Below are 72,089 nucleotides of genomic sequence, written 5' to 3'. Positions count from 1 at the left end.
TACCATTAGGTGAAAGATTATATGTTTGGGTTAAAAACTAACAACTCCATAACAGTGGTATTGGTTTAAAACTAACAATGCATAATGAAATGTGTTTGCTTTCAAACATGTATTTGAACATTCAAAATGTGAATTTGAGATGATAAAGGGAGATGGATGGGATGTGGAGAGAAAGAGATACTGGGCCCTAGTTTAAATGACAGGCATAGTGTAGTCACTCAAGTGTCCTGAAGATTAACTCCAGCCATGCCATTGTGTGTCATGTGGGAGTATTGTGGTGACCCAATGTTTTTGCTTAGGATCTTGCTCATGGTGTTAAAATAAGCTAATTTAATTTAATAAAGAATTGTCCTTGTTATAAAATTAGGTTTTATTTAGAATTTAGACTTTGCACTTTTCCTGCAACTTAAATTAGAGCCCACTGACAGAAAAAGAGGTAGCAAAAAAGTTGAGGGAGAAAGCACACAGATCTAACATGGATATCCAGAACTAAATATCTCTGAGGACCGCCCTCTTGACAGATCTCTTATCAATGGGAGAACAATTTCTCCCAGACATCTACTGGCAGCATAATGTGCCTTTTCGTCACCGGCTGAGGTGGTGGGATAAGACCCAGAAAATCATGCGGCTGATACCACAGAATATCATCCCTCATAGGCCCAAAGAAGTGGTTCTGGCCTACACGAATCAACGTTTTAACAAGAATGCAATTCTCTGCATCCACATCTTGAACTATTCCTGGATATACCTTCCTGTCATATTTCACAGCGCACCAACAACCTTTCAGTTGGTCTGTGATTTCAGTGACCCTAGAAAAACCTGTTTGTGCATCCATCAGAGGCACATCTATGTTTGAAGCTCCGTTGGATGTAGTGGGCCCTTTGCACATTGTCACCGACTGTGGACCAGCATTTGCATTCATCTGGAGCTGAGCAGAAACAGCTAAGTATTCGCCACTTGAATTGTGCTGGAGTGTTGGTGAAAATCTGTTTCAGAGGGGGAAGACAGTTAGTGTTAAATTTCGGATTATCCACATTATATTTAAATAATTTTACCTGAAATTTACCTGATGAATCTTCATGGTCCCACGGACAGTGTCCAGTTGTTGGGGAATTAAGTCATCATTGGCTGCAATATCATCTTCTTTGATATAGAAGAGCTTTATTTTTGTTTGTTGTTCAGACAATGCTTCAAATAAGACCTCAGCAGATGGCAGATCCATTCCCCGTGAAACAAGGGCATCTGCTGTTCTTTACACAGCTGCCCCTACCCCATCCGCAGGGCCCTTTCCATGCCCAGCTTCAAGGAAATTCCAAGTCATTTTTTTAAATCCTAGATCAAATGGCACAGTGGAAAGTAAGAAAAAATTATTTTTGGATCGGTACTGTGTTGTGGGGCCATCACTAATGACATGAAGTGTGGTAGCTGATGGCACTTGCTCCTTGAGGTAAGATAAAACTGGTGAGAGATGTGCCCAGATCCCTGATGGATCATGCCTCATTGAAGACGAAATCGAACACAGGGACAAAACTTATTTGGTTGTGTAGGCAACTCCTGTGTGTAGGGTGATTTGAATGAGCAGCTTGCACTTCTGATGCATATTTGCCTAGGTAATTTTCAGCAAAATCTATCTGAATAATAATTTCATCCTCATGTATATTCTCCTTGAGATGACGTAGTGTGGAGTGCTGGTGCTGAATGTTGAAGGTGTGTCGTCCAAATTTATCTTTTAAGGCACTGGTGAAATCATCTAGGAGAATTTGAAGTGTTCCATAAGTTTTTTCTTTCACTGTGAGATGGACATTTATTTTTTCTTTTAGCCCGTCTTGGTGGTTTTTCTTTCACGTTCTTCTACTTTATGCCTCCAACTGAACCAGTGGGTCTGCAGAGAACTGTCAAACTCTCTTGTTTCCAGCTGCTTGAAAAGTGAAAGTTTGGCATGTGGATATTCCCTCTTAAACTTCAGAAAGAGGTTATACAAGCTGTCATTAAAGAAACGCTTCTGCATTTTGATTTTTTATCTGGTAATTGTCTCTCTTTTTCCTGTGGATGGTCGACTATTGTCATCTCGCTCCAGGAATTTCTTTAGTTGTTCCTTTGTATCTGTATTCACTTTGTTTTTGTATTCTCTCCTGTGGAATTGGAAACCTGCTGGCCTGCTTCTGTTGCTGAGCATTATTTTGTAAGAGAATCCAACCTGACGTTGTGCTTCCTTTAAAAAATGGTACTTCTTCAGTACCTTTCCAGCTAGAATCCTGGCAACAATCTGTTTGTTTTTCATTCCAGCTTGTTTGTATTTGTTTTTGAGTTCAGAGAGTAATACTGTACATTGTGGAAGAGCAGTGTCTTCCTTAGGGCCTTTGGCTGCAGTTTCATTTGTTTGTTTGTTTTTTGCTTTGGGGATTCTAGTTGTGAAAGCTGTCCAGAAAGCCTAGTGCATCTCTTTTTGTATTTTTCCATTTTTTTCTGTGCCATTTGTAGCTTCTTTTGGATAGCAAAAAGATCACGATAGACTTTTGCTCTATTTGCCTTAAGTTTCTTACGACCTCTTCTGCAAGGAGTTTCACGATTTGCATTTTCACTGTTCTGACCTTGTTGCACTGGAGATGTTGGGGGGATGTCTGGAGATGTTGGGGGGGTGTTTGAAGCTACATAGTATTGTACTTCCTGTCGAATTTTGTCATTGGCTCTTTTATTCTTTTGGTTAACTTTCCATTGTTTCCGTTTGTGTCTTTGCTCCCGTTTTGAAAGTTGTGAGATTACTTTAAGCTTTCCTGTTTCTTTTCTTCTTTTGTATCTTTCCTTTTCTCTGTCAATGTACTGCTGATATTTTACAGGATCTTCCTTTAATTTTTTTCTATAATCTCTAGACCTTTCAGTGGATTTCTTGGGAGCCATTCTGGTTAAAAAATGAGAAAAAATAGTTTTATGAAGTAAGGCATCTCACTTAAGCTTAATTGTAAAATCACACTATTATGCTTCTTTAACTTAATTACACAGAACATGTCATTACCACAATCACTTGTCATTACCATCACAACAAGTTGTGTGTTGGTAATGACGTGTTGCGGTAATGACATTTTTTGTTTTTTTTCAGGTCATGGATTTGCTAACATCACTCAACAGCTAGTACAAAAATAACTTTAAATACATATAAATCATGTGAAAATATATATATATTTATCAAAATATTACTGCTACAGCATTTATGGTAAGTCTACTCCATGATCAGAAGAAATTCATCATTAAATGACTTACTTTTTCAGACATCAAATGTCACTGTTCTTTCATGGCTGACATGTGCTCCCCTGCTAGTCTTCATTTCCATGGTTACGGCATAAACAAATCTTACCCTCAGAAATATTCTTGTTGTAATCATAGACTGTTGCGGTAATGACAGTATTGTTGGGGACAATATTAAATTGTTAAAAATGTTCACAAATTGCGCAGATATGAACCCAAATTATGCATCAAGTGCCTTTTTAAGTTACTGTTTAAACATGAATTGTGATTTTTTAACGAACTGATAAGATTTTAGCACATTTTCAGAGCAGATAAGTTTTAAAGTCTGGGTTGGGGACAAGGCCTGAGTAGCCAAATATTAGTGATGAAAACATTTTTAAAAATGGAAATCATACTGATTTTAGTGTATAACATTTTTTGGTGGTGCAATAAATATTATTTGAAATAACTAAACTATTTATTTTATAATATAGGATTTTTAACATGAATTTATAACCTGGGGACATAAAAGTTCCCCTAATTGAAGAATCACCCTTACATGCAATGGTAATTCCCTGGAATTACATTTTCTATTTTATTTCTTTGTTCCAACTTCCAAGTGGCCTAGGCTACGTTAGTCATGAATAGATGATGTCAAATATTACTCATTCTTGACAAAAGGCAAAAGAGCTGCATGCGTGCGTGCGGACATTTGAATAATGTCGGCCTGTAAACGGGTTCGGGCTTTTAAAAAGCTGTCAGTCTCGGGCTGATTTCTGTGGGGCTCGGGTCTTGTCGGGCCTAAATTTTAAGGCCCGATTATAGCTCTACTTCACTGACCAACAGTGGGTGGAGACCTTTAGATTCATAAGTCAGGGTTTGAAGAATTATGACGAATGATAGACCTGGCTGTTGCCCCGAGTACTCGTTGTCGGATGCCTATCCCAACAAACAAGCCATCGCATCTATCTATCCATAAATTGCAGGAACGTCTGTCTGTCTGTCTGCGTGTCGTTGGTCCATTCGATTTCAAACTTGGCAGGTGTCTTACTGGCATGAGTAGTGTCTTGCTACTGGCATGAGTAAGTGCAGTGCATAGTTTGACATTGTTTGGATAAGAAAAGCTAAATATATCGTTATAGGCTATATATCGGTAAAAGAAGCACACGTTGGCTTTCTCCGCTCTACACACAGCACTGCGCGCAGGACCAGAGAGAGGATAAGTGGAGATTTGGCAGCACTAAATCACGGTTAAAATGCAAGATGTTTGATTATCACCTCTGACCTCAACAATAAATAAATTACATGAAAAGTATGTGCAACTAGAATTGTGGTTCCGAGGAACTGCAAGAGTGGGTTTGATCTTGGGCACGGAACTCGGCCTCATCCAAGGATTCCAACGGTACCTCTTTTATGAAAATCGGGCACACGGATCAAAAGTTATCTGCATTAACGCAAGATCCAATAAGCTAAAACGCATAAATAACATGGTTGCTCTGCTGGTTGCTATGGTGGTCGCTAGGTTGACATTACAGGGGTGGTTTCTAGGTTGTTGCTAGGGTAATTAGGTAGTTGCTAGTAAGCCATCTTAAGCTGACTGCATAAAGTGATTATTTTAAGAGATACATTTTCAAACCAGAACTGTGTATAGGTCATGGTTAAAAACGTATCAGAATCTCAGAAATAATCACGTAATGCAGCCAGTTTAAGATTTTTTAAGAAGTCAGATTTTTTAAAGGCAATCAAATTTCTGCTGACTCTCTTCTGGCTGCGGTTAAAGGCCAGCGCCTCCTGAGAGGCCTGAAGGGTCAGTTCTGAGGTTGTTGGCTGCTGGAACCGAAAAATGGACTGCATTTTCTTAAAAGACAATGTGACTGAAGTGCTGTGCAAAGTTTGCACAGAAATTTACGATTTTTCCCACCCTCATCGACCTTGTCATAAAACTTGTTGATCACACGACGCCTCCTTGCTGCTTTGTCGTCTACATCAGCTTTTCTCAAACTTCTTTGACCTGAGGCCCAGTCAAGGCATACTTTGGGGTCATAGGGCCCACCTACATGAACCCCCCCCCTCCTCCCACCCCCCCCCCCCCCCTTTAAATTGTAATGATATCACAATTATTATTATCTTTATACTATATTGCCTACATGCACTTCAAAACAGTCAATGTTTAAAGTGCTAAGATTGTTCACAAAAGTTTGTGAAAGCATGCACATCAGAGTACTGCTTTACTAATGTAAAATATAATTAGGCCTAGGCCTACACTAGTTTCATTGTTTTTGCATTGTTGCATGATTGATATGCTATTTAATTACATTTCATTTGAATGCTTGAATGTAAGAATTCAGGAAACACAATACCAGCTTTTAACATTTCTGTTGTTTACTAGTTTATGTAAATCACATAACACATGAACTGTTTACATACTACTGATAGCCCATTACTGTACACAATACTACTGTGCCCATTCATTAACATATATTAAACATCAGGCGTCTACACATCTAAACCATATTTGCACTTCGAATTTCGCTTCCAAATTGTAGTAACTACATCTACGAAGTCTAAGGAAGATAACCATGTAGTCTGTTCAAAGATAAGATAAATTTTGACAGAACTACAGACTTCGTGAAAGTAGTACCTAAAATGACTCCATTCACTTCATTGCAAACAGTGTGATAAATGGCCATCACATAAAGCATATAGCATATGACAACAGCAAATAGCTAACATTTACGTTAGCCTAACTTACTTCTCGTTGACGTTGACCCGACATGTTCATAAGTTATACCATAGACTGATAAGGACGTCCATCAAACTAAAAGGGTTCGTTCTTCGATGTCTTCAAATTCGTTCGAATTCCGTGTGTATCCTGTGTATCTTTCGTGCTGCTATTCTGTTGCCTCTTCCCTGCTGTTCCGGCAACAAGGTTTCACGCGAGATTTAGGCTACGCCACATCCCCGAGAGTTGTGTTTTCCCAAGATGGCGCCCATCTGTATATGTGAACGAGACGTGAACGGTAATGTTTTTCTTTTTAATAAACTGCCTGTAGACTTACACAGTTCTCAATGCTTCGGTTTACATGTAGATACCCTCATTATGCTATGGTGTAAGTGTGTTGCTATTTGGAGCCTTGGTAGCGATTTATTTTTACCTTTAGTTCGTTGTTTGGTGGGTCAGGTGACGAGCCGTCGAATCACAGCACAGCACCCAGCATGCATTGCAACACACCGTCATGAAGGGACTCATCGTTAGGTCGGCTTTAAATAGCATACAGAACCTATAGTAATTTAACGTTGTCTGTAAGCTCCACAGATCGTGGCAAGACAATTGAATTGATTGTGGACTTCTTGCCGGGCAATGATAAGTAACTTGAATAGTCGTGTTGCGTGGATGTGCATAATATCTGTATGAATGTGTTTCTCAATGTTGTAATACAACTGTATACATGATTAAGTATGAATCGAGCTAGCTGGGCATTGAACTGGGTTGAATGGATTGGGAAAATACTTTTTTTTTTTTAATGACCTATATGAACATGGTTTAGCTTTAAAAAAAAGATGAGACAGCGCTTTTTTACATGACCTTTACAACTGGTGCTGGCAAGGCATTAAACTGGGCTTCATTCGAGGATTCCAACGGTACCTCATTCATGAAAATCGGACATACGGGTCAAAAATTACATGCACACACCTTCATATACACAGACAGCCCAGCCCAGCCCAGCCCATTAGAGCTCTGCCAGATGGCTCAGAACTCTGCCAGGTGCAAGCTTAACCCTTAAAGGTGTAGGTTTTTGAACATTCTAAGTTCCGCAACAATTGAAGGTTCTAAAATTCTATGTTGAATTCAATGAACCCAGATATTCTTTAGAACGTTCATTTCCCAACATTCCCATCACACCGTGTGACGCAGAGCCTTATAGATAGAGAGTTGCGACAATGGGTGTTCAAAATTCTTTAAGGTGTCGTGGTTCATGTAAACTTCAAAGAGTTCCCGGAAGTGATTGACAATGGATTAGAGTGCATTAAATAGGCTAGTGTTCAATGATAGACAGAGCCACGATTTTAAGTAATTGACAGTCAATAAATGCATTGATATACAATATTTATAACACAGTGTAATTATTGTGTAAACTGTGTAGTTATCCTACCATTACAACAATATTAAATTAAATTCCAGACCTTATATTGTAGCCTGCTAAATATAGGAAGGTGACCTTTTTTCTCCCTTTTACGTATGTGTCACTTAATATTAGGCCTAATTTCTGTACAAAACCAAGACGGGAGATTCTTTAGAAAACGCAATTGCACCCACCCAAGTGTATCTAAATTATCGTTATAAAAAAATGACCTTGTACAGTAACTCGAAAAGCTGTAAACAGTTTTTTGAGACTGTGTGTAGCCTACAAAAGCGCATGGAGCTCCAGTGAAATTTTGATTTTGCAACTAGAAACTGTAACACAGCTAGTCTAACATTAACTTGTTTGAGTTTTCTCCCCAGCGTTTGGTAGTCACTGATCTGAGCTAATGAGCGAATTACCTGAAGTAGCCTATCGTCGCGGGAGAATAAAAAAAAGTTTTTTAACATCTCTCCAGTGTAATGGTGGGCATGTTAAGTTAACCACACACTAACCCCATGGTAATGCGAGTGATCGTAATAAAATATAAAACGTGACATGTAAGTCCTTCGATAAATAACCAGGCTATGAACTCAAACATGAACAGCATTGGTCATCGTTTGTCATTCACCGTGCTGTGAACAGCATTACGATGCTAGGCTAAAGAGCTTGAGATTCAGACAGGTTAGCACCTGGGAATGGTTGTGCATCGTGTCAGAAAAGCAATTTGATCAGTGATCATGCATCATATGAGCGCAAGCTTGGTTTGAAACTTTTTGGGGATGGGGATTTTACACGATCCTTCATCACTGGGCTAGTGTGCCCTGCTGTGTTAATATGACCGTGCTGATGCTAACAGCTGCAGCTCCCTTAAATCTAGGTTCTCATGCAAATTAGGCTAGCTTTTGCCAATGAAAATGAATGCAAAATAATAATAAAAAAAACCCAGCCCTGCTCCAAACTGAAGAAACGTTTACGTTACCAACAACAACAAACTCAGCTTCACTGCTAGGGGCGCGTCTAGATTTCTAGGCTACTTCACTGCTGCAAGTAGGCCTACAAAGTTGGCTGTAAATATGCTTCGCCATATTTAACGAACCAGCTAGCTTTGTGATAACAAAATCTTACCTTTTATGTGTTTAGTCCACTTAAAGTTATCCACATATCAAACGATTAAATCCACAGTTATGAAGGAACTGTTTTGGGGAGGCAGTTGCACTTTATCCCATTTTTGCTGCCCTTTTTAAAATTAAACACTTAAATCCATAGCCTAGATGAGCATTGCACATAACGTTACAACTATGTTGACATGATGATAAAGCTAAATGCCCAAAACACGTCACGTCATAAAGGTTGTAGGCTACAAATGCAAAAACTTAATGACAGCTTGTTCGTGGTGTAGCCTAGTGCTGCCTAATGGGATATATATGCATCTTGTATTAGGTTATTATGTGTGGCAAATGTATTGGGCTTTAGCCTCTTTTAATTTATTTCATAAGAACTGATAAAAACTGAGCAGCAGAAAAGCTGTCATAGTCGATACATAAATAGTTTATTATTATAATTAGGTTATTAATACTATTACTTTACTACTTTATTACTGTTATTATTATTATTCGGATGAGCCAATAATGTAAATCTGAGTCTGAAATGTTGGCTACAAACAGTCTATACTGCTGTAACTGTACTGCTGCTATTATAAATTGTTAACTTCTGGGAACTATGAGGCTTCCATTAGCCGCCATTGTTGGAAAAAAATGGAACATTAGCGTCAATGGAGTTGTCGCAACTCTCTATCTATATGGCTCTGGTGTGACGGTACTCCTTTAAGGGTTAAACAATTAGAGCTGTGATGTCACAATCGGAATTAGAATCCTTGAACATTCCGCCATTCATTTCAATGGGGCCCAAAAACGCCGAAAAACGGGAATACCGCGAAAACGACAAGGGCCAGCGACACGAAAGTAACAAGGAAGTTACACCGGTTCGGGCCTGAATTTTTGGAGTTCGAACCGCGTCGATAGCTCAAATGGTCTAGTAGCAGTAGTTCGGCCAAAAAGAAGATATAAGTAAACTTAAGAAGAACAATAGTGGGCTTGTTGGATCAAATCCACTAATAAACTGACGCTTTGAATAGCCCAGGCTACATTGGACGTGAGACTTTGAATAAACAAACTACATTTCCGACTGCAAGGTCCCAAATTGAAACAAGCAATAGGCTAATGGTCCCGATTTCAGAAGACGTGCCACACAGCTAGACAACAAGTGGCAGACAGAGAAACGTCACTTATGCTACCAAACACTGCTTTTGAGTCACATCGTTGCAAATGTCAAACGATCACAAAATGGCTTGTCTTCACTATCAGGAAAGTTATGCAATAAGCTAGGCCTATAGCCTTAACTCAAAACATTTGTTATGCCATTCTGATCTGTAGAAATCACATGCAGTCATGCCTAAATTCTGCTTACTGCACATTAATTATAGGCTAATATATATAGTATATAGGCCTATACATTATTGAATGCTTAGCTGAAATGATGTTTTTCCCTATCATCCTATTGTTAAAGCAGGCATACCTGCAGGCATGTAATCGGGCTACAGGTTTTCTACAGGAATGGCATGTTTGAACGGGTACTGCACTAGTTGTATAAACTTGCGATGTGTGCCGATCGAGTTGTTGGCGAAAACTTTAGCGTCAGCAAAACAACTGTGCACCGATGTGTGTATTCAGTTTGTTTTATTCTCACACGATGCAAATAAACCGTTTCCATCAACTTTATTCGCATTATACCCTATGCGCATCGAGAGTTAATCCACCCCCCTCTAGCGAATCAAATATAGATGCGCATTAGGATTTTTGATGCGCATTTCACGTATTTCCAACCGGGATTTCTTATTCGAATAGATTAAATGCGCATTAGGAAGTTGGATGGAAACACGCTAATTGTCTTGACCAGAATGCTAGAGACACAGAGTACAAAACTAATACCAAATGCTGCATGACGAAGCTGACAGGTCCATAACCTGGGCTGGCCAATGAATAACAGTGCACACAGGAAACAGAGTTTTAGTGAAAGCAGAATCAGGAAGCTCAGTTCAGAGTTGTTGGCTCGTACTACAGGAGTATGACGGTGGTGAACAAAAAAAGCAAAAACCACAGTAGAGGCACATGCACCAAACAAAGACACTGATGTCAATGAGATGCCCAAGGCCTCTACATAGGAGAGATACTCAACCTCCTTCGGGATGCAGTCATCTTTCTCAAAGTTCGACCAGAATTCCACTGGACACTTAATACATTCAATGGCATCTGATGAGACAAAACAGAGAGCAGAAACATATTCAAGAAGGAGAGAGGATGGAAAGAATAATTGTACTTAGCTAGTCAATGATTTTGGGGAAAAGTTATAAAAATGTCCCAAAAACCAATGACAAAAAGGTAAAAAAAAACACTTTTCTTGGTCCAGGGTGGCAGGACTCACTGCACACTGACCTAGGAGTCTGTACATAAAAATGCATGGACTTCCCTCTTCAACTGTACAAAGTATGGTCTATGTATGGTACTTAAATCTAATGCTTACAAATTTCACCATTTGCAATACATCATCTCGTTTAAAAGGGCTGTGTGTAGGTCTTTTAGTTAAACACATTGAAAAATGATCTAGGAGTAGTAACCAGTTAGCTTCAGATGGCTCTCTCTCATAATACCACTTTGTACCTCAAGGGTCACTGTACATGCAAGTCAATGAAAGAGTTCCATCACGAAAGTAATGGTGCACCCAATATTTAATTCTACACATAGCTCCTTTAAATTGTGTTATTTCAAAAAATATTCATAACTTTAGAATTACAATGTGAAATCACTTTGTTTAATTCAAAGTTCCAGGTGAGTTTGCTTTCTTCCAGATGGAATGTTTTCCCAGTGGGTTGTGATTCATCAACAACACCCACTGTTCTGGTCTTCATTGTGCCATCTGGCATACCATACCAGTTGAAGATACCGTAGATGGCCAAGGCATTACCAGTTTTATCAAAAGACACCTGATCCCCAAAACCTGTGGTAAAGTTCACTGACTGTAAGTAGTGAAGTAACTTCAGCCCAGAAAGTGAAAGAAAACAAAAGCAGAAAAATAAACTTTAGTGTCAGTTCCTGATATTATAACAATTACAATCATGATAAAGTGGCATACTTATGAAGGTATGTGTTGTGAAAAATAGTCTGATGTTAGCAACATGAAAATGAAGAAATATGTTTTTTTTATTTCTTCTTAATTCATTCTGTTTATCTAAATTCATATTTTTCTCTATGTAATTATATATTCAATATTTTCATATTTTAATTAAATAAGAATATGCTATATCTAAAACTAAAATGACAAACAATAGTAACATCAACTGATATGAAGCACTACTTAGCATTGCGCTCAGCCCTAACTTTATATGTTTTTGTGTCAAAAATGTGGAAGCACATGTGTACCTGCTAGGGTTGAATGTCATGAGGACTAGCACAGCTATTCCCTTTAAAGGGCCCTTGCCCAGGGACACAGCTCATCAGGTTGTGGAGAGAATGTGCCAGGGCATAGACTGCTTTATAGACATTGTAGGAGGGTCTGAGGTCAGACACATCGCTGTACGCCAAATCAGCTTTGCTCAGGTCCTCCTCTCCTGTACACACTCTTCCCTCAGATACGACCAAGGCCTCTTCTGGCTCAAACCTGCAGCTAAACATCTCCTGCCAGAATTTCCTCACCATACTGTTCTTATGGTCATTGTTGGGGCGAACACTCAATAGAAATTCTTTGAGTCCCTCAATCTCACCACGCCGGATGACAATGCCCAGAGTGCCTCTGAGAAAGGGGAGCATGCGTGAGGTAAGGAACAGTGGAGAGAAAGACCATGCCTCACTGGCAATCCACTGCCGTATCACGTTCTGTCGAGCTACCTCATCCATGAGTGGTAGAAGGTAAGCCTCGGTAGAGAAGACCACAATCACACGTGACGTAGATGTCTTAATCACTTGCATGATCTTTCTGATCTCCACCATATCATTGTCTTTCGGCAATACTTCTGAAAAGGCTATACAACCACCAAATGCAGTGACATCCTAATGGAAAGACTGAGCAGCATGTCGGCCATAGTCATCATCGCTATAGGTAAGACCCACCCATGTCCATCTGAAGTGCTGTAATATCCGCATCATAGTTCTCACTTGGAAGGCGTCACTGGGAATAGTCCTGAAAAAAGAGGGGTAGCGCTGTCTATCACTTAAGCAGGAACAGGTGGCAAAGTAGCTCACCTATAAAAGAAAAAAATATATAGTCATTTTATATATTACAGGGCAATTCCATGGAAAATTATGTTTTTTGTAACATCCATAACGCCAATAAAATGTGATGGTATGGTATGATGTGAATGATTACATGACATTTGAGCATTTACTATTTTTGGCTGAAGAATGTACATGAGAAAAAATGCACAAAAAATGAATGTTCATTCATACAAATGCCAAGGCATTTCACTGGCGTCATGGATGTGACAAAAAGTCAATTTTCTGTGGAATTGCCCTACATCAGTTATCATACATTTATTTTCAAAAAGCAACATTTCAAAATTGTGGGAAAAAAACATACATTGAGGATAGCTGATTGAAAGGGATAAAATTGGTACCCCATCTACCTCATGCAATATCCCCCTATATTTATACCATAATACAATTTTCCAGTTAGAATATATATTCATTAACAAATGCCAAGATACGTGTGTCTCATTAGAATAAGGATAAACTATTAATATATTTTGATCAATATATTGTAATGACACTTATGTTTGTTGTCTGAAGATTTCTTAATTATTACTGTGAGTAACCATATCTGTCGTGGTTGAAATGTAGTCAATACAAACAACTGGTGTGATAGACACATTTGTGGATATTAACACTACCAAATAATGCTTCTTTAGATCCAGGGAGACTTTACATTCCAACATGTAAATATTAAACACTAGCAAGCCAGGACATCTGTTACGCCAAAAATATTTACATATCATAGACATCTCATAGACATTTTATAGACATTGCATAGATGTTTCTCAACACAGTTTTTCAGAACATTGAACATGCAGTCCAGTGCCCAAGTGAATCTCGTTTTTAATACATTTGTTTCCACCAGCTCTTACCATTGGGATGCGGAACAGACCCATCACACCAGAAATGGCGATAGAGTGCGTCGACACAGAATCCCCCACGATTCCCAAAACAGAAGGCAGCCCCCTGCAGCTAGATGAAGACAAGAGTTTTTTGTGCTCCACTAATGAGAGCTGTTGCAGCGCGGAAGGCCACTCCGAGTTTGACACAGTTGTCATAAATGCTATAACCCAGAGAGATGTTGGGAAGCAGATGTGGATTTCGGTTCACCTCATTTATGGCAAATGCCATTGTTTGTGCGCACTTAAAACCCTGTACATCAAACCTGGCAGATGGACAGAAATACAATATTCATCAATGACATCAATATGATAACACAATAATAACTAGATGTACCGCAGAGCGGTACAAAATATGACCGCCGCCCAGTCCAGCACGTTTTCCACAAAAATAAGTCACGCTGAAAGGCATATATGATTCTAACTGTCTCACTGAATTGCAATATGCACACTCAATTCTCACTGTTATCTGCTAGACAACAAGTACCAAAACATGATTAGTTCATAGATTTCACATGTAATATACATTTTATACAACCCCACCCCCATCTTGCCTGTTCATAATTCTGAGAAATTCTTGAATTGTGTGCATGTGTGCGTGTACATGTTTATGTGTATGTGTGTGTGGGTGGGTGTTTGTGTGTGCATGTGTGTGTTTGCCTGTTTATGTGCCTGTGTGTGTGTATGTGCATGCATGCGTATTAGGGATGCACGATATATCGGCGGCCGATATATTATTGGCCGATAAGTGAAAAAAAGAAAATATTATTATCGGTCCGATAACAGAATTCTGGCCGATAATTTGCGCCGATATTTTTTAAAGTCCTAATTTTGGCCTACGTAAGGTCCGTCTGGCTACACTGAGCTACTTGAGCTTGGTTGGCTATACTTTTTCCTCAATATAATGTCAGCGGTGTGAATGTAACAAAATCTGTGGATATGCGTTCATTTGGGAATCTGTGCATCTCAAAATCCTCTCGTGAATGATCCGCCATTTAACCTTACCAGAGCGGAGCTCAGCCCTATCTAGAGTCGTCTTGTGCTGATGTGTTTGCACTTTACCGCGCTGGTTGGGGAAACAAATAAACAAACTCGTTAGTGGGACGAGTACATAAGTAGGCCTAGTTCTAAGTTGTGTTTTAGTATTATATTTGCATTACTTTAGCTTGGGTTTTGTATTATTACCTAGAAATATGCTAACCATTCCTGCTTCAGTTCCAGACAGGTCATCATAATAAGTTATTAAAACCTTCGGGGCTAACCCCTTTCATTTCTGCTGCAGCAGGTTGTGCGCAACAGAGTAGCCTAGACGGACATAAGATACAGTCTGAGGAGTTGCAGCTTTATTCAGTTACCCGCAGTTGAAACTAAACCTAAGTTTCCCTCACAAACTCTGATTTGGTCGCTATACTGTAGCTTATTTCCAGCTGAGCCGTTTATGAGTGTTCACTCCTAAATGAAAACAATTCATACTCTCTAGCCACTCACTCGCAATTCACTGACGTCAGGTTCACTTAAAGGAGCCACACATACTGTAGGGCTAGGCTACTGTTATGTTGACTGCTGTACTATTAAGGGCTATTATCAGTTCTGTCCATCATTTGGTGGTAGGTAAAATTACTGCAATACAATTATGCTTATTAAATGCTTTCACTTTTCACAATTTCTTTTCAAGAGTAAAATTATCGGTTATCGTATCGGTATCGGCCACAACAAACCAATAAATATCGGTTATCGTTATCGGCCCTAAAATTCCATATCGGTGCATCTCTAATGCGTATATATGTCTACTGTGTGAATATGTGTCATACGTAGGATTACTGTGAATGTATGTGTGTGCGTGTGTATCTGTTTATGCACATGTGTGCATATGGAATGGGTTTACATGACCCCTGGAGGCAAACATACGCAAAAAATTGGTCATCCTAGGTCTTTCAAGTATTTGAAATGAACATGATTTCTTAATGACTAGTGACATATCAGGGCCATTTTATGATTAATTGAAATACATTTCTTACATAATGTTCCTTTAAATGTATTCCACTCACGTTGACACTTGCTGCTATCAACACCCGTAAGGCAGCAGGCCCAGACAACACCCCAGGTCGTGCGCTGAAGGACTGCGCTGAGGAGCTTAAGGATGTCTTCACAGACATCTTTAACACTTCCCTGAAGCAAGCCATCGTCCCATCATGTTTCAAAGCTGCCACCATCATACCTGTGCCGAAGAAAACTGCTCCATCCTGCTTCAATGACTACCGCCCCGTGGCACTGACACCCATCATCATGAAGTGCTTTGAGCGGCTTGTCATGGCACACATCAAATCCATTCTCCCCCCCACCCTGGACCCCTTCCAGTTTGCATACCGAGCCAAACGGTCCACAGAGGATGCAATCTGCTCTGCCCTCCACCCAGCCCTCACCCACCTGGAAAAAAGAGACTCATATGTGAGATTGCTGTTTATAGACTTCAGTTCTGCATTCAACACCATAATACCACAACAACTCATCTGCAAACTTAACAAACTGGGACTCAGTACCTACCTCTGCAACTGGCTACTGGACTTCCTCTGTCAGAGGCCTCAAGTAGTACGTGTTGGCAATAATATCTCAAGCAGCATCACACTGAGCACGGGGGCCCCTCAAGGCTGCGTGCTCATTCCGCTGCTCTTCACCCTGCTGACGCATGACTGCACTGCAACCTACAGCAACAACCACATAGTGAAATTTGCTGACGACACAACTCTGGTGGGTCTCATCACCAAGGGCGACGAGACTCAATACAGGTTGGAGGTCGACCTTCTGACCACGTGGTGCAGGGACAACAACCTCCTGCTGAACGTCAGCAAGACCAAGGAGATTGTTGTTGACTTCCGGAGAGGTCACACCCAACACCTGCCACTGACCATCGACGGTGCTGTGGTGGAGAGAGTGAGCAGCACCAAATTCCTGGGGGTGCACATCAGTGAAGACCTCTCCTGGACCACCAACACTGCATCACTGGCGAAGAAAGCTCAGCGCCGCCTGTACTTCATGCGAAACTCAGGCGAGCAAGTGCTCCACCAGCCATGATGACCACATTCTACCGAGGCACCATTGAGAGCATCCTCTCCAGCTGTATCGCTGTGTGGGGCGGAAGCTGCACTGAATACAATAGGAAAGCCCTGCAGCGCATAGTGAACACAGCTGGAAGGATTATTGGTGCTTCACACACCCTCCCTGAAGGACATTTACACCTCCCACCTCACCCGCAAGGCGACCACAATTGTGAGTGATGCAAGTCACCCCGCTCACAATTTGTTTGATCAACTGCCCTCTGGGAAGAGGTACAGAAGCCTGCACTCCCGCACCACCAGACTCACCAACAGCTTCATACACCAGGCTGTTAGGATGCTGAACTCTCTCCCCCCTCCACCCTCAGCTACATAACATCCTGGACTTTGGACCCACAATGGCTGCCTTGCACTACTCCACTTGCACACTTTGCAACTTGTTGTTGTTGTCCTGTTGTCCTGAAAACACTTCTGAACACACTTCTGCTGCTCTTACATAACTTGCACCACTATGCCACTTGCATACTTAGGTCAAACAGAACTACCTCAGCCATTTATTGGCCTGACTTTTGCACTATTATTATGTTGACTGTCTACTGTATGCACAATTGCAAATTTTCAACTCAAATTTTGCTGCTCTTATTTTCTTAATTGTATGTGCCTTCTTATTTTTACTTTTTATATTGTTTACTTGAATGTTATGTTTGTCTGTGGACCTAATTGGTAAAATATGTGTTGTCTCCACCGTGGGATAGTGGGAAACGTAATTTTGATATTTTTGTATGTCTTGACATGTGAAGAAATTGACAATAAAGCAGACTTTGACTGGAGAAACTCAACATGACACCTCCACCTGTTTAGTGTTCTAAAGACGTCAAATAGTCCGCTATAGTTACCAAATTCATAGCCAAAGAGCCAGAAGGATTGGACGCATGGATGGCTATAAAAGCTGTGCTTTCATTATACGACAAAATAGATGTATAACCCTTGAGCCAGCTCCTTACTATGTGATCTCAATGGCAATGCAGCGTTTGTTTGCACCTCCAAAAACATGGCGTACCTGGTCGCAAAACCCCCCACAAATACCCGTATGTTTGTGTGAAAGAATGCTGCTATATGCTCTGCGGGTAAGGCTTTTAATGTCATTGGCTAATTGTCATAGCGGCTAGCCATGTCTTCTGTATCTGTTATTCAGTTCATTCCAAAGGAGCTCCGGTCTTGTAAAACTGCCGCTGGAGAGCACCCACCAGTGTGTCATAGTTCTGTCTGTCATTTACATCTAAGAGCAGCAAGCATGCTAAAGCCTCGTCAGTAAGGCACATAGCCGTAACATCTCTCGCAACCAGTTTGTGATTTAGCAAGCAGGTTGAATTGTGCATGAAAAGCTTTCCAGCTCACCTTCCCGTTGTGCTCGGAGTTTTCACGGAGTAAGCTACCGCTGTTACTGTGGATCGGGCGCTGCCATCTTTGTTTGTATCTGCCTCCCTCACTAGAGGTGTTATCGGTGTCTGCGTCCACCTCCAGTTTTGGCTTGCGAGCATGCCCCCCAATTGTGCATGCCCCACGCCCACTAAAGCCAGCCTCTGAGTGTGGGTTGGCCCGAAGGTGGGTTCTGCTGTCCTCCAGCAGTCATAGCTCCCCTCCATTCAGTGGCTCTGGCCTCTGGCAATCTGCACCATAGAACTAGCTTAAAAAAAACTATCTGGCGGGTTTCAGGAGATCAAATAGGCCTACAAACCGAAACTAAAAAACAGGCCTCTATTTGAGACCGGCCTTTATTTATCCACACCAGGAGTGTAAAAGAGACAGGCATCTAGACAGGCTTTTACTTGAATTTTTACAGTAAGCGGGTCGGATCGCGGGTCAGGTATCATTTTGTCTTAATTAATATCCACGGTTTGAGTTCAGTTAAGTTGCGTTGATTTAAATATCAGACGAGCGCGGGCCGCTTGTGACTTGACCCGCGCACCACTGACACACACAGAATTGGCAACATTTTCACCTTGATCATGTATACCAGTGGTTCTCAACCTTTTTTGAGCAAACGCCCCCCTGACCTTACTTTGATCCTCTGGCGCCCCCCCCCCCCCCCCCCCCCACACACACACACACACACACACAATAAAAAAAGTAAAAAAACTACACCCCCGGGTAGGCTATAGGCCACTCACACTCATGCTATATTGCTTCAATAAAAAAACATTTCTGTGCTGTTTTGGTTTCTTCTGGAATTATAAGAAAATGTCCCTATGAGCCTATTTTATTATTAAGCAGATTTAGCCCACTGTTAGAAGCAATAGGAGACTGGTTGGGTAAAAAAACAAAACACTACCACATCAGCATTGGTTGTAATGATTTTTTTTTTTAAATCAATAGGAACATTAAATGTAGGCAACAAGACGTGTCATTTTATCATGGACAAAAATCAAGTGCACATCACGTGAACAACATATGCACATCGCAACAATCGAACCAATCACAAAACAGATTCTGCACTGTATGACCACTGAGCATAGTAAAATGTAGCTGGGATGGTAGAGGGGTTAGAAACCCATGAATGAAAATACCCTATTTATTTCAGGTAGCCTATTTTTGCACCAAAAATATGTGAAAACCATGGAAATTTAAAATGTAAAAAAAAAACACTTTCCCAGCGCCCCCCTAGGTTGTATGAACGCCCCCGTTGAGAAACCCTAATGTATAGGAACTTTGACATGAATCGGCTAAATCGCCTTGGAGAAGTGTGAAATGGAGAAGTGCACAAAATACCTCACTTCCTGTTGGGTGTGGCTAATGGAATGTACATATGAAAGTTGTTTGTATTGAGGAGTTACACACACTTACCAAATTTGGTTTGTGTAGCTGAAACTATATTCCAACCACAAGCCTCAAAGATATAAGGGGGTGCAAGGGAGTCCCTGTTCCACGCCTGGGGCCAAGCCATATTGGAGTGAACAATATGACACCTGTTGGGCATGTCAAATTTCATGAATTTTTGCCCAAGAGAACCACTTCAAAAACGGCAAAGTACGGCAGAATGGAGACAAACTACAATAACAACTCTTACAAAAACAATAGTCGAAACAACCTTCGAGCCTGCACCCTGTGGTGCTTGGGGCCTAAAAAAGATTTTGTAGCATATTAATATGAAATGTTTCATGGTTTATAGCAAATACCTTTTTTATATTTCATTGAAGACACACATCAATCATACATCAAATAACTCATTCATTCTGTCATATAACTGTGAGTTGAAAAGATGAAACAATTACTAATACTAACACCCAAACAAATGATGTTGCCTGTTGTTTATTTGGAGATAAATAGAGAAATCAGATTTCATACAAGGTATCAGAGGGCCTTTCACTGTCCTTTGCCCATTAACTGCTTCTTAGTATTTTTCTCTGGCCTAAACACAATTATAAAACACTTTGGGGCAAAAATACATGCAATTAAGCCAAAACTAGAAGCTAAGATGGCAAATATCTCCACAGCTACAGTAAATTTTCCGGGAGAGCTGACATAAGCTGGAATAAAAGTGATCCAGACTGCACAGAATATCAGCATACTGAATGTGATGAATTTGGCCTCATTAAAGTTATCAGGTAGCTTACGGGCCAGAAAAGCCAGGAAAAAACACAAGAGAGCAAGGAGACCAATATAGCCTAATACAGCCCAAAAAGCACCCACTGAACCCAGATCACATTCAAGAATGATTCTTTCCTTGTAAAGGGACATATTCCTTATAGGAAATGGGGGTGACAGTGTCAACCACAAAATGCATATTATAATTTGTACAAAAGTAAAAGCGACAACTGCCATTCTTTGCTGTGCAGGCCCAAACCACTTCATGACATTACTGCCTGGAAGAGTGGCTCTGAAGGCCATTAACACCACTATTGTTTTCCCCAGAACACAGGAGATGCAGAGAACAAAGGTGATCCCAAACGCTGTGTGACGCAACATACAGGACCACTCAGAGGGCCGACCAATGAAAGTAAGAGAGCAAAGGAAACACAGAGTCAGTGAGAAGAGCAGCAGGAAACTCAGCTCTGAGTTGTTGGCTCTAACAATAGGAGACATCCGGTGTCTGTAGAACACAGTAGCCACAATGACAGCAATACAGGCTCCTGCAATAGAGAAAACAGCTAATACAATGCCAAGAACCTCATCCCAGGACAGAAACTCAACTGGTTTAGGCAGGCATTCATCCCTCTGGGCATTGGGCCAGTACTCATCAGGACAGGAGACACAGTCAACAGCATCTGTACAGAAGACAATAGTGTGTGCTTACACTAGGCACAGTCAAATTTATCACTGCAATATTTCGGATGTCCAAGTAGCACAAGAAAACATGACAAAATTAGCTAAAAGAAGTACACTTGGTTTGTATACATGCACTGCAAGTACTGTACCTGTTTCATTGCTGATCTCTCCCTCTCCACATGGTATACAGTCATAGCAGCAGACAGGCCTGCCTTTCTGTACAGCCTTCCTGGTGCCTGGAGGACAGCTCTCACTGCACACAGACACAGGCACCTTCCAAAGACATAGGAAGACAGATTATGAACTTCTGGCAATAAATCTAGTATACAGAAAGTGTGACACATCATTTGAGGCCTCTACCTGTGTTTGTCCTTCCATCCAAGTGATGTTTTTGTGCATACTAAACTCATGACCTTTGGGTTGTGATGCATCATAACGGCCCACTGTCACAAATTCCATAACTCCATTTTCAGTGACTTGCCAGTTAACAAGCTCATATGTGGCAACAGGGTCCCCGTTAGCATCAAAAGAAACATGATTTCCATTTATGGTGAAATTGACCTTTTTAAGTTGCTCAAGAACCTTTAGAGCAGAGACATTCATATTTCTTCACACATAACAATGTAAATTCATATTTAGTTTCAGTTTAAATTCTATTTTATTATAGACTACTTTTGATGATATTAACAGAATACAATATTTACATGGATTTGAAAGCTAGCCTACATTCATTTGTACCCTATACTTTGTCACGTTGTGTTATTAGTATTATTGTTATTTAATTGACTCCAATATCCATTTTACCTGATCTGGCTCCAGGACAACTGTTCTGTTGCACTGAGATTCTGGCCTATCTTTGCATACAAGGCCATGGATAGCATGAGCTATAGCATAAGTGGCTTTGTAAACCATGTTAGTGATGCGCAGCTGCGAAGTGTCCGTGTAAGGAATCTGAATGCCATCTAGGTTTTCATTGCCGCTACATGGCTCAGCTGCTCCACTTTCATGGCCTGCTTGTGCCGAGAGCAGGGTGCAGTCAAATGCGTCTTCCCAGAACTCAGTGAGAAGTGTGGATTTGGACACTCGAGCAGGGGAGAGGTCCAGAAGGAAGTTTCGCAAACCAGGGATGACCGAACGCTCAATTCCGAAACCAATGGCTCCGGAACACAGTCCAAACCGTAACATATCTCGATCTGTTACCCACGACTCACTGCCAATCCACTGTAAGGATGGAGGGTTATGTCGCGATAACTCTTCTAATAAGATGCGCATGTCACCCATGGCAAGAAAAGCCACCACAACTCGTGCAGTAGAGCGGCGTATTACCTCTGCCACTATTTCTAATTTACTACGAGGATTTGTCCTGTAGTAAGCCACAGAATATTCTACACAGATTCCTTCACTTTTTGCAGCAGTCAGGAATGATGCCATCCCATTGTTACCATAGTCAGAATCACTACGAACTGCCCCAATCCACGTCCAGCCGAAATGTTTAATCAGTCGTGCCAGTGCGGCTGCTTGGTAGTGGTCGCTTGGTATAGTCCTGAAGAACGCAGGGTGCTGTGTCTTGTCGCTCAGACAGGCACATGTGGCAAAGTGACTAACCTGTAAGAGTTCGTGTAAAACAGTAAAATTAGACGTCTGTCGATTTCTGTCAGTATACATTGTAAAGAAAGCATTTAGGTGATGTTTTTGAGAGACATACATTCATATGTACACGATTTACTCAATGAATTTGGAAGCACCTGTGGAATTCCGAAAAGACCTAGAATTCTGGACAAGCCAATGGACGGTGTTGAGCCAGACTCCCCTACAACAGCTACAACGTTTGCTTTCTTGGGACAAGAGGTATCCATTGAAATATTAGGGGTCATCCCATTAGCAAACTGAAAAGCAACTTTCACAGCGACAGGTACAGCTGAACAAGAGTCATGTATTTCATACCCCAGGGTAATATTTGGTAGGATATCTGTTCTGTTATTAATTTCTTCTATGGCAAATTCCATCGTGCGAGCAAATCGAAGTTCTCGAGTGTCCATGCTGCAAAAATATATAACAGAAGAGGTTAATGAGGTTAATAAACAAAGAGACCTTTAAATGCTATTAGAATATTTCTTCCCATTGTAATGTACCTCCCAGCGCATTTTAGAGGCTCTGGCATACTGGAATAGTTGTGCTGTATTATATGCAGATAATAGTGGAATGAAAAAATCCCCCCAATCACAAAATCTCCATCCTTGAAAAATGCAGGGGGCTTGATAGCTCCTTGCAACCTACAATTTAAAGAACTCATGTCAGACTCCACAGTAAGCCCCGCTCCCCACAGGGCAACAAGGAGGGTGAGAGTCAGTGCCTGAGTGATCCACATCACAAGACTTACAAATACTCACAGATGAGAGCTATCTGTTTCAGGTTTAAATAACTTTGTCTTATATGCTTCCTCCCCCATGTGTCCTAAAGATGAATCACAAATTGGGGGTTGGGCTAGTTTTACCTAGGTTCATTAGTTCTTTATTGTTTGATCATGGCAGTTGTTTTGTGCAAATTGTCTTTGAAATTAATGATAATTCCTTTATGATTATTTTGCAACATTTATATTTATGATCAGCAACATTTTCTGTTATACACAACACATTCCACCAGGTTTATATCATACCCTTACTCATATAACATTGTGATTTACTGCTCTCGAAAGCCATATTCGACTTGCCATCCAACTATGACATTTGCCTTTTGTTAGTCTGTGACAAACCTCTATTTGCAGTATATTCTATCAATGAAACAAACTCTGTGACCTTGAGGCCTTCTAAAAGTGATTAAGGGGCCTAATTCAATTGAGGTGTCTAACAAATACATTTATTTTCTCAGCAATGAAAAATGAGTTTGACACGCCTGCACTATACTTTAGACATGGCATGTCAATTAAATTAAGGTAAGGTATGTAATGTTAATATTCAATGAAGAGAGAGAGAGAGTAGATTTTTACCACCACATAGTAGAGGGTAACACTCCAAAATAAGGTGCCATAATAAATAGCAAACTAGTAATTACCTAACCCTTTGTTAATATTTGTTAATTGTTACTAAAATATCTATTTGGCACAAGTTAATAGTTTTTTCATCATTAATTAAATATTAGTTGTTTGCATAAAATCTGTATGTTAATGTTTTAACAAATCTATTAACTAATATTGTATTAATATATGTTAATAGTTAACTAAATATATTTTTGACACTAATTAACAGTTATTATGACCGCCGCTAGCTTCGCTAGCGAAGCGGTCATATAGGGATTGTCAAAGTTTTTTTTTTTTTTTTTTTTTTTTTTCCCGTCATCTACTTCCTGAAATTTTGGTCAACGATACCCGGGGCACCGAAACACCGGGGCACATGAAATTTGGTGGGTATGTAGCCCCACTAGATTTTACGGAAAAATTTCGTTTGGTCCCCGGGGGCCACTCCCCCTCCGCGCTGGGCCCCCCGAAACCCAAAAAATGCAGTTTTTCCTAAATAACTACCTGAACCGTGGCACCGAGGATGAAGAAATTTTTATGGTATGTTGGTCTCAAGGGCCCACATCAACCTAGCCCATAATCACTCATTTGTGATTTGCACCCCCCCGGTAAAAAATGAAAATGCAATATAATTCTGCTTTAATCGCCCCTCTCTTCAGTTAAGAAGTTCAGAAATGCACCAAATGTTATGTGTATGATTAACCTGACATTCTCTGGGGGTATGCCAAGTTTCGTAGAATTTCATCCATGGGGGGGTCTAAAAAATGAAGTTATGTGTACATTTAGTGACTGTACTGTTCACTCATTGGCCTGTAGATGGTGGTGCACACATATACACACGCACACACACACACAGGCACGTATACCATCAGTATCGGCAATTAGAACGGCCGATACATAATTACAAATTCAGTAGGATTAAAGGAAAACCAAATATTCATCATAATAATTTGGCTGCATTTCCAGTATTGGCGTCCCGTAGTCGTTTGTCCACTAGATGGCGCATCGTTGCAGTGAGACGTAATTTTGTTGGAAGTTAATCTAAAGTGGGTTGGAAAGACACTATGCTTCCTACAAGGACAAGACAGTAGACCTACAGTAGTTTACCGCAGAGAACGTCTAAGGGTAGGATGATTTCTGCATGACATGTAATTCCCATTTCCTCTTGAAGCCGAAATAAATCTGAGAATGTTTATCGGACATGCTTGTTTTTTACTGCAGGTAGGCTACGTTAATCCTATCAATAGCAGAACGTAGGTAAAATAATGTTACCATTAGCATGGTTGAGTGATGGAGGCCAATTTGATTATTGATGTATTTGTAGAAAACCATAAATGCGTTTATAGGCTACCAAGCAAATTGATAACAGCACTAATTGTATCTTTCGACTGTCATCTCATTTGCTTATGACCATAACCTAGGCTACTAACAGGAGCTAAGTGAGTTAGCCACAATATGTTCGCTAGGTGATGGTTTTTAAATGGAAAATATATAGGCCTGAAAGATAACCTGTCTATGATGCATCCTAAACACCGGCCTGGGACAATTTTATGCTCGAAGTCTCAAAAAGCAGTCAACGTTCATTCCCAAACACCCATATAGGCTACTTCAATCCTCTATTTTCAAAGGTGATTCAAGTAAGGAAGAGCATGGCTCAAAGTAAAGTAACTGAAACTACATAAATTCGTCAAAGTGAATAATTTGTGTCAACTCGCCGCAATGTAGATTTATTAACGCACCCGTGATGATCTACATCTCCATTTAAACCAGATGTTTTAGAGCGCACGTTGAGATGTATTCAGGGCAGGGCTGTACCTACACATATTTGTTGCACGTGCTACAAAAATCATTCTTTGCGATGAATGATTTAGTACCAACGTTACACCGGTCAGATACAGTTTTGCCTATGGCTATATCGTGAGACTGAGGCGCTTTTTGTTTGTTCGAAGTGCGTGTTTAGGGTGTGAGAGGGGAGTCGATGTGCTTTGATTCTAGCTTGGTAGTTGTAGTATATGCGATTAAAAAACATGTGTGTGTGAAGTATCCAAACAATGATAACGCTTTCATTATGGCTGCTTTAGCCACAGACCTTGAGCTACTGTACAGTGGGTTGGGTTCCATTTAGAAGTGTCCACTTCATTCGCAGGGTTGCCAACTTTGGGTGTTTGGCTGGAGTGAGATTTTGTGAAGTCATAGTGCGTGTGCGTTAAATTTTTCCCTAAACCTAATTTAAAAAAAATTCTGTCCCCTAACTTTTTTGCTATGTACAGTATAATCCCTGATTTAAGTTTCTTCAAAATGTACAATTAAATTATTGATTGCACTTGAAAACAAGACCAGTGTTTTAACCCTGTGGCATGGAAGGATTATGAGCCACTGGGCCCCTGGGCACAGACATGAAAAGGGCCCCCCTGCCCACCTGAAAAAGGTAGTAGCTCAGTAGAAAAAATTGAAAAATAACCCCTTAAATGATGACTTCTGGCGAGTTTTGTGGAAAGAAATGGACAGATTGAGACTTATGAATGTGTGTATGAGTGTACATATGTATCAGGGATAGAAATAGCCTAAAATATTTTTTTCCACCTACCATTGTGGCTGGTGGATTCCAAAATCTACCAGCCACTAGAGATACAGTATGAACATTTGATGAAAAATCATGACCAAAATGATCACGGTTATTGGTATTGCAATATGATTAAAATGTGCTGACTTTTCTTCTAAACCTACCATCAATGTTGGACAGAACTCATAATTGGCCTGCCCTTCATGCCCAGTAGCAACAAATCTAAAGGTCAACAGAACAGCTATAGTGTCATAAAAGTGGTGTGGCTCCTTTAAAACCCAATCCACTGGTGTGAGTTCTGGAGCCATCCAACTTTATCTAACTCTATACTATCCTACATCATCTGATTTTAATATTTTGTCTAGGCTACAGTATATTTAACATTTAACATTTATTTTCTATTTGGCCTGTTATGAAATTATGCATTGACCAATTAAGCACACTTTTTTAAGACACTTAAATACATGCATGCTTAGCATTTTGTGAAAACAAATCATTATAGCTACATCGACAAACTCTTAGCCATGAGCTATATATCCTCTGGTTTTAATATTTACACATATGTAGGTATTTAAGCACAGCTCAGTTTTAAGACACTTAAAGCCCAAAATTGGAGACCATATAGAAATTTGCTACCATTTCAAAACCGGATACTCTGGAACGGCTTATTGTACAGGGGATTGCATTACACCTTTGTGTTCGGTAAGGTCTGCTGTTTATTCTGGTTTACGGTTTGTCATGTGTGGAACGAAAAGTTTGTGAGATATTCCTCCTATAGGAATTGAAATGAGCGCAGAGCTATAGTAGCCTAATATGATTATTTCTTGAAAGTTAATTTATTTTTCTCGCGAACCGTTTTTAGCGGCAAATGGCTATAGCACCTTATAAAAGATGAGAAAAAGTTATTTCATGTGATGTCTGTGAGGCTACTTCGCGAGTAGCCTACTTCCTAGAGAATAATGGGCGGCCACACTTTATGTCGGTCTGCCTCATGTCTAAATAGCAGCGTGTTCCGTGAAGGTGTCGCGGACCGGATTAAAATAGCCTAGTCAGCGAATCAACAATCAGAGAAAACTGCGCTGAGAACGTTGTAGGCGGATATTAGACCTACCTGCTGTTGGTCTAGACATATGTATGCCTTAAACTCGTATCCTGTCATTTAGAAACAATGCTGTGGGCTAGTCTAGTCATCAACAAAAAATGAACGGATTGCAAAAAAAAAAGAATGGATTTGGCGTGACATTTCTTGAGTGTGCGTGAGAGCGTGAGATTGGAGCTGAAAGCGTGAGTGTCACGCCAGATGCGTGAGAGTTGGCAACCCTGGTTCTAGATTAGAGGCTGAAGTAGCCTGCTAGCGAGAGACTTCTGTAATATCAATAAAAATTTACCTACATAACGAAGTTTGTTCACTGCTGGCAAGTAAGTAAGCAATCAAGCACAACAAAGGCTGTCACTTGAATGGCGTTTGCTAACGTTAGCAATCAAACAATCTTAGATAGCTAAAACGTTTTTGAAACAGAAAAGTTAATTATTTTATGGATTTCAGTCGGATCCCTTGGCGTTATGCCGTAAAACCTATCAATCTGAGCATGCGTGACTCACATCGGGTAGCGACTCACATCGGGGAGTGACAGTTGTTCCATGTTCCATTTTTTTTCAACAATGGCGGCTAATGGAAGCCTCAAATAGTTCCCGAAAGTTAACAATTTATAATAGCAGCAGTGCAGTTACAGACTGTTTATAGCCAACATTTCAGACTCAGATTTACATTATTGGCTCATCCGAATAATAATAATAATAATAACAGTAACAACAGTAATAGTAGTAAAGTAATAGTATTAATAACCTAATTATAATAATAAACTATTTATGTATCGACTATGACAGCTTTGCTGCTCAGTTTTTATCAGTTCCTTATCAAACTAGATGTACCGCATAGCGGTACAAAATATGACCGCCGCTCAGTCCTGTACATCCATTCCGCGAAAATAAATCATATTAATGAATTTGTCTCCATCTTCTACTCCATCCCCCACTCTTGAAATTTTGTGTATACTTGTTTGGAATGTGTGTGTGCACGGATTTTTGTGAATGTTTCTTCTTCTACATATGCATAAGTTTAGTCATCTAGTTAATATGATATTCAGCTTTATTGTCAATGCACAAATTAAATACCAGTAGTCTAAAACAAAATGCCGTTTTACCCAGTGGTGCAAATAACTGACATGTCCAAAAGGGCCTTCATGAAATGCGTTGCGAGACTGTTCATACATATTTTAATGGGCAAAGTTGAAGAGCTACTGTCCGTTATTGTTTGTGCAAATAATATGCTGATTCATGTTCCCTTGCATTTTGCAACTATGAGGTCCATGGTTAGTCTGGCTTTCGCCAGACCAAGCTCAATCTTTTGACGCAATCTTTTGATTTTCACCCAGCCTAGTCCATGGTAGGCACCCGATAGAAATATTGTTTAATTTTGCGATTGAGATATCCACGCACTTCACACACACGTGTTTTTTAATCGCATAGACTACAACTACCAAGCTGGAATCAAAGCACATCGACTCCCCTCTCACACCCTAAACACGCACTTCGAACAAACAAAAAGCGCCTCAGTCTCACGGTATAGCCATAAGCAAAACTGTATCTGACCGGTGTAACGTTGGTACTAAATCATTCATCGCAAAGAATGATTTTTGTAGCACGTGCAACAAATATGTGTAGGTACACAGGGGCGCCTTAATACCACCCGAGGCCCCTGGGCTATATGTTTTTTAAGGCCCCCTCCACCGCAAATATTAATTATGATTAAATGATACCCGGCCCGCGATCTGACCCGACACATAGCGTGCGCTTTTGGTTAATAACATGCAGTGTAGCCTATCATTATTCAGCCTATGTAAAACCTTTACATAAACAGGAACAGAAAGCCCTCGAATCACGTCCGCCTACCCATGACCTCGCTTATCAAAAAGGCTATCCTACTGCACGAAAACAACTTGTTGAACTTGTACAACACTGGCTGTAGGCTAAGTTAAAAGATGGGTACACATGTGGACGTTTAAAAGCTTTTCAAAAGTGCATGTGTTTGTCGTGTCGGGGGGTTCCCCAGGAGTTTTTTTGAAATTCTGTCTACTTAACACACCAGTTTAACGCAGTTTGGGAGGGACAGAAATACTTTTAGCCTACAGAACATGTGACGTGAACATGGCTACCTTGTGCATTATCACTACACTACATGGAGACATAGGCCTATCTCACGTTAACAATGGAGAAAACATAACATAGACTATTATATGTGCGAATGGGTTAGCAAACTTAGATGTTGGTGAACGGAGATGCAGATCACTAATTCATTTATTTGCGCCACAGCCTATGTTCTGCGTTCACTCCAATGAGACAAGTGAAATACATGTTTTTAAAGCCGTTTCATTTCCAGGCAATTTGCTACGATGTTTACCTGCTATGCCTTCTGTTTTCATGGACAGTTACAGGAATCCACGTCATTCGTTTATCGTTGCTTCAATCCTACCCACGTTATCTCCAGAGTTTGTATGATAAGTTTGTCAGTCAGTTTCAGCCTCTCTTCTAGCTCCTCTACACCCGTTAGGATTTATTACGTTTTGTTACATTTTGTTACACTTTAGAATTGGAGAAGACAAAGGGGGCCTCTGCATGGATGTAGATGTAGAGCAGTACGATGTGCTCAATTATTTAGGCTAGCTCCAGAGTAGGCTATGACGCCGCGAATACGGACACGCCGTTTATTATTATTGATTATCATTATTATTATTAGGAGGCCCCTCATTGGTCGAGGCCCCTGGGCTGAAGCCCAGGTAAGCCCCTGCATTAAGGCGCCAGTGTAGGTACAGCCCTGCCCTGAATACATCTCAACGTGCGCTCTAAAACATCTGGTTTAAATGGAGATGTAGATTATCACGGGTGCGTTAATAAATCTACATTGCGGCGAGTTGACACAAATTATTCTCTTTGACGAATTTATGTAGTTTCAGTTACTTTACTTTGAGCCATGCTCTTCCTTACTTGAATCACCTTTGAAAATAGAGGATTGAAGTAGCCTATATGGGTGTTTGGGAATGAACGTTGACTCAGAAGCTTTTTGAGACCAATAAAATGTCAGAAATGTCCCAGCCCGGTGTTTAGGATGCATCATAGACAGGTTATCTTTCAGGTAGCCTATATATTTTCCATTAAAAAAACCATCACGTAGCGAACGTATTGTGGCTAACTCACGTAGCTCCTGTTAGTAGCCTAGGCTATGGTCATAAGCAAATGAGATGACAGTCGAAAGATACAATTACTGCTGTTATCAATTTGCTTGGTAGCCTATAAACGCATTTATGGTTTATCCATCACTCAACCATGCTAATGGTAACATTATTTTACCTACATTCTGCTATTGATAGGATTAACGTAGCCTACCTGCAGTAAAAAACAAACATGTCCGATAAACATTCTCAGATTTATTTCGGCTTCAAGAGGAAATGGGAATTACATGTCATGCAGAAATCATCCTACCCTTAGACGTTCTCTGCGGTAAACTACTGTAGCCTACTGTCTTGTCCTTGTAGGAAGCAGTGTCTTTCCAACCCACTTTAGATTAACTTCCAACAAAATTACGTCTCACTGCGATGCGCCATCTAGTGGACAAACGACTACGTGACGCCAATACTGGAAATGCAGCCAAATTATTATTATGATGAATATTTGGGGTTCCTTTAATCCTACAGAATTTGTAATTATGTATCGGCCGTTCTAATTGCCGATACTGATGGTATACGTGCCTGTGTGCGTATGTATATGTGTGCACCACCATCTACAGGCCAATGAGTGTACAGTCACTAAATGTACACATAACTTAATTTTTTAGACCCCCCCCATGGATGAAATTCTACGAAACTTGGCATACCCCCAGAGAATGTCAGGTTAATCATACACATAAAATTTGGTGCAGTTCTGAACGTCTCAACTGAAGAGAAGGGCGATTAAAGCAGAATGATATTGCATTTTCATTTTTTACCGGGGGGGGGGTGCAAATCACAAATGAGTGATTATGGGCTAGGTTGATGTGGGCCCTTGAGATCAACATACCATAAAAATTTCTTCATCCTCGGTGCCACGGTTCAGGTAGTTATTTAGGAAAAACTGATTTTTTTGGGTTTCGGGGGGCCCAGCGCGGAGGGGGAGTGGCCCCCGGGGACCAAACAAAATTTTTCCGTAAAAGTCTAGTGGGGCTACATACCCACCAAATTTCATGTGCCCCGGTGTTTCGGTGCCCCAGGTATCGTTGACCAAAATTTCAGGAAGTAGATGACGGGGAAAAAAAAAAAAACTTTGACAATCCCTATATGACCGCTTCGCTAGCTTTGCTAGCGGCGGTCATAATAAATTAAAAGAGGCTAAAGCCCAATAAATGTGCCACACATAACCTAATATAAGATAAACCTTGCCTATACCATTTCAATTAGGCAGCACTAGGCAACACCACGAACAAGCTGTCATTATGTTTTTGCGTTTGTAGCCTACAACTTTTATGACGTGACGTGTCTTGGGCATTTAGCTTTACCATCATGTCAACATAGTTGTAACGTTATGCGCAATGCTCATCTAGGCTATGGATTTAAGTGGTTTAATTTTAAAAAGGGCAGCAAAAGTGGGATAAAGTGCAACTGCTTCCCCAAAACAATTCCTCCATAACTGTGGATTTAATCGTTTGATATGTGGATAACTTTCAGTGGACTAAACACATAAAAGGTAAGATTTTGTTATCACAAAGCTAGCTGGTTCGTTAAAATTTAATATGGCAAAGCATGTTTACAGCCAACTTTGTACTTGCAACAGTGAAACTGAGTTTGTTGGTAACGTAAACGTTTCTTCATTTAGGAGCAGGACTGTTTTTATTATTATTTTGCATTCATTTTCATTGGCAAAAGCTAGCCTAATATGCATGAGAGAACCTAGATTTGAGGGAGCTGCAGCTGTTAGCATCAGCACGGTCATATTAACACAGCAGGGCACACTAGCCCAGTGATGGCTAGCCCAGTGATGAGGGATCGTGTAAAATCCCCATCCCCAAAAAGTTTCAAACCAAGCTTGCGCTGATGATGCATGATCACTGATCAAATTGCTATTTTCTGACACGATGCACACCATTCCCAGGTGCTCACCTGTCTGAATCTCAAGCTCTTTAGCCTAGCATCTTAATGCTGTTCACAGCACGGTAAATGACAAACGATGACAAAATGCTGTTCATGTTTATGAGTTCATAGCCTGGTTATTTATCGAAGGACTTACATGTCACGTTTTATATTTTATTATGATCACTCGCATTACCATGGGGTTACTTAATAGATAGGCCTAATGCTACGGTTAACTTAGAATGCCCACCATTACACTGGAGATGTTAAAAAACTTTTAAACTTTTTTTATTCTCCCGCGACGATAGGCTATAGGCTTGGCTAGGTAATTCGCTCATTAGCTCAGATCAGTGACTACCAGAGGAAACGCGGGGTAGAAAACTCAAACAAGTAATGTTAGACTAGCAGTTTTTCGTTGCAAAATCAAAATTTCACAGGAGCTCCATGCGCTTTTGTAGGCTACACGCAGTCTCAAAAACACTGTTTACAGCTTTTCGAGTCACTGTACAAGGTCATTTATTTTATATAGCGATAATTTAGATACACTATAATTTAGATACACTAAAAAAGTGGGTGCAATTGCGTTTTCTAAAGAATCTCCAGTCTTGATTTTGTACAGAAATTAATATTAAGTGACACGTAAAAGGGCGGGAAAAAGGTCACCTTATATAGCAGGCTAAGATATAAGGTCTGGAATTTAATTTAAAATTGTTGTAATGGTAGGATAACTACATAGTTTACACAATAATTACACTGTGTTATAAATATTGTATATCAATGCATTTATTGACTCAATTACCCAAAATCGTGGCTCTGTCTATCATTGAACAGTAGCCTATTTAATGCATTCTAATCCATTGTCAGTCACTTCCGGGAACTAGTTGAGGTTTACACAAACCACGTGACCAACGGAATTTTGAACACCCATTGTCGCAACTCTACCTTTATATGGCTCTGGGGTAAACTAAACAGTCAGTGTGGGCTTGCCCAGCACTGGCGGCAAATTCAAACAGAAAGGCTACCCTACTGTTTGATTAGGCTACTTCAATTTACTTGAATGTAAGAATGTGGTTCATAAACAACGCATTCGCGATCGTCGGTGCTTGGTCATAGACCTCTCCGGAATAAGTCCCGCCTCCGAAACATCCAGATCCACCCAACTTCTGGGCGTTGAATGTCTATGGGAAATAACATGGCCTTGATAACATCAAGGGTTCGCCCGAGAAATCTGGTTGCAATTCAAAATTCCACTGGAGCTCCAAGCGGATTTGTACAGCCTTTGTACAGCCTTACAACACTGTTTACAGCTCTTCGAGTCGCGGTAAAATGTAATTTTTGGTACATAGCTAATTTAGATACCCTTATGGTGTGTGTGCTTGTGTTTCTTTAGGAATCCGCCATCTTGATTTGTATAGAAATTAATATTAAGTGACACATACACGTAAGAGATTGGACATATGGGACGGTTGGTAATATGTGACGTTCCGATATGTGGAATCGGCCAAAATGAACGGCAACTCCAACAGGACATACTGAACCGTCTCGAGTCACTGACCTCGCCCGACTGTTCGATGACGTCCGACGGCCGATAATCGGGTTGGTGCGTCTGGGCCTTTAGACATTCAAGAGCACCTGACCTGCGATGGACTGTTCAAGAGCACAATGTTGCTTAGGATGTTCAATACCAGGAGAGTCACCAATGCGCAATGGCAATTTTATTATATTTTGTTTATTTATTTTATTGTTTGTGAAATTGTTTATGCCTTGGTGTCACGGGTACGCTGGCGACTACTGTACACCGCTCTGTCCGGCATCTTTTGTCTTGTGTGTCAATGTCTTGTGTGTGGTGCGCTTTGGGTTGCACTCTATGCATATAAAACCCTATTAAAAGTGACTTGACTAGATGTATCAGAGCTGGAGGTGAGGGTGGGAGAGAGCAGAGTGGCTGCTGACACTGTCCAGGCCAGCAGAAGGAGACCCAGAGAGACCTGCATGTCTGCTCTTTGTCTCCCTCCCTTTTTTCATTCTCAGTTATTTTATAGAGAGGGTTGTGCCTTTTGACATATCTGATGTTAATCATGGATACTTGAATTCACATGAATGCTTAATATCTGTTACATTAAAGGGGAGCTATGCAGGGGTTTTTTTAGCTTAATTTATCTTAACAGCGTCGGAATGGTTATATGACTTTTTCTGGGGTGAATGGTGGCTGTCTCGCTTCCCTCTAGCGTCCGTGAGCAGAAAAAACAGCCTTGCAACTTTAGGCTGGACTCAGAGACTGAAAGTCTTGCAGCCTCACAATGTAACGAATTGCTTTACTGCACTACACACATACACGCCAGGCACTGGCTAACAAGGTAGCGATGGAGTTTCTCAGACATTCCTCATGGCAGAGCCAGTAAAAAGAAGCAGAAAGAGAGTAAACCGTTGTCAGAGGAAAAGGGAAAGCCGAAACGGCAAACTGTAGGGGGAACTGCAGGAAAAAGCGAGAAAACTGAAGGAATTGCAAAAAATTGCTTTAATGTGCAACCTACGATTCCAATGTTACTTGCACTTTGAATCTCAGTGTCTCTCAGTAAACAGCACAGTGAATCTCAGTAAACAGTAAACATGAATGTCTTCATTTGTACAGTATGCTGTACATTTGTGTCTCCCAGATGTCTATGATGGAGTCAAATATGTGTGTAGGACAACCTTTTGTCCAGTGTAGTGGGCACAAAAACCCTATACACAGGATATTGTATGCACATAGCTGCCAAAACTCACGCATTCGATTGGTGTGAGAGCGCGTGGAGCCAATCAAATGAATGAATCTCACGGTCAATGCGTGAGATTGGCAGCTATGTATGCATGATGCATAAGAGACAGTGGACATGCATGTAAATTTACTAATACTATCAAGCTTCAAGGAGCATTTTTGGAACATGTTTTCCCAACAGAAATAGATTAAGAGATCCTAGCCATATTTTCAGCAGCAGATGTTGCTCAGTGTCAGGAAGCACAAGGACCAGCAGTATTGCTAGAAGTTTCCACTATGGTATCCCTGAGTGTTAACATACAAATATTTTAACATATGGAGGGGGTGGCATGCTTTGTGTAGGTGGAAAGCCAGAGTGCTATCAAGTAATGGTAGCCCCACATACTGTAACTACCACAGTTATTTTTGATTGTTTGTTTGTTTATTTATTTGAGGTTTCATGTTTAAATAGTTTATTGTTTATGAAGTATTTCATTTTTGAAATGCACTCTCTAGTCTGACGTTTTCTACATTGCTATAAGCACAGCAACCAACTGGAATGGGTGCACTGTGCTCTCTTTGACCAACCTGAGGGTGGCAGTCATACACTTGTATTCAGATCACACAGTTGACCTTAGCTGAAATCCCTATCTTTCCAGTCTAATATCAGTGTGTATAAATAATCATGTCATTGACAAAAGTATGTAGTTCTGTGGTGAGATTGATAACTGCTTTTTAGGAAATTATATAGTGGAATAATAAACAATTGTGTAATGTAATGTTTTTCTCCAACACTGAGTTTATGATGGAGACCAAAATCTTTGCCCAGACAGTAATTATATCCAGTTGAAAAATGGAGCCCAGTAGAGTCGACTATTGCAATGGCCTGTTCACTAGCCTTCCCAACAGCTCCAGGTGGTACAAAATGCTGCAGCAAGGATTCTGACCAAAACCAGGAGAACGGATCACATTGCCCCATACTTTAATCCCTGCACTAGCTCCCAGTCATGTATAGAATCGATTTTAAAGTTCTGCTACTTGTTTATACAGTAAGTCTTTGAATAGTTTGTGACCAAATTACCTACTGGATATGCTACAACTCTATGTACTACCGAGACCTCACAGGAGAAGCATGGTGAAGCAGCTTTTAGCCACAGGGCAGTCATACTCTGGAATGAACTGCCTACTGAAAGTAAATATGGCCCAAAAATATTTTTTATGTCATGCCTCAAGACTAAATTATTTACTGTTGTCTTCTCTTAAACTGATCTTAGAGTATTTATTTATCTATTTATTTATTTTAAGTCATTTTATTTTATATTATTATTTGTATTTATTTTATCTATTTACCTGTCTGCATTGTATGTTCTTAAGATTTTTATGATTTTTTTATTAGTCCTATGACTTTTTATTATATTTTTAGTTTATGTTACTCTTTTACTGTATTTGACCTTTTATTCTATTTCACTTTTTATTCATCTTTGTTTGACTGTTCTTTTGTATGTGTCCACTGTAAAGCAAATTGAATTGCCTGAGGTTGCACAAAAAGCTTTATACAAATAATCGTGCCTTGCCTGCCTTGCTTTACAGTGAGGTCTGTATCTGTTAAAAAAACACACATTTTGAAATGAGGAGACACACTTCTGTAATGTTGATAATGTGTCTGCACATTTTTAGTTTCTTGATTCTAAACAGTTTTGAAAGGATCTTCATTCTGGGGACACTTTTATTGCCATAACAACTACAGAAATATGATCGAAGAGTTCAGTCAAGTAATATCGCACTGAACTATAAGAACTGCTTAAGGAAAATGCATATGCTTCCCCCCTCCCCCGCAACAGCTTTCATTGGTCTATCTTAGTTTATGTCACTTGACATGACAGTTAAAGCAGATCAGATGGCTTTTATAGGGTGGCCAATCCTGTCTATGCTGCACTTGGTTGCAATAATGCCACCTGTTCTGCATGTTGTTTGACATTACATCATACCTGTAGAGATGCCAGCAGGCCAGAGTAAGCGAATTACACCTAGAGTACTGTTTTTCCTTCACTTTTTGTTAGAGAGCTGCACGGCAGAGAGATTTTGCAATATGATTGGAAACTTTGATTTGCCAGTCTTGAAGGCAGATGGGGATATCTTGATTGGGGGACTATTCCCCCTTCACTATATGGCCTCAAAGCCAGATCATAGCTACTCCTCCAGACCGCAGCCCAGCCAGTGCACTGGGTGAGTGGAAATTACCTCATTGTCAGACAGGTCCTGTGGAAGAAAGCCACTTTTTCCCAGTAACCTTGTGGAAAAGGACAACAAACCAATTAAGTCAGTGACTGTACCTGAAAAGCTAAAATGGTATTATGCTTGTAAAGCTCACCACGGGTGTCCTTGTTTATCACTGTCATATACATTTCTTTTTGTGACAGTCCATTTTTTTAATGGTACACATGTTTTTTGGTGTGTGTGTGTGTGTGTGTATGTAAAATACAATTATGAAATGCACATTTTTTGCAGGCTTTAGAACAAGACTTAGTAATACATTTCAATTTATATACAATTGTGTACCATTGTATTACCTGCAGTGCTTTATGTAAAAGAGAGTTCTTAGTCAGGTAGATATTTTATGCTGTTAAATTCACAACTTCTTTTGATTATTTCAGCCTTGATCTTCGAGCATTTCGCTGGATCCAGACTATGATATTTGCCATCAAAGAGATAAATGGAAATGCAAGCCTTTTGCCTGGGGTTACTCTGGGCTACAGAATAATGGATAGTTGTGACCATGTTCACCTTGGCTTGACAGGGGGGTTGTCATTAGTTAGTGGATCCCTGGCTCATCATCAGAATCAAACAGAAGGCTCCCAATGCATTGCTAGCAGCCCGGTATCTGCTGTAATTGGTTTAGCATCCTCCACTCCCACCCGTGCGCTGGCACACACTTTGGGACCTTTTGGGATACCAGTGGTATGAAAACAGATCAAAATGTTAAATCCGTTATATATTATTTGATTCTGTTCCACTAGCTCAAGTGGTAATAGCACTTCAAACTGCAAACAATCTACTTGAATGTAAAATGAGAATATTTTACACTTTTTTTTATTTTTAATTGTACTGACAATTGTAATGCAATTGTGACCTGCTGTATGCAGTTACTCATGTGATAAATAATGTATATGTGTTTGGGCATTTTAACTATTTGGTAGATTTTATGTTGACATGCATGTGTTACACAATCAGTCCTCTTTTTTCTTTACTCTTCTTTGTTTGTAGGTTAGCTATTTTGCAACCTGCACATGTCTTACAAACAAGCAGGTGTATCCTTCCTTCCTGCGCACTGTGCCCAGTGACATGTTTCAAGTGCAGGGACTGGTTCAGCTCGTTGCCCACTTCGGCTGGCAGTGGGTTGGCACAATAGGCACAGAGGATGACTACAGTCACTATGGGATCCAAGCATTCTCTGAGCAGCTGCATGAATGGGGTGGCTGCCTAGCCTTCCACCAAACCATTCCCAAAGCGCCATCAGTGGCTAAGATCAATGCCATTGCTGACGTTCTAGAGACGACCACTGCCAGTGTGGTCATCGCCTTTGCCACAGAAGGACAGCTGCTGAGCCTGCTGACTGAAGTTGCTCGACGCAACCTGACCAGGTTGCAGTGGGTGGCCAGCGAGGCGTGGGTGACGGCCCGTCTGCTCACTGCCCCCACGTTTCAGCCTGTGCTGGTGGGCACGCTGGGCTTTTCCTTTAGAGGCACAGTGATCCCAGGGCTGTCTGACTTTCTCCTGAATGTGCGCCCATCACCACGGCCAGAGTCAACTCTCACTAACATGTTCTGGGAGGAGCTGTTTGGATGCAGGTTAGAGTTCGGGTCTCACAGTGTGTCTGAAATACCACTGTGTAGTGGAAATGAAGATTTGAGTTCATACAAAACCAGCTACAGTGAGTCACTGGTCAGAATCTCTTACAACGTATACAAAGCTGTGTATGCAATTGCCCATGCTTTGCACAAGCTGTTGCAGTGTGGTTCTTTGTGGAGAAATGCCACACAAACCGGCTGTAAAAGAAGCACAACATTTACACCAAGGCAGGTAAAACAGAGTATTACTCTCTGAAACACTGACAACATTGTCATCACTTAGTTGACCTTTCAATACAAATAATTTCAGTATTTATAATTTTAATACATTTATTTCACCATACATTATTGTATAAACCAACCTCTGCTGTCAGCTCCTACACCACTTAAAGGAGGTGAACTTCACCAATCAGTTTGGAGAGAAAGTGTCCTTTGACTCTAATGGGGAGCCGGTGCCCCTCTACGATATCATCAACTGGCAGAGAGACCACCAGGATGGCGTCAGGTTCAAGAAAGTGGGAAGCTACGATGGCTCAGCCCCTCAAGGCTTAAAGCTGCAGATGGATGAAAAGTCCATAGAGTGGGCAGAGGGACAGCTTCAGGTGAACATACTGAATTATCAATGAAGTGGAAATGGAAAGGGTGGCAAAAACAGTAACATATAGGCTGCATTGTGTGTCTCTACAGGCTCCTGTGTCTGTCTGCAGTGTAGCCTGTCCTCCTGGAAGTCGAAAGGCCTCGCGTCCAGGGGAGGCTGTTTGCTGCTTCGATTGTCTGCCCTGTGCCGAGGGACAGATCAGCAATACTACAGGTGAGTGAGCCAACACGGGACACACCTTGACTGAAAGCGTTTGAGGGGCAGTTTTTTTTCTCTCTCTTTAATTAGTTTGGTCATTATGTATAAAGGCCGCACAATTTTCAGCATTAACAGAAATGAATGAGGGCTTTGTGTTTTATGTCTAGGAGCTACAGAGTGTATTACATGTCCTCTGTACTACTGGTCTGACAGAGACAGAGTGGCTTGTGTGGCTGGCGTGGAGGAATTTCTCTCTTTCCAAGAGACTCTGGGTATCATCCTAGTTGTTTTATCTCTGCTGGGGGTTGCTGTTGCTGCAGTCATTACTGCCATCTTCTTCTGTTACAAGACCACACCCATTGTTAAAGCCAACAACTCAGAGATCAGCTTTTTGCTGCTGCTGTCACTGAAGCTCTGCTTCCTCTGCTCCCTGGTGTTCATGGCCCGCCCCTCACCCTGGTCTTGCTGGGCCCGACAGGCATTGTTCGGGATCAGCTTTGTGCTCTCGATCTCCTGCATCCTGGTCAAGACCATTGTTGTGCTGCTTGCCTTCCGCTCCTCCTTACCTGGTTCCCATGCGGTCCACCTGTTTGGGCCTCCTCAGCAAAGGGCCTTCATCTTCTGCTGCTCTGCGGTGCAGGTGGTCCTGTGTGCTGGCTGGCTGGCAGTGGCACCCCCTGTGCCCTTCAAGAACACATCCTACCAGGGTGGCAGGATACTGCTGGAGTGTAAAGGTGTGTGGCCACTGGGGTTCTACCTGGTGCTTGGGTACATTGGCCTGTTATCTTGCGTGTGCTTTGTACTTGCATTCATGGGACGTAAACTTCCAGACACTTTTAATGAAGCCAAGTTGATCACCTTCAGCATGCTCATTTTCTTTGCTGTGTGGATTTCCTTCATACCTGCATACAACAGCTCCCCAGGGAAATACACAGTGGCCGTGGAGATTTTTGCCATCCTGGCTTCTAGCTTTGGACTACTGTTTTGCATCTTTGCACCAAAATGTTATATTATTCTTTTTAAACCTGAGAAAAACACCAAAAGAGGAATGACAAGGAAATACTGAAAATAATGCTTTGTGTTTTTGTGTACAGTATGTCTTTCAAGTCTTATGTTTCACATTAAACATGTTTCACGGGTCATCCTGATTTGATTGTTGAAGTTATTTATAAATAATTTCTCACCTTTGGGGAAATACTGTACAATAGTGTGACATACAGTAGTTTAGTATATTTGTATTTTTTATCATAACATAAAATAACATATATTCTTTTGGAATTTTAAAGAAATTACCACAGTATTAAACTTTAAGAAACACCTCAAAACAAACTTTTAATTGTAAATAATGTTCCACTTGGGTTTGGACAGTGTTTACTAAGTTGTTGTACCATACAGCACACTTGACCAAATAAACATTTTGTAGCAAATTGATATGAAATGTTCCATTGTGGTCCGTGTAACGCTTTGCAGTGCTATGTTCTATTTGCAAAATTCACATGAAAAAATATAAAAATAGGCTTAAAAATCCATTATCCATTCTTTAGGACGGGACAGTAAATGGGTTATTGTTGCTTATTTTGATTTTCAATTGAGCACAGTTACGGTTTTCTGTTCAGAAGTTAAAAATTGAAATGATGCGTCAATTTTATAATTTTCCTTTTTTGCGCTTGTGGTTGGACTGAACCACGAGCACCGGGCGGAGAATACCATCTAGCTGGGCCAGGCTAGATGGTGGAAGAGAGCGCCACCTGAAGTTGTTCGTGATTTTAACTCATTACTTTAGAGATTAATAACTAAAACTTCGCCGATTTTTGGGAGATGGCACATTAAACATAACTTTCAGCCTATGTTGAACATACATGCAGTATATTTGAATACCATGGCCCATCCCATACCATAGCAAATAATCCCCCAAAGCAGAATGCTTTGCCATCGACATCAGTCTATACAGGCTACCCTAAGCACTGTTTGATATGGGAAATGTTTAACACTTTACGCTAGACTAGGTTTCCTTAGGCTAAACGAAGACACAAGAGTGAGTAGGCCTAATTTATCAGTTTATCCATTTATTCATTTCAACAGCAAATAGCCTACATTGCTGTAGGCTACTATGGCTCAAGTCCATTGGTAATGCTCATGTAGGTCTCCAAAGCCTCCCAGAACAGTAGAACACGTAGGGCTACTCATAAGTGTCAGGATGCAGCAATGTCTCCCTCTGCATCTGAACTTCTGATCTTGAGCTGACATTATCAATCGCTTGCACCTTGATGCAAGCTGAACTGTGTTTGATAGCCCTCCATCTCTACATCCGCTGATAAAATGTGATCACCAACACCGCGCGCCAATATGTATCAGGTCCCCCCCCCCCCCCCCCATGCTTGTGGTTCAGCCCAACAAAAACAGTAAAAAAGGCAAAAATCCAATATTAACTGAATTTTGCTTTTGTTTCTGTTTTTTTTCTTTATCTTGCATGACTAATCACACATTTAGAAAATAGCAGCAATTATCTATTTGCTGACCAGTTAAAAAAATTGAAAATTGGATTATTGAACACATTTTTTATTTGGATCAGATGGATGGAGCAAATAGAACAAAGCACTGCAAAGGGTTACACGGACCCATGGTTTATAGCAAATACATATTTTCATATTTCATTGAAGGCATCAATGATACATCAAACAAATCATTAATTCTGTCATCTAACTTTGAGTTGAAAATATGAAACAATTACTAATACTAACACCCAAACAAATATATGATCACTGTTATGCCCCATTAATGCCGCATAAAGTGAGTCAGTGTACATACTCTCCATACAGTGGATGTGGCATTTTATGGATATGAAAACATATGCAGTTTGCCTCTTGTTTATTTTTAAATAAATAGGAATCAGATTTCATACAAGGTATCAGAGGGCCTTTCACTGTCCTTTGCCCATTAACTGCTTCTTAGTATTTTTCTCTGGCCTAAACACAATTATAAAACACTTTGGGGCAAAAATACATGCAATTAAGCCAAAACTAGAAGCTAAGATGGCAAATATCTCCACAGCTACAGTAAATTTTCCGGGAGAGCTGACATAAGCTGGAATAAAAGTGATCCAGACTGCACAGAATATCAGCATACTGAATGTGATGAATTTGGCCTCATTAAAGTTATCAGGTAGCTTACGGGCCAGAAAAGCCAGGAAAAAACACAAGAGAGCAAGGAGACCAATATAGCCTAATACAGCCCAAAAAGCACCCACTGAACCCAGATCACATTCAAGAATGATTCTTTCCTTGTAAAGGGACATATTCCTTATAGGGAATGGGGGTGACAGTGTCAACCACAAAATGCATATTATAATTTGTACAAAAGTAAAAGCGACAACTGCCATTCTTTGCTGTGCAGGCCCAAACCACTTCATGACATTACTGCCTGGAAGAGTGGCTCTGAAGGCCATTAACACCACTATTGTTTTCCCCAGAACACAGGAGATGCAGAGAACAAAGGTGATCCCAAACGCTGTGTGACGCAACATACAGGACCACTCAGAGGGCCGACCAATGAAAGTAAGAGAGCAAAGGAAACACAGAGTCAGTGAGAAGAGCAGAAGGAAACTCAGCTCTGAGTTGTTGGCTCTAACAATAGGAGACATCCGGTGTCTGTAGAACACAGTAGCCACAATGACAGCAATACAGGCTCCTGCAATAGAGAAAACAGCTAATACAATGCCAAGAACCTCATCCCAGGACAGAAACTCAACTGGTTTAGGCAGGCATTCATCCCTCTGGGCATTGGGCCAGTACTCATCAGGACAGGAGACACAGTCAACCGCATCTGTACAGAAGACAATAGTGTGTGCTTACAGCAGCACAGTCAAATTTATCACTGCAATATTTCGGATGTCCAAGTAGCACAAGAAAACATGACAAAATTAGCTAAAAGAAGTACACCTGGTTTGTATACATGTACTGCAAGTACTGTACCTGTTTCATTGCTGATCTCTCCCTCTCCACATGGTATACAGTCATAGCAGCAGACAGGCCTGCCTTTCTGTACAGCCTTCCTGGTGCCTGGAGGACAGCTCTCACTGCACACAGACACAGGCACCTTCCAAAGACATAGGAAGACAGATTATGAACTTCTGGCAATAAATCTAGTATACAGAAAGTGTGACACATCATTTGAGGCCTCTACCTGTGTTTGTCCTTCCATCCAAGTGATGTTTTTGTGCATACTAAACTCATGACCTTTGGGTTGTGATGCATCATAACGGCCCACTGTCACAAATTCCATAACTCCATTTTCAGTGACTTGCCAGTTAACAAGCTCATATGTGGCAACAGGGTCCCCGTTAGCATCAAAAGAAACATGATTTCCATTTATGGTGAAATTGACCTTTTTAAGTTGCTCAAGAACCTTTAGAGCAGAGACATTCATATTTCTTCACACATAACAATGTAAATTCATATTTAGTTTCAGTTTAAATTCTATTTTTATTATAGACTACTTTTGATGATATTAACAGAATACAATATTTACATGGATTTGAAAGCTATCCTACATTCATTTGTACCCTATACTTTGTCACGTTGTCTTATTAGTATTATTGTTATTTAATTGACTCCAATATCCATTTTACCTGATCTGGCTCCAGGACAACTGTTCTGTTGCACTGAGATTCTGGCCTATCTTTGCATACAAGGCCATGGATAGCATGAGCTATAGCATAAGTGGCTTTGTAAACCATGTTAGTGATGCGCAGCTGCGAAGTGTCCGTGTAAGGAATCTGAATGCCATCCAGGTTTTCATTGCCGCTACATGGCTCAGCTGCTCCACTCTCATGGCCTGCTTGTGCCGAGAGAAGGGTGCAGTCAAAAACGCCTTCCCAGAACTCAGTGAGAAGTGTGGATTTGGACGCTTGAGCAGGGGAGAGGTCCAGAAGGAAGTTTCGCAAACCAGGGATGACCGAACGCTCAATTCCAAAACCAATGGCTCCGGAACACAGTCCAAACCGTAACATATCTGGATCTGTTACCCACGACTCACTGCCAATCCACTGTAAGGATGGAGGGTTATGTCGCGATAACTCTTCTAATAAGATGCGCATGTCACCTGAGGCAAGAAAAGCCACCACAACTCGTGCAGTAGAGCGTCGTATTACCTCTGCTACTCTTTCTAATTTACTACGAGGATTTGTCCTGTAGTAAGCCACAGAATATTCTACACAGATTCCTTCACTTTTTGCAGCAGTCAGGAATGATGCCATCCCATTGTTACCATAGTCAGAATCACTACGAACTGCCCCAATCCATGTCCAGCCGAAATGTTTAATCAGTCGTGCCAGTGCGGCTGCTTGGTAGTGGTCGCTTGGTATAGTCCTGAAGAACGCAGGGTGCTGTGTCTTGTCGCTCAGACAGGCACATGTGGCAAAGTGACTAACCTGTAAGAGTTCGTGTAAAACAGTGAAATTAGACGTCTGTCGATTCCTGTCGGTTTGTAATGTAAAGAAAGCATTTAGGCCATGTTTTGGATAGATACATACATTCATTCACACGGTTTACTCAATTAATTTGGAATCACCTGTGGAATTCCGAAAAGACCTAGAATTCTGGACAATCCAATGGACGGTGTTGAGCCAGACTCCCCTACAACAGCTACAACGTTGGCTTTCTTGGGACAAGAGGTATCCATTGAAATATTAGGGGTCATCCCATTAGCAAACTGAAAAGCAACTTTCACAGCGACAGACACAGCTGCACAAGAGTCATGTATTTCGTACCCCAGGGTAATATTTGGTAGGATATCTGTTCTATTATTAATTTCTTGTACGGCAAATTCCATCGTGCGAGCAAATCGAAGTTCCCGAGTGTCCATGCTGCAAAAATATATAACAGAAGAGGTTAATGAGGTTAATAAACAAAGAGGCCTTTACTTTAAATACTATTATAAAATTGTTTTATCTGCTTTAACTGAACTCTCCCCTTTGTAATGTACCTCCCAGTGCATTTTAGAGGCTCTGGCATACTGGAATAGTTGTGCTGTAATGTATACAGGTAATAATGGATTGAGAAAATCCCCCCAATCACAAAATCTCCATCCTTGAAAAATGCAGGGGGCTTGGTAGCTCCTTGCAACCTACAATTTAAAGAACTCATGTCAGACTCCACAGTAAGCTCCGCTCCCCACAGGGCAACAAGGAGGGTGAGAGTCAGAGCCTGAGTGATCCACATCACAAGACTTACAAATACTCACAGATGAGAGCTATCTGTTTCAGGTTTAAATAACTTTGTCTTATATGCTTCCTCCCCCATGTGTCCTAAAGATGAATCACAAATTGGGGGTCGGGCTAGTTTTACCTGGGTTCATTGGTGCTATTGTTGGTAATGGCAGTTGTTTTGTGCAAATCTTGTCTTTGAAATGAATGATAATAATCCTTTATTATTCTATAACATTTATATTTATGATTGACAAAAGTTTCTGTACTACACATTGAATTTATTGCCAGCCCTTTCCACTTGGTTTATATCAGACCCTTACTCATATAACAGGATTTATTGCCCTTGAAAGCCATATTCAAGTTGCCATCCAGCAATGACATTTGCCAATTGTTACCTACTAAAAGTGATTAAGGGGGCCTCATTTTTATTGATGTGTCCAACAAATGAAGAGTTTGGTTCCAAAACGCAATTTTAATGAATTTTCCATGTAATTTCAATGGAACTCTATAATTGGGTTATTGTTATTTGATTTATCTTTACTCAATCAAAACAATTGCAATTGTATTGTAATTAAATAACATGAATGTTTTTTTATAGGCCTATATAAAATTGAGATATATTTATATTTTCCCAGCAATGAGAATAATCTTTGGTCTATGCATTTGATACACTATACTAGACTTTAGACATGGCATGTTAGTTAAATGAAAGTAATGCAAGTAATGTATACATTTAATGAAGAGAGAGAGAGAGTATTTTTACCACCACATAGTAGATATAATTATTTAATGTGGAAGAAAACAAAGATATTATAGATTTATGTTCTTAAAATGGAAGTGAAGGACTTGAAAGATTAGGATACTGTGGTCCCAATGTAACCAACGGCATTTCCCTCTCCATCTGAATTTAATGATTTAATCCAGTAGTGTATTATATATTTTAAACAGTGAAAATGAAACAAATACATATCCTGATCTAGGATAAGGGTAAACTAAGTTTTCAAAGTTAGCAAACACAGACAGATTAACTGAAATTGTTACACACAGAAACAATTTTTACAGCGGAGCAGCCTTGCCTTTGCTCACAGGGCCAGCAGGTCAGGGCATGTTCTGGTGGACCCTCTGGACACCACGGGCTGTGACGTCTAACTGGGGGCCACTAGGAGACTGACGTGGCTGCAGGTCAGGTGGTGGTTGAGGTTGCTGAGGTGTTGGTGGTTGTGGAGTATTAGGGCCCCCTTTGGCTCTATATGTGCTGGCATATTCCCCCACATTTTCTCTTGGCAATGACTAAGTTTGAAATCCAGGGGGCAGCATTGACTGGCTAGATAATTCTCGAAGCTCGCAGTTGACCTCATCTCTCAAGGGGTGCATCTCATTTCTCTATTCGTCCATCCTCCCTCCCTTCCTTCCTTCCTTTCTTCCTTCTTCCTGTCCTAACCCCTTCTTCTAATTCATTTTGTGAAGGAAATGAGGAAGGAATGTATGGAGTACAATGGAGTATTCAAGGAGAGAAAGATATGAGAACTGAAACAACCTGTTCACTCACGCATCTCTTTTACGAGACGTTAATTACTCATGATGCGGAGAAAGCATCACCTTATAGGCTAGAATAAACAGATCATTGTTACACACAAATTGCAGAGAATATGAACGTATACCAAAGCCTAAAAATATCCTATGAACATGGAGTATTCCCTCTTATTGACCCTGATAATTTCTAAAATTTGAACAAAATATCTATCTATCTATCTATCTATCTATCTATAATGAGGTAATGTTTGATAGTTCTTAAGTCATGAATGAATACTTATTAAAATACAACACGTGAACAAAATAGGCATCCACTTTTTTAAAGGGATGCAAGCCTGATGCTTTTTCTCTACGAAACTCCCCCTCGCTCGGTCTGAAGCTCTTTTCCTTTTCTTTGCGTCTTCCGTCAAGGGTTTTCGCTGCTTCTTCGCCGGCTCTGCCATTATACACACGTTTGCAACAATCTCTAGCGTTTCATTAGCCTGCCTCTGTGCTGTAAACTGATCCTGCTTCGGTCGGCGGGTAGGATACACCGAACTTGCAAGTGGGATATTCTTCCTACAGGCAGTAGGGGTGGGCGAGAGAACCTTCATTCGCCCCGTAATGAGTCATTTAACCATATACCGACTTACGAAGATGATTAATTAACATGAAAACGTTGCCTGGTGTCCCTTTAAGTTTGCATGGTAGTTCCAGGATATAAAGATATTTTCTTGGTCTATTTAGCAATTTATTGTCACTAATAAATCGTTACGAACTTGTTTGAAACCGAAAGTTGACATATGTGGGAGGTAACTTTTCATCTTGGCAGCTTGGACCAATGATCGCACAATTTCGACTGAAAACATTTCCGCATAGCATGCTATTGTGTTTCCTTGCGTATCGGCCCTTTCTCCTCTCTCTTCATTCTCACCTCCTCTGGTTGCAATTAGACCAATACTCTAATCTTCGATGACGTTGAGCTTTGAGTGATTTAGACGAGCACGAGCTAGAGCAGTGGTTCTCAACCTTTTTTCAGTGATGTACCCCCTGTGAAATATTTTTTTCAGCCAAGTACCCCCTAACCAGCGCAAAGCATTTTTAGTTGAGAAAAAAGACTTAAAACAGAGCACTGTGCCATCAGTGTCTAATTTATTAAACTTTGGAACTGATAAACACGTATATTTTCCTGAAATATTTATTAAATAATTGTTTTTTAAGTATTTTTGCATGGATTCTACTTTTTAAATATATGTATATTTGAACCCTTAGTACCCTAAGCTGTTTTTAGGGCATTTTCACTACATTTATTCACAAGGATTTATTCTGGTCATTGTAAGTGCCACACACACATATTATATATTGGGTTTTTTTCCGGCTGAGTCTAGGCTATACAGATCTGCTATCATTTCATGTATTAGTACTAACATTGCTTTTATTTTGATTTTTAAAGAATTAAAATATAAAAAGCGTATTATAAAAAATCTTATATTTTGATATTATTATATTATGTATCTCACCACAGCAAGCTCATAGCTCTACATGCATGTAATGGCAGACTGTCCTTAATCTGGCAATATCATTGCCATGGTGGAGGGATTCTCTGGGGATGAGCAATTTAGATGTGGTGTGCGCCTTACAGAAATAAATGCCATTTTTTTATTTAGTGATTAAAAAAATGACCTTTCTGCGCTCCATATCTGTAACACGAGTTTACGTGTTAGCGTGTGCCTGTCTGCACTCATGATTCTCTACAACTTTTTACTGCATTGCCATGAACAAAGTAAAGGCAAAAAAGGTGTTTCTTTGTCGAACAAATTGGGATTCAATGTGAGCCTTGAATTGGATGCCATGCAGGAATCTGCTAGGATCTCAAAACCGGATTATGAACATTCTTTGCCATAAAGAAACACACAATAGCGTTGGATTATAAACATGCTTTGCCACAAAAACAGACAAAAACGTGAGGTAAGTCGAGCTATATATGAAGTTATAATTTTTTATTCTGTTTTATAACCCAGAAGGATGTACTTGGTATCAAATGATAGCTCTGTGCCTCCTCTTTCATCTGACATGCGTGGCATATCTATCCGATCACAGGTCCGCGAGTAATTCAAACGACAGTAGCCTAATGGGTGTGCAGTTGGTTTTTGTACATGACGTTATTATTTTGCAGTCACTTCGTCTGTTTTCATAAGCCAGAAGGATCGACATACTTGGTACCAATGGATAGCCCTGTGTCTCCTCTTTCATCTGACATGCTTGCCATATCTATGCGTTCACGGGTTCGCGAGTAATTCAAACGAGAGTATTGGTGCGCAGGTGAACGCAGAGAAGTATACTGTAAATATGATGCAATTTGATTTAATTTCATGATTTTTTTTAATCTTCATACTTTAACGTACAGACAAGTGCGTGGTCTCGTTGGAAAGCCCCTCTTCTGCTCTGTCACGCAATCAAGGCTTCATCTCGCTGCTATGAACAGCGGAGCAATGCAACAGAGAAGAAAGGATGTGTTTTTTGACGCACTTTGCGTCAATCGGCTTCTAAGGGTTAAAATCTCACGTACCCCCTGCCTTCACGTACCCCCAGGGGTACGCGTACCAGGCTTGTGCAAAATTCCAGAACTGAATTGAAACTGGCTCTTAAATTCCAATTAAATTCTTGAATTTCACTTGCATTTCAATTGAGGTAGCAAACAGGAAGCAGAATTGCAATTCGAATTGTGCACAACCCTGACGCGTACCCCCATTTGAGAACCACTGAGCTAGAGGACCAAGGGCCGAGGAGAGAGCAAATAGATTAGTATTGGCCATGTTTGCTTCCAGATGGAGGTGACATGGTGAATGTCTGAGTCAGCATTGTTCATGAGCCTAACCCCCCCCCCCCCTTACCCCGTAAAACTGGCTGTATTAGTTGAATTGACGTGGAATGACCCTTTATTTATTTGATTGAAATATTTCCACTTATTATGACCGCCGCGCAGCGAAGCTGGCAAATTTTCCGTCAAGGAATCCCGGAACACTGAAAGACCGGGGTACACGAAACTTGGTGGGCATGTAGCCCCACATGGATAGCATGGAACCATCGTTTTTCGTTTTGATCTGTAGCCATCCCCCCCCCGTCCCCGCTGGACTGGACCCCCCGAAAAAAGGGTAGGGCAGACACAGTTTTCTGTGAATATCCCGAGAACCGTAGGGTTTAGGAGGACCACCTTTTTTTTGTATGTTGATCTTAAGGGGCCATGTCAACCCATTCCATAACCACTCATTTCATGTATAGTGCCACCTAGTTAAAAACAAAAAAGTAAAAATGAAGTGTTGTAATCGCAGGTATCTGTGACCTAACATGGTCAAAACTGCATGAAATTGGAAGTGTAGGATCATTATGACACCCTCTGAATGCACGCCAAGTTTCGTGGAATTTCGTTCATGGGGGGCCACACAATAAATTAATTTATGTTACTGTACACCAACTGGCCTGTAGGTGGCCAGACACAGTTTTCTGTGAATATCTCGAGAACCGCAGGGCCTAGGAGGACCACCTTTTTTTGTATGCTGGTCTTAAGGGGCCATGTCAACCCATCCCATTACCACTTATTTCATGTATAGCGCCACCTAGTTAAAAATTAAAAAGCAAAAGATTAGGTGTTTTAATCACAATATCTCTGGCTGACATGGCCAAAACTGCACGAAATTAAAAGTGTAGGATCATTATGACACCCTCCGAATGCATGCCAAGTTTCGTGGACTTTCGTTCATGGGGGGCCATACAATAAATGAATTTATGTGTACATTTAGTGACCGTACAGCAACAGAGTTTTCTGTGAATATCTTGAGAACCGTAGGGCCTAGGATGACCAATTTTTTTTTGCGTATGTTTGCCTCCAGGGGTCATGTTAACCCATTCCATATGCACACATGTGCATAAACAGATACACACGCACACACATACACAGTAATCATGTGTACATAATGTCATGTTTATTTTTTGTATTGATTTGTCTAGTTAAATGTTTTCTCTCTTTATGTACGTTATTTTTTTTTATAGTTTTCATGTTATTCTCTTAGTCCTTTTTACTGCTTTCAGGTCGGCTGATGTTGTTAACGTTTATCCATTGGGAGCTTGCTATGGCTAACGTTAGCTTTTGCTCTGGGCCTCTGAAATCCTTCCCATCCATCTGTGAGCCGGTGCTGCACTTCACTGTCTGGTCGAGGGGATTTCTAGGGACAGCAGCTGGAGCTACTCTGCGAAAGATCTGCCGAGGCCGCCGAGCTGTTTCTGACCTGTGAGCTGCCATGCCAACTGCCTGGAGTCTGGATTGAGCAGACTAACGTTAACGTTAACGTTGAAGAACTCTGCATTACGGACCAACAAACTGTCGCTGTAAAAAGTCCACCGAGTTGCTGATCTACAAGATCGGCCACGACTTCGGACTGTTATGCTTCTAGTGATCTCCAGACTAACAAGGCCTAACGTTAACGTTATCTCCAGACTGCCAGTGAGTGTAACTTTGCGGGCGTTGCATCGGTTACGGAGACAAAGCTGTGCGCAGTTTCACGCGAGTCATCATTGCCCTTGGACATTTTCAGCCGGTTGGAAATTAGACTAATTTTATTTTTAATTTTTATTTATTTTATCTATTAATTTGTATGTTGTCTGTCTTGTATGTCTTGGTGTCACGGGTACGCTGGCGACCACGCCGCTCCGTCCGGCATCTTTTGCGTTTGTTATTTCTTAAATGTAGTTCTATGTCTTGGTGTCACGGGTACGCTGGCGACTACGCTGCTCCGTCCGCTAGCTATTGTCTTTGTTAGTCTATGTGTCAATGACAATGTCTTATATGTGGAGCGCTTTGGGTTGCACTCTGTGCATGTTAAATGCGCTATACAAATAAAACTGACTTGACTTGACTTAATCATACATATGACACATACTCACACAGTAGACATATGTACGCATGCATACACATGCACACACACACAGGCACATACACAGGCACACACACAAGCACGCACACACCCACACACACATAAACATAAACATGTACACGCACACATGCACACAATTCAAGAATTTCTCAGAATTATGAACAGGCAAGATGGGGGTGGGGTTGTATAAAATGTATTTTACATGTGAAATCTATGAACTAATTATGTTTTGGTACTTGTTGTCTAGCACAGGGGTTCCCAAACTTTTCCACGACAAGGCCCCCCAAATACCACTAGGTTCTGGCCAAGGACCCCCTTGATGTGTTATTACCGTATTTTCCGGACTATAAGTCACAGTTTTTTTCATAGTTTGGCTGGTCCTGCGACTCAGGTGCAACATACTCTACTATTATTCCCAGTCATTATCATGGAAAATATAATGTTCAGATGTTCAGATATGCGACAAATTATTATAATGGCATTATATAACAACCCTCATAGTAATAGGTATAGGTAGGTATATTTTCCATTTTTCAAATGTTGCTTTTATTTTTCCTTCCAACTTGCTGAGGCCCCCCTGGCACTCCCCCCACGGCCCCCGGCCCCCACTTTGAAAACCACTGGTCTAGCAGATACCATGAGAATTGAGTGTGCATAATGCAAATCAGTGAGACAGTTAGAATCATATATGCCTTTCAGCGTGACTTATTTTTGTGGAAAAAATGTGCTGGACTGGGCGGCGGTCATATTTTGTACCGCTCTGCGGTACATCTAGTTATTTAATGATTGATCATGTCTATCTATCCAATGGACTGTTAGGACAATCAGTTTACCATCAAGATAAAAGTAAATTCACACCACAAGATTTCAATGAGATGTTATTCTAACATTGCATACATGTACTTGATTTTACCAGTTCCTGAATATTACATGTTATTTTGGTTACTTTTCTTTCCCCATTAAGTGATGCTTAGTGTTCTTCTCTGGTTGTACCAAGATAATGTAACACTTTGGAGCAAATAAGCACAGTAATAGGCCAAAACTGGATGCCAAAATGGCAAAAATCTCCACAGCTACGGTGAACTTTCCAGGCGAGCTAACATAGGCTGGGATAAAGGCTAACCAAACAGCACAGAAGATCAGCATGCTAAATGTGATGAACTTTGCCTCATTGAAGTTTCCAGGGAGCTTCCGGGCCAAGAAGGCCAGCACAAAACACAGACAGGCCAGAAGTCCAATATACCCCAGAACACACCAGAAAGCCAAATCAGAGCCCACGCTACACTCCAAAATAATTTTGGAGCGCTGGTACTGGGTATTTCTCGAGGGAAAAGGGGGAGCAGCAATGAGCCAGGCAGCACAGATTATCACCTGAACCAGAGTACAGGAGAAGATGATGACCCTCTGTTGCTTCGGCCCCAGCCACTTCATTATGTTGTTTCCAGGCCGAGTGGCTGTGAAAGCAGCAAGGACCACTAAGGTCTTGCCCAGGATGCATGAGATGCATAGGGAGAATGTGATACTGAAGGCAGTGTGGCGCAGCATGCAGGACCAGTCTGTAGGTTCTCCGATAAACACCAGTGCACACAGGAAACATAGAGTGAGAGACAATAGGATGAAGAAACTCAGTTCTGAGTTGTTCACACGGACAATGGGAGTGCTTCTGTAATAGAGGAATACTGCTAGAACAGAAATCGTGAGACAGGCACCTACAACTGCTATCACTGTCAAAGTCACTCCCATTGCATCGTGGGAAAGAAATTCAACAACCTTGGGTATGCAGTGAGTTCCCTTAGCATCTGACCAAAAGTCTTCAGGACAGGACATGCAGTCTATTGAATCTGTAGGGAGAGAAGAATATTAATTTAAAACATTAAAACGTTAAAAATGGTTGTTCAGGAGAAGTATAATATTTCATGATGGGGCCTCACCTGTCTCATTGCTAATCTTGCCACTGTCACATGGTACACAGTCAAAGCAGCACAGAGGCTCCCCAGAACGGACAGCCTTCCGGGATCCTGGAGGGCAGCTGTCGCTACACACAGACACCAGCACCTGTTTGTCACAAAGCGCAGGGAATCACTCTTATTTCAGACATCAAGTGCAGTGATATTCTAAATGATATGGAGGGTATGATATCCTGTCGTTTATTACAGTTGCACAATCTTCAAAGAGATTTCTTGGCCTAAGTTTGTGCAGCCATTTACACCCATTACAGCCATTTTTTGTTACACTCACCTCCTCTCTACCCTAAAGAACTTGAAAAGATGGCATCTCATGTATTCAAAAACACACTGTGAGCAGCTTGCCTTGCTCTGATGGCCTGTCCACATGATCATTTTGTCCTGTATGAGCAGCTCTCTCCCAGCTTCCTTTGCACCGTCAAACAGTCCGACATTAATGAATTCAATGTTCCCTTCATGGCCTCTCTGCCAGTTAATAAGGTCATATGATGGAATTGAATCCCCCTTTTCATCAAAGTTTACTTCTTCTCCTGATATGGTGAAGGATACGTCTTGAAGGTAGTGCTGAAGCTTTACATTATTTAAAAAAAAAAACACATAAAATCACACAATATGTACCAATGTTGAAGAAAATAAAGATTTTGATTTTCCTTCATATGTTTCTGCTACCAACCAATACCTGTTTATTGGCTGTGCACAGGGATTTCTAATTAATAAATCAATTGGGTCAGTAATACCTGCCATGGATAGATGTTGTTGATGTCTGCACATGAAGAATTTTTGAATGGCCCCTGTCCAGATTTACAGTGCATGAGGTTGTGCATGGAATGAGCAATAGCATATACACCTTTGTACACATTGTAGGAAATGCGAGGGCTTGAAGTATTCATATAGGCAGAGTGCTGCTCTAGCAGAGTCTCATGCCCTGTACAGGGTGGCAATTGGGTTTTTCCAGTTGTGTTATTGGGAGAACAGCCATAGAGAGTCTCCCATAGCTCCTGTACAAGGGCATTAGAGGGGTAATGCCATGGGTCCACTGTCATCAGGTAATCTCTAAGACCTGGGATTTGGCCTTTTCGTATCCCAAAGCCAATCGTGCCCCCCAGGAAAGGGTAGTATTCACTCCCAGTGAAAACAGAGGAAGTCACCCACGCCTCACTGGCAATCCACTGGATCCCTGTGACATTCTGCTCCATGTAGTCTCTCAGGAAAGGGGTGAGCTCACCCTCAGCAGAAAAGACCACCACTACCCGAGCGCTTGAGGTCTGCATGACATTAATGATTTTGAGGGCTCTCTGCCGGTCATACAACAGAGGAATCATCTCCTGGTAGGCAACACAGACACCTGTGCCCATCAGCTCTCTCAGGAGGCCCTGCAGGGCAAAGCGGCCATACTCATGGTCCCCTCGCACCACACCTACCCACGTCCAGTTGAAGTGCTGCAGGAGCTGGGCGATGGCTTTAACCTGGTAGTCATCACTGGGAATTACTCTGAAAAAGGTGGGGAACTCCCTTCTGTCACTGAGACAGGCACAAGAGGAAAAGTAGCTGATCTGAAAGACAGATAATTTCACGTTTTCCTTATTTTGCTGTTAATTCTTTTCAGTCATTACACAATGTACATTACACACTAGAAACTTCCCAATGCTTTAAGAATATGAAACAAATCAGTGTTAGTATTATTTTTATAATATAGCTTCAACCAACACATTGTTTTCACATCTTCACAAAGTAAACATTTTTGTCAAATCTTCACAGAGTAAAAATACCATTGGTATCCTAAAAGGTTGAAGAATCCTGGACACCACTATTGACTGAGCAGACCCTGACTCTCCAATAACAGCTATTAATGGACCAGAACCAGAGCACAGTGGGCTACTGACTTCACTGGGTCCATTTAGTATAGCCAAAGCTGCCCGCTGACCAGTTAAAGGGTATGCACAGGAGTCAAAAATCTTATAGCCCAGTGTGTGGTTAGGTAGTAAATCTTTGCTGTTGTTAATCTCCTCCACAGCCAGCCTCATGGTTAAGGCCCAGCGGAAGGCACGTGGGTCAAACCTGCATACAGAGAAAAATATGTCACCGAGTATGAATGGATCTCTATTGCAGCAAACAAAACAAAAAAAAACATATGTATGGTAGTAGTGGACTAGGTCCAGTCAAGCCATTTTATCTGTGAAAAACAAAATATATTACAATATGACTATTTACAAACAAACTTGCATGTTTTATGTTTTATAAATTAGAATATTTGACTCTCACTCACCCATTACATTGTATCGGTGGCGGTTTGTAGGTAGAGTTTAGGTCTGGCATCTCCATATTGTAATGCAAAGGAAATATGCCTCCAATAATAAAATCTCCATCAGCTTTAAAGCCAGCCTCAAAATGTGCCTGCAGAGCACATGGTGTTTCCAGTGCCAAGGCAGGAATAAGAAGAACAGAGAGATGGTGGACCAAGGAGCATAGGAGACGGGGAGTCATCCTCTGACAACACTGGTGTCTCTCATGGAGTGGGAAGGGAGACACAAGTGCTGTTTTATAACCGCAGTACTCAACACAGTTGTCCACCTTTCAGTTCACCTGGAATAACGTTGCTTTGACCAAAATGACATCATCATAAAAACAATCCCCAAGGACGTATGGCATTCGATATCCAAGCTACACATATATCTGATAATTTACGTATACCAAAAGGGGTTCATTAATCCTCCTGTGTACCTGTGATTTGTCACTTAAAATGAGTAAATGTTATGAAATAAAATAAATATATTTGTTGTTTTAAAATTTTGATAGATAGATAGATAGATAGATAGATAGATAGAAACTTTATTTATTCCAAAGTGAAATTCTAGGTATAATTTAGGTAAGGACATTTTGATAGGACACAAACCGCCAAAAATACTCTTCTTGAAATGATGTTGATATTAAGAATTTCTTTCAGTGTTGAGCACACGGTATCAATTCTTTCTGCTCTGAAATGTATATTCCATATTTAGGGCCTGAGCACAGGAGATGCAAAGCCCTATTGTTACTGTAAGGATTATTATAGTTGCCGGTCTCCTGCCGTGCTTCGCTTTTCCTTCCCCTTCGCTTTTTTTGCGGTGGCTCCTAAGATTTGGCATAGTGCCACCAACTGGCAACAGAAATAATGGGTATTGCACTGATGTCACATGATCAATTTGGATGCACCTCTCATAGGCTGTTCATCTGATTCATGTCAAATGTGGTATACATGTCAAGATGTTACTGATATTATATTGTGCCAATATTTTTGATATGTTGTAATATGCTGAAATGGAGATGAGATGAATTTAAATCAATTGTCATAGATAACAGTCAGTGACAAAACCTTGGCCCTGGGTGTGGCTCAGGAACTCCACAGCGCCCCCTTGTGTCACTGAGTCTTGTGCCTACCATATACAGTAGCTTCAGCTACACGCACAAAATTTGGGAGGTGTGTGTAACTCCTCAAGACGGACAACTTTCCCATGTACACTGCATTAGCCACACCCAATAGGAAGTGAGGTAATTGGGATTTTGTACATTGTGACATGATCAATTTTGAAGCACTTCTTCAAGACAATTTATCAGATTCATATCAAAGTTGGTATACATGATGTCAAGATGTTATGATATGATATGATATGATATCTTATGTTGAAGTGGCGATACAATGAATTTTAATATTTCACCCCATAAACACAAACACATTGTGTCACAAATTCGCCATACATTGCTTGACATGACTGAAATATCAGTTTATTGTGTGCATGTCTGGCATAGGGCCACAATCTGGCAACAGATAGAATAGCTATTTCACTGGTCTTACCATTCCTAGTTGTTTTATCAGACTCATTTCACTTTTGGTGTATAAAAAGTCTATAGCTGGGTATAGTTTGGGTTTTATTTGATACTGGTGCTAAATTAATACTTTTAAAACGGTGCCAGTGCCAAAACGGTGCCTGAACCGGTATTTTGTTTTTATAATGAAATGGCCAAACCAATTGTCGAAAGCATGAGTTGATTTATTTTTAATGATAAAACAAATTTGAACATTAAATTGAACTATATATTCAATTTATTATCAATATATTCAATTTATTATCACTATATATTCAATTTATTATCGGTAGTTTCATTGCTTCTAGACATAATTCTAATTGCAGGTACACTCTAAAAAATGGTTAAAAATAACCCAAATATAACCCAGGCGCTGGTTAACTATTGGACCAACACCACATTGAGTTATCCTAACCCAATGGTCTGGGTACATTATTAAACCCAGCAGATTGGGTATGATTCTAACCCAAAACGCTGGGTTATATCAACACAACGTTAGTTAAATTGGTACAATAGACTGGGTAAATGTAACCAATGTGCTGGGTTATAACTATATAAATGTTGAGTACAATTCACACAGTATATTGGGTATAGATTCAACCCAAACCACTGGGTTACATCAACAGAACTGCTAGTTAAAATTACCAGTTGTCGGGTTTTCCAAACCCAGTATTTGGGTTGCATTGAGAGAAAAGGGGCAACAATAGCCATGCAATGAAATAAAACAGTTCGACATAATTATTTATTTGACAGTTTACTTTATTTTTGAACGGATAGCCTACTCTAAAAGAAGCATGCAAGTTACTTCCATGAAGGCAGCTAGATTCCACGGTCCATTTGGGGATCAGCCCTGTCAATCAAAGAAAGAAAAAGAGTGAATTAATCACTGTTATTTACAGAACTTTGTATCAAGACTTTCAGAACCATTATCAGTGAATGATGTTGACAAATATTAAAAATCCCCCATGAGACAAAATATTAGCGCAACACACTCGGAAACCATGAGCACCTCATGGAGCTGTTTAACAGCAGAGTGACAAACATACGTTCAGTAATGTTAACGTTAGTGGCAGTGATACCTTTAGCTAGCTCATGTTAACACATTCAGTTAGTTAAGTCCAAGTTGTGTGTAACGTTAATGTTACCACCAAAACCACCCAGTAAGTTACATGGCTAATATGATGCCACCCTGAATAAATTAGGGTAATATGTTGTTTGGCTTGATGATTACCGTAGGCTACGTGTGAAGTGACTACTTCGACTGTATACATTAGCTGACACACATGCTGCACTACCACGAAGCATATTTAATTATGACCGCCGCTAGCGAAGCGGTCATATAATGATTGTCAATTTTTTTTTTTTTTTCCCCCGTCATCTACTCTCTGAATGTGCACCGAAACACCGGTGCACATGAAATTTGGTGGGTATGTAGCCCCACTAGACTTTTACTGAAAAATTTAGTTTCGTCCCAGGGGGCCACTCCCCCCCCGTGCTGGGCCCCCCGAACCGCGAAAAAAGCAGTTTTTCCTAAATAACTACCTGAACCGTGGCACTGAGGATTAAGAATCTTTTATGGTATGTTGGTCTCAAGGGCCCACATCAACCTGGCCCATAATCACTCATTTGTGATTTGCACCCCCCCGGTAAAAAATGAAAATGCAATATCATTCTGCTTTAATCGCCCCTATCTTCAGTTAAGATGTTCATAACTGCACCAAATTTTATGTGTATGATTGACCTGGCATTCTCTGGGGGTATGCCAAGTTTCGTAGAATTTCATCCATAAAAAATGTAGGTTATGTGTACATTTAGTGACTGTACACTCATTGGCCTGTAGATGGCGGTGCACACATATACACATGCACACACACACAGGCACGCACATATATCGGTATTAGAATGGCCGATACATAATTACAAATTCAGTAGGATTAAAAGAAAGCCAAATATTTATCATCATCATCATCATGGCTGCATTTCCAGTATTGGCGATAGGTAATAGATACAAGGACTGTAGTTTACCGCAGAGAACGTCTAATAAGTATAGGACGATGTTCACATGAGATGTAATTTCCATTTCTTCTTGAAGCCGAAATAAATCTGAGAATGTTTATCGGACATGCTTGGTTTTTACTGTAGGTACGTTAATCTTAGGTACAATAATGTTACCGTTAGCGTTGGTTGAGTGATGGAGGCCAATTTGATTGCATTTGTAGAAAACTATAAATGCGCTTATACCAAGCAAATTGATAGCAGCACTGTAATTATATCTTTCGACTGTCATTTGTTGCACGTGCTACAAAAATCATTCTGTGCAATGGAAGATTTACCAACGTTACACCGGTCTGATACAGTTTTGCCTATACTGTACATGCGTGAGACTGAGACGCCTGTTTATTTGTTTTAAGTGCATGCAGGGTGTGAGAAGGGAATCGATGTGCTTTGATTCCAGCTTGGTATTTGTAGTCTGTGAGATTAAAAAGCACGTGTGTGTGAAGTATCCAAACAATGACACCTTCATTTCATTATGGCTGCTTTAGCAACACACCTTAAGCTACTGTGTAGTGGGTCCCATTTAGAAGTGGCTACTTCATTTGCGCTTTTCTTGACTCATGGAGCTGCGTGAATTTTATTACAACTTTTCGCCACGACATGGCAGTTTAAGTCCGCTTGATACGAGGAGATTTTATTTGTGTCGCCAGCATAGCCTATTGACAATTTATGTTGTAAATAGGCCTACCTTATAGGCCTACCTGTAGCTTAGGGAAGCTAACAGCTTTCTATTAGGATCTAGTTTGTTAGTTACAGTTTTGTCATAACTCCCTGATGCATTTTTTCAAAAACAAATGACCTTTGTTTTTGATAGCTGTTGAAAACGGCATGGAACTGACAGAGATGTTTTTGTTTATTAAAAAATAAATAAAAATATAACATTATGCTGATACCTTTTGCTTTTCCCAAATACAATGTAGCCTACAGCAGGGCTTCCCAAACTTTTCCACGACAAGGCCCCCCAAATACCACTAGGTTCTGGCCAAGGACCCCCGTGACCATCAAGAAAACTACGGCAAATGTAAAAATACATTAAGCTAATCCTAATAATTATTTTAGCCACAAACACTTCGCGATGGAGCATACAGTGTGTAAAAATTGTATTTGGGGCTGTCTTCTATATGAGAGCTATCACTTTACTATTATTCCCAGTCATTATTATGGAAAATATAATGTTCAGATATGCGACACATTATTATAATGGCATTGTATAACAACCCTCATAGTAATAGGTATATTTTACATTTTTCAAATGTATTTATTTGTTGCTTTTATTTTTCCTTCCAAGTTGCTGAGGCCCCCCTGGCACCCCCTTGCGGCCCCCCAGGGGGCCCCGGCCCCCACTTTGAAAACCACTGGCCTACAGGTTTAAGTTACCTTTCATCAATCTAGTTGCAATCCAGATTTTAAAGGTTTTATAACAATGCTACAACTTCTTTGGCTATTCTACAATCTATTCACCTTTTCAGCGCCAGTAGGCTACTTTCTGTGCAGCCGCACACACACAGGCATGCCAAACAAGCATACACAAAAGTTTCAAGAGTGGGGGATGGAGTAAAAGATGGAGACAAATTGATTAGTGTGAGTTATTTTCGCGGAACGGATGTACAGGACTGAGCGGCGGTCATATTTTGTACCGCTATGCGGTACATCTAGTTAACGTTAGCACACCAACCGTCTGCTAACGTTAACCTAGCCAGCTGTTGGTATGAAAATTTTAGTTCGTTGTAAAAGTTTGTTTTGTTTCTGTTCAGCAGTTCATACCCAGTGAACACAGAACTATGTTTTTAAGAGTCTGTCTTTGTGAGCAGTAACTGTAAGTTAATGTTAGTTAACGTTAGCTGGCTTGAATGACACAATTCTTAACCAGCTTGAGGCTGAACGAAATTGGCAGGCAAATCCATATCACGAAGGTTATCTCTGGGTGGACTTTTAAAATCCGTCTGAATAAAAAAAAAAAAAGTTAAAAGCAGACACATACCTTCCAAAATCGCCTGATTTCCATTGCATGTTGACAGCTGCTGGACTGCATGGACGGTTGAAAGAATAACGATTTCCCCGAACTCTCAAATAACTATGCAGCTGTGTTAAAGTTACCCTGGTGCTGGGTAGTGACTAATGTCAGGTGGGGGAGAGGAGGGGCGCTGTCCTAAACTATCAACTCAACAAGCTGGGTTACAGAAAATAACCCAACATGAGTAAAAACAACCCCACACAATGACCCAACAGTTTCAACCCAGCGTTTGGGTTGAGAAAATAACCCAGTATTTTTTAGAGTGTGGCTTGTCATAAGTTTAAACGTTAAAACAGCTGACCATGGATGCACACACAATGGCAAGTAGCCTAATCAATCGCACCTCTGCTTTCAAGTTTATCCAGTGCAGATGACTTGCCATATCTTTAAAAAAACGACTTGCCATGGAACCGTCAGATCATGGACAACGGCAATTGCAAGTAGCTTAATCTACGGAGTCTGCGTTCAAGTTCAATGTGTTTCTAAATGCTTCAAGTCTTCCTCGTTAAAATGCAATCATTATTTAGCACGAAAGATTAATGTAATTATGTAGGCCTAGTTCAGACGTTATCAGAACTTACTGTAAAACAAAGTTTTCACATTACGACTTTGCTGATAACATTTCAAATAGATTAGGCCAGTTAGCGCATTACCAAGGTTTTTGAGTAAACTAGACTGTTGATGTTGTTTCATAGCCATTTGCTTGTGTGTAGTGGGCTTTGTTGGTTGGTTGCCACCGGGATGTAGAGCTAGAGTTCAGTAGGGTGACAGCCACAGGGAAGAAGCTTCCTCTTAACTTGCTGGTACGGGTGTGGAGAGACCTGTAACAGTCTTTGATGATGCTATGCAGCTTATGCAAGCGCTTGCCCTGGATGGCCCGGAGGGGAGTGAGGAACAGTTGATGCACTTTGGGCACTTTTCACCACCCTCTGCAGTGCTTTCTGGTCGGAGGCAGAGCAGTTGCCATACCAGACTGTGACACAGTTGGTGAGTCTTGTGTATGACACTATTATACACACATTCAACCTTTATACCACATTCGGTAATGAAGACCAGGCGAATGGTTTAACGTAAGCTTTCTTTTTACTAACTGCAATCAGTCACACTGCTACATTCTCAATGCGCATGTCTCAATCACATCAACGCCACCAATGCGCAGCAACCATACCAGCATAAAATACCATAAAACCACATACACAACAGTGAGGATGCTCTCGATGATGCAGCAGTAGAAGTTCACCAGGATCTGTGGAGACAGGTGGACTGTCTTTAGTCTCCTCTGGAAGAAGAGACGCTGGTGAGCCTTCTTGATCAGGTAGAGGTGTTGAGGGTCCAAGAGAGGTCCTCAGAGATGTGGACACCCAGAAACTTGAAGCTGGTGACATGCTCCACCTCAGTCCCGTTGATGAGAATGGGGGTGTGTGTGCTAGCTCCCTTTAGGCCGTCTCATCATTGTTGCTGATTAAGATAGATGAGACCAATCACCGTAGTGTTAGAGCCATGTACAGGTGTCAGAACTGGCTGTTCAATCGGCCGCTCCTCCGCTCAAATTCATCTCAGGTCGCTCTTCTCAATTTGGCTCCCCGCTCCACTTAAAAATCCTCCCATTCCAGTAAAATGGTTCCACGCTCGCTCCAATTTAAAAGAGGGAGAAATAATCTTCAAGCCGAATTGTCACCTTAACAGAAAACTTAAATCCTTACGAACGAAGAGCAACGGCAATATATTTCACTCAAAGACCATTTATTTTAAAACATATCAACTAGCTCACATAAATCCTCAAATTATGGCTGAGCTGCAATGCCTCAAGTCGCGGCAACAATTGTGTTTAAATGTAGTAGGCCTACTGCTTCAGCCTCTGGCAAGCTCAGAAGGGGGCGGCAAGTGACTGAGCTTGAGAGCGAAGTGTTGATGTAGGACAACGACTTTTCATTGGCAACAGTATAAAATGTTTCATTGAGTTAAAACAACAAATCAAACAATCAACACGGTTCCTTGCAGTCAATAAACGGTTTCGAATCAATAAACCGAATATGCCTGTGTCTTAGCCTAAATCTTTTCAATCTATTGAAATAAACCGAAAAAGGCCATATTCGGCTTACAAATAAACTGTTTGCACACCCTAGCAAATGCCTGCTTTAAATGGAATATCGGGTCATGAAAACACCTTAAATGCTCCCAGGAGGAAGAGTGTTGTAGGTCTGCGCATGCTCAATTTGCACAGAATTAGGATAAAATAAACCAATAGTCTCTCACGCACTTTCCCCTAGGGGCAGCCGTGGCCTACTGGTTAGCGCTTCGGACTTGTAACCGGAGGGTTGCCAGTTCACGGATTGGGATAAATGCAGAGACCAAATTTTCCTCACGGGATCAAAAGAGTATATATACTTATACTTAATCATGGCGAAACAACGCACACACTTTTGGAAAGACCAGGAGACAAACTTATGTCTTGCAATCATGCAAATGTCATGGAGTTCATCGACAGGAGAAAATTACATAATAGCGATGTTTTTAAAAAGATTTGTAAAAAACTTAATGAGGCTGGCTATCGACGTAGGCCTACGCCTGAACAAGTGAAATACAGGTGGAAGACCCTGAAGACGTTGTATTCAGCCAAAAGAGGGAATTCCACCAGCGGAGATTTACGTCATGACGTTGGGAGATTTGTAGGCTGCGTCGCTGACTTATTCGGAATAATGTTGATTGCTAATCAGGAATATGCTCAAAATGTGAGATTCTACTTGTAAACAGGTTAAACGGAATATTGACATAAATGGAATTTGGGCAATAAACTGATTCAAAACGGCTTATTCCCAGCAGGAAAACGTGCTGAATGTCTTCTAGTGCTAATGGACTGCTAGCCCTACTGGTAGCCTAGGCAATTATTACCCTGGCTTGTGTTTGGGGGCCGGCCGTTATTTGTCTGAAACGACCACGGCCCCGGCTATAAATAGAATCCCGGCCATAATTTGAGAATTTATGGTAGTTGTTTTGTAGTACACTTGTATGACTTGTAGTTTCCAAAATATTTAGCGAACTCCATCCCTATCATCAATGAGCTTACAATGCCCAATTTTTGTATTTTAACAGTCTTAGTTTTATTAGGAAGAAATTAATTCTGAGTGGATTTGGACATGCTCGTGACAGACTTGTGACTTGTGGTGTGAGCAGTATCGGACCGAAATCGGAGCGGAACAGAGCGGCCTCTAAATTAAAAAGCGTTCCACGCTCCAATCAAATTCCATTGGACGGAAGTCATTAAGGACATGAGTGTTTCCAAAGGATAAAACTTGCAAAAACAAATAGCACACACCATCAGATATGTGTATTTGACAGTGCATTGTTGAATTCTGAAATGTCATGTCCTGTCCTTGGACCTGTCATAGCTGCATTTCCTTTTGAGGGGTTCATCATTATATAGATTGATATATAATATTTTCATAGCAATAAATTCAGTGTCAGTTTATACATCTACAATTTCCTTCCCCATTTTTTAGTTTAATACATTTGTGTGCACACTGCGCAATATTTCTTACAGTATAGTAGTCTACATACATTTAGGGGTTGAGAATTGATTACACATTGCCCGTATTTTGGTTCATTCTTGCATAAACAAACAACAACAATGACAAAACAACATCCTCCATGCACCAACCTATACCAGGCATCTGTTTAGAGTCAGTGCCACATGGTATAGATATATGGATAGAAGTATTTCAATAGCAATAACTTAAGTAAATGTAGAAGTCGTAGTGTTTCCCTCTTTTAATACATTTTAGTGAACATGTTCATAATGTATATGCATACATGTTCAGGTAGAGAAATTATGGAACTAAGCTAGAATGACCAGCAGAGGACAGTCTTACAACACATTTGCTAAAATCCTGTTTGGAATGCCCAGCTGCACAGACCAGAAGCATATATGTCTAAATGCTCATCCCAACCACATAATAGTCCAAATACTGTATATTTGAAATTATTTTATTTGGATAGCCCCTTGAGATGTATCATCTCGTTTTCGAGGGGGTCCAGGACAAAATACAGTAGAAACAAGACACACATATAGACACAATACATAACAGAAAAACAGAACATAACAAGACAATCAACACAATAAGAAACTCAAAACAAACAACAAAAACACACAGAGCCTACAAATACAGCATAATAAGTAACAGGGAATAATGAAGATTCAGAGTATATCCAAGCGTTACTGTAAATAAAAATGAGAAAAATGAAGAGAATAGAAAGATTGAGTGGATCAGTAGCTAAAAAAAAAAAAATCAAGTGGTTCAGTAGCTAGAGAAGTATGAGAAAATAGTTAAAGTCTACATGTACAGTTAGTATGAAAATGAGTTGCCAAGGCATGTTTGAACAGTCTGAAAGATGAGATGGAGCGAACATTTGCTGGTAAGTTATTCCAGTCAGCAGGTGCTTTAAACATGAATGCTCTTTTGGACGTGGATTTAGAGACATTAGGTACTGAGAAGAAAAGATGTACAGTGTGTCTTAAATAATGAGTGGAGGAAAAAGGAACTAAGAGCTGTTTTAAATAAGAAGGATAGTTGAAGTGAACACATTTAAAGATAAATTGCAACCAGTGAATCTGTCTTCTTATATGTGGTGTGGGTAAATCAAGAAGTTCATACATTGTACAGTGGTGAGTTGTGAGTGAGCAGTTAAGAATAAATCTACATAATCTATTATAAATTATCGTAAGAGGAGCAAGAGTAGTATTAGAAGCAATGCAGTACACAGAATCAGCATAATCCAAGATTGGCAATATAAGTTGAAGAGCAATCTTTTTTCTGACCTTAAATGGGAAACATTTTCTAGAACGGTAAAGGAGACCAAGACTGTAATTTAATTTATGTACAATGTGATTAATATGGCAGTCAAAAGAAAGCTCAGAATCAAGATATACGCCCAGATATTTAATATAGTTAACTTTCTGCAGAGTAGTGCCATCCAAACAGGAAATACGACATGAATTATTAGTTTTGCATTTGGATTTAATATTCTGTCGAGTGCCAAAAATCATAGTATGTGATTTGATTTTATTGAGGAGTAACTTATTAGCTGCAAGCCAATGTTGTAAGCTAATAAAATCATACTGTAAATCTGCTTCAATCTGTACTAAATTTGTATGTGAGGTGTATATGACCGTGTCATCAGCATAAAGCTGAACAGAGCACTTACAAATAGAAGGGAGATCATTAATAAATATGGAGAAAAGAAGTGGACCAAGTGTTGATCCTTGAGGCACACCACACTGCAGAGTTACTGTGTCAGATTTTATTCCATTAATAGCCACACATTGTTTTCTATTGTGAAGGTATGAATTGAACCAAAGTAATGCAGTGCGTGACAGGCCAATGGTATGGAGTTTATCTAGGAGAATGTAATGATTAACCAAATCAAAAGCCTTTGTCAAATCAATAAAAATTGCACCAGTTAGATCAGAAGTATTCGAAGCAGTAAGAATGTCATTTGTTAATTTTAGTAGGGCAGTAGTTGTAGAGTGATTTGACCGAAAGCCGGACTGAGAAGGTGACAGGATATTATTTTCATTAAGATAGCATGACAGTTGGTTATAAATTAGTTTTTCAAACACTTTAACAACAGCACAGATTATAGAAATTGGTCTATAGTTGTTCAAATCTAGTACATTGCCTCCTTTATGTATGGGAGTAATGCGTGAACATTTCCAAATGTTAGGTAATTCATAGGTGGACAGCGACATATTGAAAAGATCACATAAAGGATACATAAGTACATGAGATGAAAGTTTTAAGTATCTGGCTTCAATACCATCCAACCCAGGACCACTACTCATTTTGAGATCATTTAAGGCATTCTGTACTTCCAAGGGCATTATAGTTCTAAAGGAAAATATGCTGTTAGTAGACCGTAAGTTATTAGGTTGTAAATTACCACACATATATGATTCGGGCACTAAAGAAGAGACTGATAAGAAATGCTTATTGAAGGCTTGGGCCATCGCAAATGGTTCTTGTAAGATTTCATTTTTAACTTTAATTTGCTTAGGTACAGATTTGTTAGATACATTAGTTATTGATTTGATCTTAGATCAGAATTGTTTAGGATTTTTGATGTCTTCAGTAAGGGAGTCTTTGTAATAGCAAGATTTAGCATTTCTTGTCATAGTTTTACTTAGATTTCGTAGCCTCCTGTATTCATCCCAATCAACAGGGTTCTTAGACTTACGGAATGAAGCCCAAGCAGCATCTCTCTGCCTGAAAAGAGTAATCAAATCAGCGCTTATCCAAGGAAGGTGCCTGCCTTTTACTTTGATAGTTTTCATGGGAGCATGTTTGTCAATAACTATTCAGTTCTGAATGTAAAAAATCCCACGCATCTTGGACACTTGGTATTAACTGATACCTATCCCAGTTAATTGAAATTATATCATTAATAAATTGATCTACATTTAGTTTTTTATATTGTCTAATTGTGATTAGTTTGGGAGGTAATTTAGGCAGTTTGATTTTCCATATACAGTAGACAATTGCATGGTCGCTGAAACAATCCGACATAATTCCTGATTTTAAGAACCTGTGTGAATGAGAGACTAGTATCCAGTCAAGCAGGGACTGACATGTTGCTGTAACACCGGTGGGTTCACTGATTAACTGGGTTAGATTAAGATTTCCAAAACTATTTTTATCCTTAGTAGCAGATTTATCAAGCCAATTCTTGTTGAAATCACCCAGTAGTATTAGCTCGTTTGCGTCTTTGATAGAATTAATGGTAGAGATCATGTAATTTATAGATTCAGCAGGAGCAGAGGGAGGTCGATATATATTTCCGATGGTTATATACTTATTTGCATGCAGAGTTATTTTTACAAAAATGCACTCAAAGTGTATATTCTGTAGTCATTACCTAATCTCCCTCTAACCATCCAATGACAGTTTTCCTCCAAAGTTACTAGGATAATGTGACATTTTGGTCTAAATAAGCACATCAGAAGGAGGGTGAATGTGATACTGAAGGCAGAAGCTGTCAGGACCAAGCTTTGGGCCCTCTGATGAACAATAGCACACACAGGGGAACACATCACGGCTCAATGCTGATGTATCTATTTGGGGGAAATTACACTCCATTTAGGCTACTGGAAGATAAACATGGCTTTTACATGCAAGGAAGCAGGAAAGCAAACCCCTTCAAAGATTTGAGTGTCTGAAGAGAGTTAGTCTTGAATTTAAGTTTGAAAGTGATCCACAATAATGACAGACAGGAGTTTTACCGGAGCCACACAGATGTATAAACTTCAGATTTTATTTAAAAGTGCCAACATAAGGGACTAACGTTTCGATGTTCTGCCACGTCTTTGTCAGAGTCACAATACAATAATGACCTTATTTATTTTACTCATCATTTTACTTATTTATTTTACATGCAGTATAGCCTTATTAGGCTGGGGCAGATCAAGAGATGTCATACCAAAGTGTTTTCAAAGTATAATGCCACAGAAAACTGGGAGGTCGGATGTATCCCACTTTGAGGTAGCCTGCTACGCCCACCTATCTCCTTTCAGGGAAATATATGTCTGGAACACCAGAATTCACTAATGTTTCCATCAGACCTCAAAAAGCTCAGGCCAACTCAACAAACTCCATCCCCATCAACGAACTTACAATGGATTTGGTCATGCCTCAGGCTTTTGGTGTGAACGGTATCGGAGCGAAATTGGAGCGGATCAGAACGGCTGCTCCGGCCTCTACATTAAAAAGCGCTCAGCGCTCAACAAAATTCCATCCGCTCCGCTCTCCGCTTGCAAACGCCTGCAAACATCAAAAATTACAATCCGAATAATGTGTACATTTATTTACAGGCAAGGGTTGACCTACATTTATCAACTGAGTGCAGAAACCAGCAGAGTGCAGAATTCATCTTACGATTGGGCTCGTGTGTGATTCATGAAACGTTTGTATCACTAACAGGCTAGGCTACATTATGGCAAGTAGGCTACAAATGTGCAGGAAAAGTCGTAGGTCCAAGATATTCCATGAATTCAACTCTTCAACTTTCCAATGAGACAATTTACTGCTGTTATGCCACCACAAAAACTTGCTTTCACAAGTTGAGACTTGAGATTTGAGCATAGCCACCGCTTACGTTCAAGTTGATAAATGCCATGCTCAGGAAATGAGCGTGTGCCTGTCCTACGCCTGTTTTATGTCGTATGCACGTTTCATAAATGAGGGCCATTGTTTCCTGACTGTGGAGCTGTTTATTGTCAGTTTAGGCGAAGGAAGTAACGTTGGAAATCCCTGATCAAAACGTAAAAGCATTTTCACATAGAGTGTCCCAGTGACACCACTTCCGTTTGCCTCCATGGGACCTATCTTTCAAAACTTTTTGAACACCAGTCTATAGCGAAAAAGAAATTATTTTCTGGTCCAGGTTGACTTGTGCCTTGAATTACCCATATGATGTTTGTCAATTTTAAATACAATTTTTCATGTAAAGACAGTTGCAGTTTGTTTCGTAACTATTGAATTACAACATTGTGAAAGATCGTAATTCCAACGACTACAAACCCATCAGTCGCGCTAGTGACGTTAGCTCATTCACAGCCACACTACAAGCATACCAGCAACAGGTCTTAATTGGGCTTTCCTTGCCGATGAAAATACCATGAGTCAGAGGATTAAACACATCAGGTAAGTTGTATTCGTCCATAGACTGTACATTAGATACTGTTAAGTGACATAGCAGGCAGCAAGATGCAACCGTTAACTAGCATAACAGCTAATCTTATCGTTTCATTACGTTGGTGACGTACATCGTTCGAGACAAGAGATGTAGTCCACTGAGCGGATTCGCATAAAACCAACATAACTTTTGAAGTCTATCGAACAACAGTACTTTCTTGACGTGAAAAATTATCTTTTAAATTCACACACATCATATGTGAAATTCGTGGCACAATTCAAACTGGACCAAAAAATAATTGTTATGTCTCCATTAACTCCCGTTCATATTTTTTTGAAAGATAGGTCCCTTGTAGCGGAAGTAAAACGGAAGTCACTGGGACACTCTATTGCTAATACTTGTTTGACACGAGTGCTCCGGATGTTATTGTCTCTTCTTCATGAATTTGTGTGAAACATCTACATCGCCACCTACTGGCCAGGCATATGTACTACAGTGTTTTCACTTATTGTAGTTTCCTTGTGGATGAGGTATTTTCTGAAAAGGATACCATGTGGACGCAAAACTTTTTGAAAACGGAAAGAAAAATGTTTTCAAAACCATTCCTTCTCATGTAGATGGGGTCTGAGCTCACACGGTCTGACCTCAAACATCAGATATAAACAAAGAACTTTGAAAATGACATGAGGTGTTATGTAGAGTTTTAGCTTGTTTTACCATTCACAAGGTGTGTTTCCATGGGCAACACCGCCATTGTTGATTTGCGTCAGATTACTGCATTTTGGCAAAGTTATGGTACATCGATTTGCCCCGACATGCCAGAGGGCAGGGACGAACAATTACCTAGAGACTATAAAATGCCATTACATGCTCATAACTACCTCTTTTGCCATGAGCCCAG

At 40.5% G+C, this 72,089-nt stretch overlaps 4 protein-coding genes and 1 pseudogene across 4 annotated transcripts; 1 reads left to right on the top strand and 4 right to left on the bottom strand.

The window, feature by feature from the left end:
* Positions 1 to 10,284: 10,284 nt before the first annotated feature.
* Positions 10,285 to 18,244, bottom strand: LOC143122259 (extracellular calcium-sensing receptor-like; annotated as a pseudogene).
* Positions 18,245 to 19,961: 1,717 nt separating this feature from the next.
* On the bottom strand, positions 19,962 to 23,025 carry LOC143121553 (extracellular calcium-sensing receptor-like). The gene is made up of 6 exons (XM_076281968.1): positions 22,997 to 23,025; positions 22,610 to 22,904; positions 21,669 to 22,469; positions 21,225 to 21,446; positions 21,014 to 21,137; positions 19,962 to 20,863 (listed from the first exon to the last, which is right to left on the bottom strand). The coding sequence occupies exons 1-6, from the start codon at positions 23,023 to 23,025 to the stop codon at positions 19,962 to 19,964; spliced, it is 2,373 nt and encodes a 790-aa protein (XP_076138083.1).
* Positions 23,026 to 37,385: 14,360 nt separating this feature from the next.
* olfcu1 (olfactory receptor C family, u1) lies at positions 37,386 to 41,045 on the top strand. Its single transcript, XM_076281969.1, has 6 exons — positions 37,386 to 37,561; positions 37,990 to 38,293; positions 38,600 to 39,415; positions 39,558 to 39,785; positions 39,871 to 39,994; positions 40,147 to 41,045. The coding sequence occupies exons 1-6, from the start codon at positions 37,425 to 37,427 to the stop codon at positions 41,043 to 41,045; spliced, it is 2,508 nt and encodes an 835-aa protein (XP_076138084.1). The 5' UTR covers positions 37,386 to 37,424.
* Positions 41,046 to 42,899: 1,854 nt separating this feature from the next.
* On the bottom strand, positions 42,900 to 46,110 carry LOC143121556 (extracellular calcium-sensing receptor-like). The gene is made up of 6 exons (XM_076281970.1): positions 45,962 to 46,110; positions 45,548 to 45,842; positions 44,607 to 45,407; positions 44,162 to 44,383; positions 43,951 to 44,074; positions 42,900 to 43,801 (listed from the first exon to the last, which is right to left on the bottom strand). The coding sequence occupies exons 1-6, from the start codon at positions 45,988 to 45,990 to the stop codon at positions 42,900 to 42,902; spliced, it is 2,373 nt and encodes a 790-aa protein (XP_076138085.1). The 5' UTR covers positions 45,991 to 46,110.
* A 7,459-nt stretch (positions 46,111 to 53,569) lies between these two features.
* On the bottom strand, positions 53,570 to 59,705 carry olfcv3 (olfactory receptor C family, v3). Its single transcript, XM_076281476.1, has 7 exons — positions 59,691 to 59,705; positions 56,858 to 57,078; positions 56,361 to 56,649; positions 55,329 to 56,144; positions 54,937 to 55,161; positions 54,559 to 54,682; positions 53,570 to 54,468 (listed from the first exon to the last, which is right to left on the bottom strand). The coding sequence occupies exons 1-7, from the start codon at positions 59,703 to 59,705 to the stop codon at positions 53,570 to 53,572; spliced, it is 2,589 nt and encodes an 862-aa protein (XP_076137591.1).
* Between the last annotated feature and the right edge of the window lie 12,384 nt (positions 59,706 to 72,089).

Source organism: Alosa pseudoharengus, unplaced genomic scaffold (assembly GCF_046254945.1).
Source record: "Alosa pseudoharengus isolate Yale_2024_CS ecotype anadromous, Long Island Sound unplaced genomic scaffold, YU_APseudo_1.1 YU_APseudo_1.1_scf_13, whole genome shotgun sequence".
In the NCBI taxonomy this organism is placed as follows: Eukaryota; Metazoa; Chordata; class Actinopteri; order Clupeiformes; family Clupeidae; genus Alosa; species Alosa pseudoharengus.
The sequence above is the reverse complement of the archived record's forward strand: the minus strand, read 5'-3'. Positions and strand labels throughout refer to the sequence as shown.

Bases quoted from the DNA above. Each gene is read 5' to 3' on its own strand.
- LOC143121553 (XM_076281968.1), bottom strand. From the start codon at position 23,025: ATGCCAGAGCCTCTAAAATGCGCTGGGAG. The intron at 22,905-22,996 runs GTACATTACAAT...ATATTTTTGCAG, and splicing joins CCTCTAAAATGCGCTGGGAG to CATGGACACTCGAGAACTTC. The intron at 22,470-22,609 runs GTGCTTCCAAAT...GAACTCTTACAG, and splicing joins GTCTTTTCGGAATTCCACAG to GTTAGTCACTTTGCCACATG.
- olfcu1 (XM_076281969.1), top strand. From the start codon at position 37,425: ATGATTGGAAACTTTGATTTGCCAGTCTTGAAGGCAGATGGGGATATC. The intron at 37,562-37,989 runs GTGAGTGGAAAT...TGATTATTTCAG, and splicing joins CAGCCCAGCCAGTGCACTGG to CCTTGATCTTCGAGCATTTC. The intron at 38,294-38,599 runs GTATGAAAACAG...CTTTGTTTGTAG, and splicing joins GACCTTTTGGGATACCAGTG to GTTAGCTATTTTGCAACCTG.
- LOC143121556 (XM_076281970.1), bottom strand. From the start codon at position 45,990: ATGCCAGAGCCTCTAAAATGCACTGGGAG. The intron at 44,384-44,606 runs GTAAAATGGATA...TCTGCTCTAAAG, and splicing joins TTGTCCTGGAGCCAGATCAG to GTTCTTGAGCAACTTAAAAA. The intron at 43,802-43,950 runs GTACAGTACTTG...TCTTCTGTACAG, and splicing joins AGAGATCAGCAATGAAACAG to ATGCGGTTGACTGTGTCTCC.
- olfcv3 (XM_076281476.1), bottom strand. The intron at 56,650-56,857 runs GTGAGTGAGAGT...CTCTGTATGCAG, and splicing joins CCACCGATACAATGTAATGG to GTTTGACCCACGTGCCTTCC. The intron at 54,469-54,558 runs GTGAGGCCCCAT...CTCTCCCTACAG, and splicing joins CAAGATTAGCAATGAGACAG to ATTCAATAGACTGCATGTCC.